Source organism: Phytophthora infestans, genomic scaffold (assembly GCF_000142945.1).
Source record: "Phytophthora infestans T30-4 supercont1.48 genomic scaffold, whole genome shotgun sequence".
Taxonomy (NCBI): domain Eukaryota; phylum Oomycota; class Peronosporomycetes; order Peronosporales; family Peronosporaceae; genus Phytophthora; species Phytophthora infestans.
In genome coordinates, this window is record NW_003303711.1 from 601,560 (window position 1) to 671,148 (window position 69,589).

A 69,589-nucleotide genomic window follows, 5' to 3' on the forward strand; every position below is an offset into this window, starting at 1 on the left:
AAAACGACAGATTGGTATCCAGGGGGTCCCATCCCCTTTTTTTAAAATGCCCCCTGAAACAACCACATCAGTAATTTCTTCATCAGCCAAGTTCGCAAAATGCACATGCATGCTCTGAACCCCCACTTTACTCTTTTTCAGAGGAGGTTCACTCCTGTCATCATCACCACTGGTAGCAGAAATCGTGTAATGAGGAAGTTCAACGCTGGCATTGGTGTACGATAGCGCCATCAGCTGCGCATGTCTCCCTGACTCAGTGTTCATGAAACCTTTGGCATCCTGAGCCTTGACATATACCGCCTTGAACGCTGCGTCTAGCATGTCCGCCAAAGCAAATATTTCATTTTCCGCAACTTCCTCCAGAGCAAATTGTACCACAGCGTCCACAAAATACCGCGAGAACAGACCACGAGAATTATCAGCAATGTCCTTCACGACGGGGTGCAAATTTATCACCTTCTGCCACGATTCTTCCTTCGCAGGATCGTTGAAGGGAATAGACTGGTAAGTTGGAAAACTAAAGACAACGGTCATCCACCAATGAGAGCCTGTGCGACTGTGCTGTGACTGACTAACCAGATTCGAAATCTTTCGTCCGTGCACATTACAATCACGACCAGACCGCAAGCACGAAAGACATTGCGTTGAAACGCCGCTAATTTCATCATGTTCGGAATTTCCCCGCGCGTCATTTCATCCAAAATGAAGAACGGCAACACTTTTCGATTGATCATTTTCGTGCGCGCATCAATGACATCTTTCAGACCACACTTGGCCACTTCAAACGTTTCGTTTTCAACGCGGATCATCTGTGCGCCAACATCTGCACGGGAATAATACCTCAACAGTTCGATAATGAACCCATACGTCCACAGTTCCTGCGTGGTGTAAAACGATGAAGCGCAGTTCAAAATCTCTGCTTTTGGTAGCTTCTCCAGCCCGTCCTTCTTAACAACAGATTCGAAGGCAGTCGCGATGGATGAAAAGTTCCAATACACGCGTTGCATTTCTTCCCCCGCAGAGAGAAGAGGCCAATAAAACCACGGCCGTGGATGTTTGCGTCCATCACCTCCCAATGAAAACGCCAGTTGCGCCTTCCCCATTCCAGACGACCCTTCCACGCAGATGAAAGGCTTCGGATGAGACCCTTCCTCGTAAATGGTGTCAATTTTGTCGAGAATTGCACCACAGCAACTGTGGCACTTGATTTGGATCTCTTGACCAAAGCGTTGGTAGTACGCCAGCTCGGCCATGAGCACTTCATCTTTTCTCTCCCTCACCTCAACGGTAGTTGTAATTCCTGGAACCACCACCAGCACGTTCACAGGGCCCCTCCCTTCTACTTCCTCGTCTTCATCTACTCCACCGACATCCACATCCGACAACCCCACACGCCGAAGCCTCGCTCGCGCCGCTTCCAGCAGCTTCAGACCAGTTGTATCAATCACATCCTTTTTCACTTCTTCTTCAGTCAGCCACGGACCGCGACCCTCATCCTTCTTCGCCAGGAAGAGCTGCAGGTTTTTGGCGTCGCATGTGATCGTCGATGCGTTCTCCTCTTTGATCGCCTTCTTTAGCGCGGAAACCGACGCAGTCTGATCTATGTCCACCTCGAATGCGCTTCCCGCAACACCAACAATCGCGCAGAAGAGCTCCACCATCTCTACACGAGCCGATGGATTCTGGAAGGGAGAATTTTTTGTTGCACCCGTACCTAAGCGGGAAAAGAAGGTGATGTCACAGAAGGGGGATAATTTTGCAACGCTCTCTGGATTATCACGGGACTGTTATGACAGGGCCTCATAACAGGGATCGTGCTACATGTAGTCCAACAGAAAATGGATAGACGGAAATAAGGTCTCTCACACACGCGTGATGGGTAACGTATTTTTTCTGTGTGCAACAGAGAATGGGCTTTCAAATAAATGACGAAGTGGCAGTAATTTACGCGGTAAGTGCTCGGTAAGTGCGTAAGTTTGATGTCGTTTATAGTGTACATGTCGCCTTTTATAGTCTACATAGTTTCTAGCGAATCAAATCTCGTCGTTTGCTTATGTGTCCTATACAACTAGGGAGAAGCGAAGGCTGGGATAGTTTAAAAAAAAAACGAAAATGTACTGTTTTCTTACCTTTTTTTTTTAAAAAAATGCAAAATTGTCGTGTACGAAACGCTACGTTTAAAGCCCGGAAAGAGGTGAGAACGTATGGGATGGCGCCAAACCACCGTACCAATTACGGAGTAGGTCGGCGCGATCGATCGCAGGTTCGTGTAGAATCTCCGATGCAGGACCAACTGAAACATACCGGAGTTTGTTGTACGTAGAAAGCGTAGCATTTCTCACAACGACGACGCTGCCTTGTAAAATGTCTCCATTGGCGAGGTGACCCCACGTCGTACAAACTATTTGGTACCCGGAATCATCAACAAGGAGTAGCTCTCGCTTATCAGTCGTCTTCCCCTTCCGCGTTACAATACGCTTCACCGAGCCCAACCGATGCACAATAGCAATAGTTGTTGTTACAGACCCGTCCTCAACTGCCGCAAGGTTGGCTATTGTAACGGTAGGTATTTGCGGGGCATCCAACAAAGGAGTTTGGGCCAGGTGAATATCCGCATTGGATCCGAAGGATATCTCAACCCAATTCTTCGCCGAAAACGCAGGTTTTATCCGGCCTCCGGAGAAGAAGCAACTGTTTCCAGGAACGATGACGTCACCATACCTTGTTATTGCCTCGTTGAACAGGGTAACCCGGTAAACGATCTTGGGTGAGTCGGCAACGAAAACTTCAAGCAATGTACCATTATTTTGCCAGCTTTTCCATTCACGCACGGGATTTCTTGCTATCACACGCGCGATAAACGCCCACGGAGAAGGTGTGCTGGGCTTTAAGTCCTGAAGAGGATAGATGCGCGCAGATCCAACACCAGTCTGCGCGCTGCTGACTGAAGTTTGGGGGGAATTATCGGCAAAATCACAAACGGCACCATCTTGTTCAGATACCGAGCAGACTCCCAGTCGCGCGTCCACAATTATTTGAGGGCAAGAGCCCTTGACAGTGGGCGACATCTTTTGGTTATTCTCCGTCACTTGCGAAGCTGTCGCGAGTCCGGAATTTGGAGGAGATTGTTTCGAAGCTGTGGTAGAGATCATCGCGAGGCCTGGATCACGGACCGTTCCTACTGCAAGTTTGGTCTTGAGCGTTTTCCGATCACAAAGGGGTAGACCAACTGCCGTTTTCACTTCTGCCGTTCCCACTGCGACTTCACTAACCGCGGCACGAGAAGTCTTACTTGAAGGAGTCACCAAAGCTGGATCACGGACTGCTGTAGGCGGCTTGGTCTCGAGAGTTTCTCGATCACATGGACGAGGAGTCACCATAGCTGTGCAGACAAGCGAAAATTGTCGAATGACAACAGGAGCAGGCGAGCATATTGTGCGGATGGACAAAATATGTCAGAAAAAAAGTGGAGAGGTGCTTTGTATGAAAGAAGAGAAACGATTCGACTGACTGTAGACGATTACCGATTGATGGGTTCAAGTAGACTACACAGTTTCAGTAACTTTACCACCGGCAAGTTACTGAAAGGGAAAAATCTAATTTAACTAGCTCAAAGAATATCTTGTCAGAATCAGTGTGAAGCAGTATTCGCCCACAGGCCGCGCAAGCCCAAACCGAAGTCGCTTCAGCGGCCTTCGCCGCCACCAACGCTGGCATTCGGCGATGTCTGCCGCCTTTGGACAATCATCAAACATCAATGAAATCCGCTCTCGAGTGGTCTGTCCTTCGCCATCACACAGCGTTTCGTCTCCATGCACGAAAGACCCAGGATCGACACCACAACAATAATAATAAGCCAAAACCAAACGCGGGTCCTTCAAATACCGTTGCCCTTTAGCCAACCATTGGATATCGTCGTTAGTCAGCGAAGACACAGTGAGTATTCCCTAACTAAGTTCACGCACCAAATCACCCTCTATCTCTCGTCGCCGATTACATAACTCCTGGCGCACTTGCCTCTCTTGCTCGGCCCGCTCTTCTGCGTCGAGCGGTTCCTGAAGTCGTTGCGCACGCCGTACTTGCTGCTGATGTCTTCGTCTCGCTCGCAAAGTACTCGCCGTAGTTGATTCTTCAACGGCAGCGCGAGACTCGCGCTGCAGGATATTCGCAAGCGTTGCTGAGTGTTTCTTCTTATCCGTATTCTTCGGTCCTTGTAGCTACTGATTGCTCCTGAGTAGCAGCGGAGGTTTCACGCTGGCGCGCGCGTCGGACGCGTTGCTGAGCACATCGTCTTGCCCTTCGTTCTTCAGCACGCTCGCCTTCCATCGTCCGATTTCTTTAGGAAATGAACCTATACACGACTGCATCTTCGTCACCGGATTGAGCTGATACTTAAAGACTTACGCCCTAACGCACGCGCGCGATCGATTGAAAGAGACTAGTGCAGAATTCCGCTGCTTAAAGATTGGTCAATACACGCAGTAAATTAATTGTGACAAATACAGTGAAGGCCTAATCACGTACCGGTGAATCACGCTGCTCCGATCCAGCATTAGCTTCGCACTATTTGCTGCAATAATAGCAGTAGCAATTGAGTTCTCGCACTTAACTGATCGTAGCCGCATAGCGACACTAAACTCATTTTCACGCGGGTTGGCATGACATCTTTTGCAAAGTGGTATTCTTTTGTGGTCTCGTACGGGCTCAGGAAGCAAATAGTAAATTTTATCTCCAAATAGTAAAGTTGGTTGCCGTATGCGTACTCCTACGGCGACATCAAGCTTTGGTTCTTGTACGGGTGAAAAAAAAACAGCATTCGACAATTTAAGCCTGCAAAAAACTCCATCTCGCCATATTGGCATTCCACATACTTCCCTGTTTGCGTGGGAACGGATACGCAGGCGACATGTACACATTCGTATGCATCCCTAGCTTTGCCACTCGATGGCGACACGTGAAAGAATTCATCTCGGCCTTTTCTCCACGTTGGGATATTCTTCACGTCAATCCAATCGCCAGTTTTCTGATAATCGACCATTTGGAGCCTGTAATATCCTCGCCGGAAACACAAATACGTTCGCAATTCCTCTGCAACAGCAAGAGGAAAAACACACATTTTAGTACTTGTGTAGACATAGCATTTCTACTACTACTACTACAGCTTACGGCCTCCGTCGTCCGAGCTCAGCAGTACAGCGTGCTGCTGCTGCAGATGCCGCCGCATGTCAGGGCGCCAGGGTAAAGCTGAAGACCTCGAAGCTCAAGCTGTGCTGCACCTGGTCTAGTCCGTTCCTTTTTCTCGCTCAAATCGAACAGTTACCCGGTAAACCGGACAGTTACCGGCTTCAGTCTATCGGCTTCAGTTACCGCGACGAATTAATCCGATTTGGGCTGGCTAGCCTTCCAGACTATCCCAGTATAATATGGCGCTGAGTATGAAAAGTTATATGCACAGCTGTTTTTCAAAATATAGACTTGACTGGGCTTCCCTGGAGCAGGAACACCTCGCAAAAACTCTAAGTCCCACGGGTTCTGTATAATTTTGGTTTGGTTCTGTTTGGCTTTAAAGTGATACCAAAATCAATTCGTGTTGAAGTTACCAGTAACTAAAGTCTGCACTTACGTCTCTTCTTCCGGTTTGTCTTCAGCTAGGAAGTGGCTCTGCAGCTTGATCACCTTGTGCAAGTACCGCATGCGCAAATAGCCGACTGCTTCGTACAACGAGTCGCTTCACTTATCGTGAGTTGCTCCAAAGAGCAGCTCTAACACGACCAAGCACCAGAGACCGCAGGACGAGCTATCCTGCTGCTCACAGCCAGTGATAGTTTCGTACTGGATCTGGTCCGTCATCTTCAGCATTGGCTCTACGACAGTGCACACCGCCGTTCTGAGCGACGTGATGTTGCTCTTCAACTGCATCGGGTCGAACAGGAAGCATTGCTTTTTCTCCACATCAACGTAAAAAGCACCCCAATGATATCCGAGATTGACCGCACTAATAAGTTTCTTGACCCCTGGTTCAGCAGCACCATACGAGCGAGCGATCCGCTCCCTCTGCTCCGACATAGCAAAGTCTAGTGTCACGGTATACGGCTGGATGAGGGACTCGACCTTCTCGCCGAATGCATTCAGAAACTCAATGCGTTTCAGGTGAAGCGCACCACGTATAACCAACTGGGTCATTCGCCTCCGACGTCGGCGTTCCCGGCATAAAAAGGAACACCTGTCGATGGCTGATCTCAAGACCTGCAGTGGACCGCCACGTAGGAGGATCTGTAGAGCGGTAGGGAGCTGCTCTCGTCAAGGAGAGCAGCTCAGTCGTGTTTTTCCTCTTTACCTCACAAGTAACTGAGAAGACAAGCAATACATTTGTTTTACGTTTATTACGTTAAAAGTTCCTACGGTCGGTCTGCAAGATACACGACCCCGATCAAAGAGGAATACCGCGACAATTTGGTGGAGAAGCAGGGTATCTTCTTACCGAAAAATCGTAGGAACGTAAGAGCGGAGGAGAGCGCTACAAGACGTCAGGCAACGGAACGCCTGAACAAGAAGGAGGGACAGTAGGTACGCTATGAGCTTCCGCGACCTGTCCGACACGTTGGGCGAAGAAGCGCTGCCCTTTTCCGAGGTGCCAGAGGAAGAAGAAGCGGCGCGTGTGGAAGGAAATGCGGGTGAGAACGCGCAAAGGGAACCTCCTATCGAAGAGAGAGAACACGTCGAAGCGGAACGCGGAACGCGAGGTCAAGACCAACAAGCGGCTGAAGGCTACGAGGCACAGGCGGCTCAAGGTGATGATGACAATCTGTTCGACGGGGCTCTCGCATCTCCCCGAACGAGAGGGAGGATTACCTCTCTGCTTGAGACCCCCAGAGGTCGAGCTCAGTTTCAAGACCTCTTGCTGCAGCTCGCCAGCCAACCTGCTCCTAGTGAACTGACCGGCGCAGCGTCCCACCCGCGAGCAGAACCTACGGCTACTGCTCCAGGAAGTCGACGGGGCGTGGCGTTCACATTTGACCCAGCCCGCCCTTCCTTGGAACCTGTTAAAGGAGAAGGGAGGAACGTGACGGCTGCCGCTGGTCCGCAAGGACCAAGATTGGGAAGGAGCGAGGAGGAAACGCTCCAGGGACGCAAGGATCCGCGGCCCCAGCTAACGTCTCGACTGGAGGAGCGAGGAAGGGCCCTACTCGGCCCACCGTGACGTCGACTGTTGGAAGTGGAGCGCGAGACACAGACTCGACCTTCCAAGCGCTCTTAATCGACTCCTTCCAACAAGCGCTCCGTGGCCTCTCGCTGAACGATGCGTCGGGAGGGTTGCGCCAAGCACGAGCTCCGCCCTCGTCAATGGAAGACCACCGGAGCCTAGAGGCCGCGAACCCAAGGATGACTCCGGGAACGGTAGCTGCGACTCCGACAGAGATGCCGATGGCGGCGATCCCTTCGTATGGAGGCGTTTCAATCCAAACGCCTCAGCCTGGCTGGAGCAGTCGAGGGGCAGGATCGCCTCTGCCCGGGGCGTTTTCAACCTCCTGTGACGCCTACGTCTGGATGGAGCGCCCATGGGACGCGACCCGCCTGGACCTCGGCACCGATATCCTCGGAGGCTCTATCGTCTGCTACCTGGGAGGCGGGTGGGCGACATGCCACCACTGGCGGGGAGTTTCGCGGGCACGCTGATACTAGAGTACCGAGCTACGACGACAGACAGAGTTGGAGGGACCCGACGAGCTCAGGACTGCCTTACGAGCCTATGGCCTACCCTATCGGTGGCCAGGATAGCCGATATGGAATGGCAACGGCCGGAGACCGTTCGTATCGGAACGCTCCTAACATTGGGATTCCCACCGAGTTGAGGAACGCCGTAAAGGTCATCGTTCCTTTTTACTCTGACACGGCCACGAGCGAGAGAGCCGCCGCTTTTTGGCCGTCCTTCGAGAAGTGCACCTACGGCATGGACGACCAGATGAGATTAACGGCCTTCGAGCAATGCCTGAAAGGCAAAGTGGGCCAGGAATGGTGGTACAACTCGAGGATCGATGGCTTTGAGACGTTAAGGGTGCGTTTTCACAACCGCTTTATCTGTCAGACTCCGACGCAACTCTGGAAGAGACTCAAGGCCGCTAAGAAAAACCGCGGCGAGTCGGCTGAAGAATGGGGCGACCGAATTTCGACGATGTGCGAAGCTCTAAACTACCACGAGCCCCGCATGCAATTCGAGTTCTTCATGGACGGGTTGCGCAACAAGCAGATGAAAGCAGTCCTGAATGGTAGTATGGTAGCGTCCATTCCGGAAGCGTGTGCGTTACTGCTGTACAAGAATCAGCACTTGCCTGTCGAAGAAGAGGACTAGTTCGCCGGAGAAGGAACGGAGTCAACGAGTGCCAACGCTCAGGCGTCTACTCAGTCGCAAGTGCTTCAGCAACTGCAATTGATGAACCAGATCATGTTGAACAATCAACAGGGCTCTGGAACGCAGCTTGAACACATTAACGGCGTGGCTTCGAGTGTCCCTCAAGAGCCACAGGTGTAATGGGCTCTCCCAAGTTGCATATGTAGGTAGTTTTATAGATTCTTTGTAGTGGTTCACACCATTACATAAGTAGGTAGATTTGCATTACAAAAGTAGGTGCAGCAGCACACGCTACTCGTGTGCTGAGCTGCCGTCACCTTATTGGTTGAAATATGGGGAGCCAGACCCATAATTAGCCAATAAGGAGTTGACGTGTATTTGAGTGGTCAGGGCAAGCTGCCCTGGACCTAAATAAAAACAGAGTTGATTTTCCTTCAGACTAAGTACTTGGTTTCAGTATCACTGAACTTATACGCTTCCTCATCACTACGTGTAAGCAAGTAACGGACACCCCAGGCCCGTTACACCTGGTAGCACTTTGTAGTCCTTCCCATGACCAAGTTCACGATGAGCCAAGGTATGACGTCTGAAACTCCAGGGCCGACCCTGGAACATGCTGCTTTCCCTCATCTCACTCGTGTCAAGTGGGAAGCCCTTCACCGCCTCGCGGCGGTGTCTGGTGAGGCTGTAATCGCGTCGCTGCTGAGCTCAGCGACGTCCGACCAACAACGCCAAGCAGCCCAAGAGTTCATGGAACGCGAGCTAGCCGATGCGAATCGGCGAGCAACAACTCCCGCGCGTTCCTCGAAAAGTGATGTCGTGAAGCTAGAGACGTCTACCTACTCCGGTGAAGGAGCGAATCGCCTCCCGCGGAACCGGTGGTTTCGCGAGGTCGACATCGCGATTGCTTCGAGAATGATTGAAGCGCAAGGGACAAAGGTCAATTTCTTATTGTCCCGGTTGTCCGGGAAGGCCAAGGAATGGGCCCTCGGTAAACTTGTCGTTGATCACGACGCATTCCCCACTCTGGAGTCCCTCCAGAAAGATCTCAGGCTCGCGTTCGAGCCACCTCAAGACGAATCCCGCGTGCGTGCCGAGTTCTTCGCCCTTCGTCAAGGCAAAATGACTATGCGCGACTACGTTCAAAAGACTCGCCACCTCGCGTCATGCATCGTGACAAATCCGATTGACGCAGCATCGCAGGTCCATGTATTCGTATTCGGCATGCGTGAAGGCATGACACGGTACTGCCTGACCCGAGCGGAACCTTCCTCTCTCGAGGAAGCATTCGCCCTCGCGTTACGCGAAGACTACGTTGTGGCGGCGTCTTACGCGCGCGCGATGTCAACGGCAGCTCGTGAGTCAGCCCCCGAGCCCATGGAGATCGACGCGATTGACGCGTCGAATAATCATCGTCAGTCGACTTCTCGTGGGCCCAACGGCCGTCCTAATCGCCCGCTCACTTGCTTCCGCTGCCGGAAGATCGGTCATCGCGCGGCGGAATGCCGCGCGCCAGCGCCGGTACTCGCGCACACCGCTGAAGTCTCACCTGCTGTTCAGTCAAAAAACGGTCAGGGCCAGTAGGTGCGGGGCGCCCTACTGGCTGGAATGGAGGTCCGGGCCCCCCGGTGGCTACCCAACCTTCTAGCCCTCCTGTGCTCCACGCACACTTTAATGCCACCACCACGTCGGGCGACTCGAGGCTGATCATCGTCAGTCTTCATGTCGCCGGCGCCCGGCGACCACTTCGCGCGCTCCTGGACTCAGGAGCGTCGAATAACTTCTTTCGCGAATCGTGCTTATCGATGCTTCCAAGAGAGATCGCAGTCCGTAATGGTCGAGGTCAGGTCGTCGTCAAACTTACTGACGGAAAGCCACGCCGCGTTGCGCGGCGCGAAATCACGTTGCCATACACATTCGACGGCTTCCGCAGCAACGACGACTTCCTCGTGATTGAGATGAACTACGCGTTCGACTGCATCTTGGTATACCCGTGGTTGTCACGATATCAACCAGAGGATGGCTGGTAGCTCAGTCGGTTAAACACCGGTCAGGCATCGATGTAAGATGAGAGTTCACACACCTCACGTTGCCCAAGAACGGACTGACCCACTTCAGGGTCGTGGACCGGTTGTCCACAAAGCAGGTTGAGCAGAGAGCGAGCGATTGCCTTATCGGTCTCTATAGCACTGCGCTGTTGCGCGAAACCCTCTCGCTGCGAAGCGAGATTACTCACATTTGCGCGATAGAGCAGGGTATCCCGCAATCCGAGCACGCGGTCGAGCCAGAGTCACCGTCACGAAACACGGCGGTCGATCATGAGTTCCCGTCATACATCAAGATGTTCGAGCAGAGAGTCCCTTCACCCAACGAGTCGGTCGAGCTTGAGTTCGCGTCACGCAACACCGACGATCGAGCATGAGTTCCCGTCAAGCAACTCGACGGTCGAGCATGGGTTCCCGCAACACACCAAGTAGGTCGAGAATGGGTTACCGCAAAACACTCTAGCGGATGAGCAGAGGTTCCAGCTACGCGATTCGGCGGTCGAGCAGTCGAAGCACCCGTCATCCACAACGTCGGACGAGCAGTTCACAATCACACCTGTCGATGGCGCGGTCGAGCATCGAGAGCTCCCGCGCACTACCGACACGTTGATGAGCCCCTCCGTGTGTAGAGGGAGGGTGATCCCTCGTCCAGCGATAGCGAGTCTTCTGTCTCGAGCAGCGGTTCGAGACGCCGCAAGAAGAAATCCAAGCGACGCCGCCTTTAAGCGACGTGGTCAGCCCACCGCCGATATCGCAGTGAATGAGTCCATACACGTCCTGGAACACGTGGAAGGAGGCGTCGTTCGCTCACGCACACTTGACATTGAGAGCCCACCTCGCGAAGCTTCTTCCATCACACGCCTTCCGGGTCAATCCTGGAAGCATTTTCTGCGCGATCTGAAGTCATGAGACATCGAGCAGGTCTGCTTGATCACCGAGTCTGCCTCGGCGGAAGAGATCCACACGGTCGCTACCGACAATCTTCCACTTCGTCCAAAGAACGCTGAGCCGAAGTCGGCGCGCGAAGAGCGCTTCGCTGCCCAGTCGTGGGAGTCACTCCGCGACTCGGGCAATCCAGTATACGACACCGTCCGCGAGTTCGCGGATGTTTTTCCCGACAAGATTCCAGCTGAGCTCCCTGCTGACAGAGGCATTCGCCATGAGATTGATCTCACGCCGGGTTCCAAGTACTGTGTGACGCGACAGTGGCCCCTCCCACGCGATCAGGTTAAAGCCATTGACGACTTCTTCGAGAGCCGCCGCAAAGCGGGTCACGTGCGCGAGAGTACCTCGCCACACTCGAGTCCGACGTTCTGCGTGAAGAAGGCCACGGGTGGTTGGCGCATTGTTCACGCTTTTAACAAGCTAAACGACGCCACCATCCCAGCACAAACGCCGATCCCTCGGAAGGATATGGTACTTGACACCATGGGCCGCAGTGTTATTTTCAGCACCATCGACCTGACCGACGGCTTCTATCAGATCTTGATGCGACTCAGCGACGTCCCGCTCACAGCGGTGAGCACTCCCAGCGGAATGCTGTGGGAGTGGCTTGTCATGCCACAGGGCCTGAAAAACGCACCAGCCACGTTCAATCGCATGGTTCCCCACGTTCTGCGCCCACTTCGCGACTTCGCTCCGAGCTACTTCGATGACATCTTCGTTCACAGCCGCGCTGAGGGCGATCTCAGCGCCACAGAAGTTCACTTGAATCACTTACGACAAGTGTTCCAAGTCATGCGCGAAAACGAACTGTACGCGAACTTGAAGAAGTGCATCTTCTGTGCCCCGGAGATTCCGGTGCTTGGCTGTTATGTGAGCAAAAATGGTGTCCGAGCGGATCCTGAGAAGGTCTCGTCCATTTGTGCGTGGCCCACGCCGCAGAATCAGACTGAATTGCGTCAGTGGCTTGGCCTCGCAAATTATCTCCACAAGTACACGAAAAATTATGCTGGTCTGATCCAGCCATTGTCTTCATTGCTGAAGAAAGACATCACGTGGTCGTGGACTCCCGAACATCAGTCAGCCTTTAATGCAGTGAAGAAAAGCTTGGCGGAGGCCCCAATCCTGGCGCTTCCAGATGATGCAAAGCCATTCCACGTTGTTTACGACGCGAGCGACTTCGCCATCGGCTGTGCACTGATGCAGTTCGACGACGAAGGTCGCGAACGCGTCGTGAGCTACCAATCCAGACAGATGAAGCCCGCTGAGAAGAATTATCCGGTCCACGACAAGGAACTCCTTGCGATGCGCTACGCACTGATCAAATTCAGAGTGTACTTACTCGGTGAGCAGACATTCGCGATCTACACAGATCACGCGTCGCTGCGAACAGCGACGAAGAGCCCTCATCTCTCTCAGCGCATGGCACGATGGCTGTCATTCTTCTCCGAGTACAACTTCGTCGTTCACTACAAGCCAGGCAAGAATAACATCCTTGCGGATGCCCTATCTCGGCGCCCCGATTACGATCCACGCCAAGATTTGGGTCGTCAGTCACTTGAAGACGCGGACGACGACGAATTGGACTGCGCCACATGTGTGGCTGCAGGTGTGAACCTGATGACGGCGGTATCTCCAATACTTCCCCTGCGGGAAGCGATCTCTGCCGCGTATCGAGATGACTCGATATATGCCGGTATCCTGGAACACCTTCGCACACCAAGTGATGCCACGCTAAAGACACTGAGCCGCTCCACGCGCGACCAGATTCACAGATACCAACTTGACGGTGATCTACTGATGTACAGTATCGATCGATTCGATGCTCCTCGCGTCGTTGTCCCCAACGACCCCGATCTACGCGCAAGAATTATACACGAATTCCATGACGCTCCAGTGGGTGGCCACTTGGGCCGTGAGAAGACTTTCGCAGCGGTATCCGGCGACTTCTACTGGCCTCACCTATACAAGTGGGTGCGCAAGTGGGTCCGCTCCTGCGAAACTTGTCAACGCGTTAAGCCGTCACCGTCATCGCAAGCTCCGCTGCGTTCTCTCCCTCTGGCGACAGAGGCGTGGCGCTCTGTGTCAATGGACTTCATATTCGGTCTCCCACCCGATACTGACGGTCGTACTGGTGTTCTGGTCTTCGTGGATCGCTTTAGCAAGATGTGCCATCTCGTTCCGGTTCCGGACTCAATCACCGCGGCCGATACCGCGGTGCTCTTCGTCGACGCTGTCTTCCGACATCACGGCCTTCCTGAATCAATCGTCTCTGACCGCGATCACCGATTCACATCGGCGTTCTGAACGAAACTCTTCGACCTCCTGGGCACCAAACTCCTCATGTCGACGGCGGCGCACCCGGAGACTGACGGGCAAACGGAGCGCGTCAACCGCGTGCTAGAAGATGTTCTGCGCAGTTATGCCCCGTCCTTCGAGAACTGGAGTTCCTTCCTGCCTCTTGCGGAGTTTGCACTCAACAATGCCGAGCACGCGTCGACGGGATTGACTCCGGTTTTCGTCAACAACGCGCGTCATCCACGTGTCCCCGCACAACTTGCTGTGGGCCAACCCACGGCGACTGATGGCTTCACTCTGGAGGGGGAGGAATGTGATAACCCTGCCCAACCGGTTCCGATACTGGTTCAACCACCGGTTTCCGGTGAGACAACGGTTCTGCCGTCTACGAGTTCAGCTACTCCTGCAGTAAACATCAACGCGGTGACGCGTTTACAGTCGAAGAAGATCCTCGCACCCGCGCAATCCACGTCGTCGCCGTTAGTTGACTGGACACACCGAACGCTGATCGCTCCAGCACAGCCACACTCGACTGTGGCTAACTACGCGCCGAAACCCCCAGCACGACCCGCTGACAAGGCAGCGGTATCCGACTTTGTCCTTCATCGCCAATCGGTTACCCGATTCGTCCGTGACGCGCTACAACTCGCGGTTGACAAGCAGAAGGAAAACGCTGACAAACGTGGCCGCAAGAACACAAGTGCATTCAAGATTGGTGAGCGGGTATTACTCTCAACGGATGGAATTCGTACCTCTGCTATTACGAACCTAGGCGCGAGCAAACTCGCGCCGCGCTACATTGGGCCATTCAAAGTACTACGAGTTATGGATGATGCCTACACGCTAGACATTCCTACGTCGCTACGACTACACCCGACGTTCTACGTCGGGCGACTTAGGAAGTATCTTCCCGCGATGATCCCGGAGGCGGAGCAGGAGCATGCGTTGAGCGGCCCTCGCGATGAGCCTGTCGAGCCAGCGTCCCATCTGTCCCAGTTCCCCGCTCGCGCGGAAGAGCTCCACCCCTCGGTCCGCCAAACACCTGCGCCTCCAGACTACGCAGTCGCTGCAAGAGCTCACGATTCGACTGCCGCAGACTACTCGCCGTCGCCTCGGCGTTCCGAGAGCTCTCAGCCGCCCGCTCGGCCTCCTCCTGTGCGTTCCGAGAAGTGTTCAGCGCCTGCTCAACGTCGTCCTTGTCAACTAGGTCGCGTCAAATTCCACCGCGACGTCCTCCGTCTATCGTTGACTCGAATGGAGATACGTGCTGGATTGTGGAGCGTATTGTTGATCACGAAGAATTCCCCGCGCGCGTCACTCGACCAAGTCGTCAGCTCAACACGCGGCTCCCGCCGCGCGGAAGTATAAGGTACGATGGCTCGGGTTTCAACCTGCTGATGATACGTGGGAGCCTCGCGCCAACTTGCTTCGTGACGTTCCTGATGTCGTCCACGACTACGACTCCAGCCTCGAGTCAAACGCGGCCGCGAGCGACCTCGCGGCGATCGAGAACGCGATCGACTACGTGCCCTTCGAGACGTCGAATGCGCAGGAGACGGGCTCCGTCGCGAACGCTGTCGGCGCGAGCCGCCGCGAATAGCCGCTTGGGTGAACTCGGAGAGTAAGCGCTTATACTTCTCGATCCAAGCGTGTTCGGTCGGCATGAGCGGATACTCGACAATATGCTGATCCCACTCAGCTTGCGTCGGGCGTCGCCCGATGTCACACGAACTGCAACCTTCGCGTACGTTGACATAGCACAAACGGTCTTCGGTCCAAGCGTCGTCGCAGACTTTCAGGCGCAGATCACCGAGTGAATGCTCGGCTTGTAAGGCTTCGCGATCACCGAGCCAGCCGACGACACTTTCTCCAGCCTTATGCATCCGATTCCACCGTCGGATGAATGCGCACCATGATCTCTGCAAAGCTTCGTACGTCGCGCCGTCGAGTGTTTTGTTCCGGAGACGCCTGAAGCGCCGAAAGTGGTCCTGCATGGTGTCCAACGCGTCCGGGGTCACCGCCCCGGACAAGTCGTACAGCGCCCACGGCTTCATATCCTCGTTCATTACGCCGGGCCGAACCCCAAGTCGACTCACGCTCTCAGGTGCGATATCAGCGGTCCACCCACTGTTCAGCGTCGTCGCCGACGTTGGAGCCGTCCGCGTTGTTCCGCTTCCTGCCTGGTTCGCCGCCCCCGTCTGCTGCACCATGTTGTTCTCGTCCGCGCAAGTTGTATTGTGCTGCTCCTGGGCTTCGCAGGAGCTCCCGCCCGTCAAGTTCTCAAGCGTTCTCTTCTCCGCCATTTCCCAGTTTTCCCGATTGTTCTCCGAAGCGCACCCCCGTTAGGTGATTGCTGTCTTAAGAGGGGGGTGATGTAATGGGCTTTCCCAAGTTACATATGTAGGTAGTTTTATAGATTCTTTGTAGTGGTTCACACCATTACATAAGTAGGTAGATTTGCATTACAAAAGTAGGTGCAGCAGCACACGAGTAGCGTGTGCTGAACTGCCGTCACCTTATTGGTTGAAATATGGGGAGCCAGACCCATAATCAGCCAATAAGGAGTTGACGTGTATTTGAGTGGTCAGGGCAAGCTGCCCTGGACCTAAATAAAAACAGAGTTGATTTTCCTTCGGACTAAGTACTTGGTTTCAGTATCACTGAACTTATACGCTTCCTCATCACTACGTGTAAGCAAGTAACGGACACCCCAGGCCCGTTACAACAGGCTTCCAGCGTCCCAGCTTAAAACGGGAACGCTAGTCTTGGACCGCTGATTATCCGACAGGGACCAGACACGCGAACGACTGAAGGCGAGATAGTATGCGGTCGTTGCGAGCGAAAGGGTTGTAGGAGGGAGAACTGTCCGCGAGGCAAAGGACGCTGCAATCGCTGCCAGCGAGACGGACATTATTTGATGGAGTGTAACTGGCCCAAGCCAGCTAGCAATAATCGGAATGGAGGGCGTCGTGGACTAGAGTGCTTCTTCTGCATGCAAAAGGGACACTCGATGTCGAATTGCCCAGAACTGGTACAACTTCGTAGTCTGGCGGGAAACGCTAGCTCGACGAGAGCAGCCACTCCCACCGGAACGTCCCAGCAATGAAGGGGGCAAGAGGGAGGGGAAGGAAGTGTCGCTCCTTCCGCTTGCCTAGTTGGCGACACACAGAGGGCTGAAGGTTCACAGGAAGTGAAGATTGCGGTGGAACCTAAGAGGGCTCTCGGGAGTAGCAAGGAGACTAGTGAACGAGATCGGAGCGCTCTCATTGCGAGTGTGACAGTTAGAAGTGAACAGGAAAACGTGGGTAGCTCGAGGGACGAGCAGGAACAAGGGAGCGAGAGCACGGATGGAGCAACGGAACGCTCCACCGTGACGCTAATCGGCAAGGTGGAGGCAACGGAACGCTGTAATTTGTCGAAGGGGAAAGTCAACGGAAGTACGACGCGGTCCGGAGGGGCCCCAGGCGTCGGGAAGACGAAAAAGGTATGCTTCGCTGAAGCAGAGGAAGACTCGGAGGATAGCAGAACGGTAGAGGAGGCAACGGTGCCGGCTAACAGCTCTACGAGGTACAAGGATGCTATCGAGTCGAATGTGGATGAGGCTGCTAGCCTCAAGGCACGCCAAGTTGTGGCTGCCGTGGGAACTGGGAACGATGAGGACAAGGTGACGGTAGCGAGAGAAGGAGAGAAAAAAGGACATAACGAAGAGATGAATTCTGCCAGTCGCTATGACCCTTTGTTCTCTGACAAGGAGCTGGATATGCTCCAACTCGGTGAAAGCTCGGGCGTGAAAAGTAAACCCGAAGAATATGCGAAAGAACTGGAAGATCGTTTGTTCCCGCTGGACGACGAGAGGATACTAGAGCGTGCCAAGCGGAACGCGGCTGGACTAGGAAAGCCGACTCTGGCGGATATGAGCGTGACACTTGGAATACCGGAAGCTGTCATGGAGCGCACACGGGCCGTCTCAACTGGGGATATGGGGACGCCAGAGTACTGGCTGGATTGGTATGCCGACGCGTTAGAGAAGTCGACGGTAGCGAAGCGTGCCAATCGAGACTTCAAGGAGGTGGAAGCAAGGAGCTCGCAACTGCCGACGGTCAACGTGGTCGCTGTAAGCGAGGGCGAGTGCGATGAGACGGTAGAGCCGGACAAGATGGTAGAACGAGAGTTCGAAAAGAACGTGTGCGTCAGACTGGACGAAGCGACCATCCCGGTATCTCGAGACTGTGAAGACAGTGGCGGGATGCTGCCGTCTCAATGGCGTGCAGAGGTTCGAAGGCTTGTGTACGAACTCGTGAAGTAGGATTGGGGTGCAAAGAGAAGTCTCCCTCCGAAAACAACGGAGCCTCCGAGAGAGAGAGGTGGCGAGGGCGAGGATGACCCTCGGCGTGACGCCGCGACTGAGAACGTTCTGGACGAAGGGGCGCTCCGTAGCCACCTTTGTGAAGTTGGGGGAACGCTTAGCGAAGCGTTCCTAAATGGCGCAATAGTCTGGGCTAGAAGTTATTTTGAGGCGGAGGTCGGCGCTATTTGCGACAAGTTACGCGACAGGGCGCCTGCGTCACCAAAAACAACTGGACCCGTTGGGGCGACCGCTACAGAAACTCTGCGAATGGGCGCGACGCCTGGTTTGCCAATCAAAACGCTGGAAGTTAAAAAGCTCAAAATAGCCGAAGAGGAGCCAGAGATCTATTTCGTGGACGCGAAGAGAGCCCCCCGGCCTCGGAGACGATCTGGCCTGTGCGAGCGGAGCTACGAAGTCTTCGATGATGATGATAGTGGGGTGCCTGAAGGCAAACGAGTTATATGCAGTGTTGGAGGGATACAAGCTCTATCGGACGGCTACATTGACTGTTGCCCCTGCGAGATGTTGGCCGACACCGGCGCTATGGCTAGTTTGGTCGACAAACGCGTGTTGAAACGACTCGGAAGGGCTTCCGAGCCGCTTCGACCATACACAGGAAGTTTAGATGGCGTGACGGGCCATGGGGTTCGCGTAAGTGGCGTAATTGACCTGCCTGTGACCCTGGGAACGCTGGAGAAGACGCCCCCTTTCGTAGTGACCGACCGTTTATTCGTGGACGCTATCCTTGGAACGGATACGCTGCGAGCGTTCCGAGCGGTGATCGACTTGGAGGGACAAACTATGACGCTAAAAGAGACCGATGATGTGGTCCCACTGGGCGAGACAAGGATCGAAGAGACCTACGCAGCCACAGTATCGTCGACGGTCCGTCTCAAGCCCGGGAGCCAAGCGTTAGTAAGGTCGAGCGTCAGAGGAGCAGTGAAGGGTCAGTCCGTCGTCTTAGTGGAGGGCGTTCCCGGATCTGATAAGTCCCTACAAGTCGCCAGGACGTTGTGCACGGTGTCTGAAGGCTCTGTACTAGTCGAGGTCTGTAACGCATCGACAGAGGAGGTCGAGATTAAGTCGGGAACTCACGTCGCCTCCGCGACGATCGTTCCAGAGTCTGCTTGTGTGGCGAGGTTTCCCGAATCCGACAGAGCGCGGAAGAGCCTCAGTGATGTCCTAAGTCGTTCAACTGGCCACGCTTCTGGCCCGTCGGGAACGATTGAGGCCGAGATGGCCTCAGCCATGAACAACAAGGACGAGGATGATTTCGTGGTGGACTTCCAGGACTCTTCGCTTGGGGCGGAACAGAGGCGTCTCTTTGCTGAAATGCTGAAGGGCCTGAGGGACCTCTTCGTCGAGACCTCCAAGAAACCCGGACGGACAGAGCTTTTACAGTTCCACATCGACACGGGAACGCACACACCTACCAAGCAACCTCCTTACCGAGTGTCTAAGGCAGAGGGCGACGTGATGGAATCCGAAATCCAGGAGTATCTCGACTTGGGCCTAATACGGCCCTCGACTAGCCCTTGGGCCAGTCCTGTATTGATGATACGCAAGCCGGATGGAGGGATCCGGTTTTGCATCGACTACCGAAAGCTGAACGCTGTCACGGTAAAGGACAGCTACCCGATGCCGTTAATCGACGACATCCTAGACGTGCTTGGGAACGCTAAGCTTTTCTCGACTATGGATATTGCGTCGGGATACTGGAACGTTCCCATGGAGCCTGGTAGTGTGGAGAAGACAGCTTTCACGAGCAAGTATGGGCTGTACGAATGGCTAGTCATGCCTTTCGGGCTATGTAATGCGGTCCCTGCGTTCGAACGACTTATGGAGAACGTGCTGGTTAATTTGAAGTGGCGAACGTGTCTGGTTTACCTAGATGATTGTGTCGTGTTCAGCGAGGACTTTCCGACCCATCTGATTCAAGTGCGTCAGGTTTTGGAACGCTTTCAAGCAGATGGCTTCAAACTGAAGCTGAAGAAGTGTCATTGGGGACGGGACCAGGTGGCGTTTCTAGGCCATATTGTGACCCCTACTGGGATATTGCCCAACCCGGAGAAAGCGAAAGCAGTGATGAACATAGAGAGACCTCACGACTTGCATACGGTGCGAGCGTTCCTCGGCTTGACTAGCTACTTTAGGCGGTATATACCCGGCTTCGCGGCGATCGCTGCTCCGTTGGAACGCTTAAAGCAGAAGGAGGTAGAGTTCCGATGGAACGACGACTGCGAGGCCGCGTTCCGTCAGCTGCAACGCGCTCTGGTGATGCCCCCTATCCTCGTCTATCCGGACTTCAAGATAAGGTTCAAACTCTACGTGGACTGTTTTCACTTAGCGGTTGGAGCGTGCCTCATGCAGGAGATCGATAGGCGTGACAGAGCTATCGCCTTTGCGAGTAAGATGTTGGTGGGATCTCAGAGAAATTGGATTAACAAGACAAGTGGCACAACGGAGATAGAGTGCTGGGGAATCGTGTGGGCTACGCGTACATTTCGTTGCTACCTGGATCATGCGGAATTTGACTTGTACACTGATCAGCAAGCGCTAACGTGGATATTTAGAGAAGAAACCCGAGCGTCCAACGCTAAGTTGGCACGGTGGGCGATGGAGTTATCACAGTTAAGGTTCAAGGTATATCATAAACCTGGGACGTCTATGGGCCATGCTGATGGTTTGTCGAGGCTGTATCACCGACCTGAAGCCTCGGTGGTAAGTGTCATTCGAATGACTGATCTCCTGAACGACGGAGACGACACTCCTCCTGCTCAAGACGGAGCGGTAACTCCTCTTGGAACGCTGGAGACTAACACGGGCGACGGTCTAGTCCAAGTTGGGGAGCAGACTGGAACGGCTGCTCCCGGGGATGACTCGGCTACTGAATCTGCGGTGGTGTCGGAACCTCTAGCGCAAGTGGAGCAAGAAGAAGACTTGCAGGAGGGAGCCCCGCTTACAAATCCCTCGCCCATCGACGTTTTTGGTCTTGATTACGACAAGTTTGTGGAAGAGCAGGAACGCGTGCCATGGATGCGAGCACTGAGAGCGTTCCTGAAGGACGGAGCGTTAGCTATCGACCCACAACTTCGTGTGACAGTGTTGAAGATGTCTCCGCACTACGTGATTCGCAATGACGTCCTGATGCATCTGGTCCACCTGGGAGCGCGCGCTGGTCCCGCTAGGACTTTTAGCGTTCTTGCCGTTTCGCTCCCCTTCATAGAGACTGTCTTACACTACTGCCACGCTGACATCTTCTCCGCTCACCTTGGCAAGACGAAGACCGCTGACAAAGTCCGAAGACATGCGTACTGGCACGGCTGGCGAAAAGACGTAGCCGAGTACGTGCGAGAGTGCTCGATATGTAGTGGTGGAAAGGGCCGTAGGCCCTGGAGAGCGGGACTCATGCAACGAATGCCGATTCAGGACCTGTCCGGACCGTTCTCGTTGCTGGTTGTGGATGCTATCGGCCCTCTAGTGGTCACACCTAGGAGAAACAAGTATATTTTGGTATTCGTGGATTATTTTACGCGGTGGGCCGAGGCGTTCGCGGTCGAGTCTCTGGACACGATCTCGTTTGTGAATGCGATAATTGAGGGGGTGATCTGTCGTCATGGAGTACCGGAGCGACTCCTAAGTGATCGAGGTTCAAACTTTACGTCGGATCTGGCTAAGTCGCTGTATGAGACCTTGAGCATTAAAAAGTTGTTTGGCGCCGCGTACCACCCACAGACCCAAGGCCTGGTGGAGCGCTTCAATGGAACGCTGATGGGCATGTTGCGCATGTTCGTGAACGAGACGCAGACTGACTGAAACGTGTACTTGCCCAGAGTCTTGTTTGCATACCGGACGGCCTATCACGAAGGTCTAGGCGACACCCCGTTCTTTAATTTGTACGGCAGAACCCTGTCTTGCCGATCGACCTAGCGTTCCTAAACACGGGCAAAGACTGGAAGAGCAGTCGCTGTTTACAGGCGTAAATTGTACAGTTCGATGCGTGACTCTCGACGACTCGTGGAACGTCAGCTGCTCAAGGCACAGGACCGACACGAGAAGCGACTAGAAACCCAAGTGAAGGTCACGTATGAGGAAGGTGAGGCCGTTTGGGTGTATCAGGTTTTCAGAGCTCGAGTAGGGGAACGCAAGTCGAAGAAGCTGGCGTTCTCTTGGCACGGTCCGTACCGTATTGTCGGCCAAGTCGGGGAGAACGTCTACAAGGTTGCAATTCCCTCCCACCCCAGCAAAGTCGTCACTGTGAACGTGAATCGCCTGAAGCGCTTTCGTGGTCGGTGGAGTCGGCCGTTCGCAGATGATGTGCCGGAAACGTTAGAAGGGAACGCCGGCGACGAGGATGCACCTTTGCAACCGGAGTATCTACCGGCTACAAGCTTTGTGGAACGCTTATCTATCGGCGGGAAGAGACCGCGTTCACCGGGGTCTCTTCTCCGATTGTAGATATAGTTGCGAAGAGAGTCGAGAAGAATGAACTGCAGTATTTGGTGCTTACCGTCACGTACGAGACCTTCTGGCTGTCGCGGGCCGCGTTAGCGCCCGATTTTGGCACGCTGATAAGCGCGTTTGAGGAAGCCAATCGTCGACGGAAGGGTCTGCCGGAGTTAAGAAAGAGCGCCAGGTTGATCGAGGCTAATGCCGACGTCGACGACGCAGAAATCCTGTTCTAACTGGTCCCCCAGTTAGAGAGAGAGGTGCGACTGACAAGTCGCGCCTCTGGGCTTTTGAAGCTTACCTTCTGACGCTGGGTGTGGTGTATTTGTATTTTTGTATTTTGGAACGCTGGCCAAGCGTTACTCTACCTGGTTCAACTATGGAGGCAGCGGTTTTGGAACGGTGGAGCGGCGTCCTGTTGGAGGGCGACGACTCTCTTCGAATGTGGATGGCGTAGGTTGGGACTGTCACCGTGGACGTTAACGAGGAGTGCTACGAGTTAGATTAGCCTTGGGAGGAGGCCGAAGGATTACAAGCGGCAATGTGTTAGTGAGAGTGGGCGTGGGAAGAGAGGCAATGCGTGCAGACGAGAGAACGTCCGATGGAAAACGAATGGAAAGGATGAGAAATGGAACGCTGAAATTAAGTGTTAGCTACGAGTGGAACGATTATGCGTTTTGGAACGCCAAAACTACTTGTGGGCGGACTTGTCGTCGGCTTCGTCTTCTTCATCGGAGCCTTCCTCCTCTTCGTCCTCTGCTTCAGCTTCACCGTCGTCTCCTCCACTGTTGGCGGCTTCATCATCTTCTTCTGCGGCCTGGACTTCGTCTTCGTCATCTCCGGGAACGGCCGCCTTCTTCTCCTCTTCGTCCGGCTCCTCTTCGAAGTCGGACCAATCTTCGCGGCTGCGTTCCTTGTTGGACGGGAGTCGAGGCGTAGGGAGCTCGTAAGAGCCGTCCGCGATTGTGGGCATCAGCTTGTCCTGGAGCTTCTTGATCTCCAAGTTGATGACCAACGACTTCCAAGGTTCCTCAGTCCTGGCGCCCGACCACGACGCTTTCGACTTCCTATTGGACATCAGGTCCCGGCGAACGCGCGCCAGAGCTTTGAGCGAAAGTCGGTTTGGCTCGTCCGCTGTCGGGTTCAACGGGTCTGTCGTCTCCAAGATGAAACGCAGATTGTCGTAGCCATACGCGTCAATCTTGGCTGGGGCCAGAGCGCTCTCCTCCGTGGCTTGGTACCTGTCGTGGTCGTGACTCTCCAAGTACGTCAAACTTTCGGCGCGGTGCCCCACGTAGGTAGAGCCTTCGCGGTTGGAACGCCCAGGCTGCCCGCCCAGCCAAAACATCTCGGGCTGTTGCTCCAACTTCTCGAGAAAGGCGGAAATCCCCCAAGTCTCGATGCAGAAGCTTGTGAAGGCGAGACGGGCCCGAGCGGCGCAAAGTTTCCGCTTGCGACGAAGATTCACGGGTTGTCCGGACTCGAGGGGCGCATGGAACGCCCACTCCCAGAAGGCGCGACGGTGGGCCATCCAAAACCGCCAGTGTGCGCGATAGACGTGCCGGAACTCGCGTGGGTCGTACCAGAACGGACGACCTGTCCAGGGGAACGCCAAGCACCACGGCTTCTTCCCGGCCGCCTCCGCTTTGACGAGAACTGCTGCGATCGCCTTGAGCACGACCACCGGAGCTTCGGCGTTTGCTTCCACCAGCTTTCCGTACTCGGACGACGGTAACGGGAACGCCTTCTTGTCCTTGTCAGAGGAGCGCCGCTTATTTGGAGGCGGCTTGACTTCAGAAGAGTCGCTGCTGGCCTTTCGCTTCGACGATTTTGCCGACGACTTCTTGGACAGCTTCTTCGCAGACGACTTTTCCGATGAATTCGTGGGCGGCTTCTTGGAGGAAGAGGCTGACTTCTTGCCCGACGAGGGTTTCGCGGTCGACGCCGCCGAAGACACGGCAGGCGCTGTGACCGGAACGCTGGTTCCAGCTGGCGTTGGTACTACGACGACAGTGCCCGACAGTGACGCTCCCGCCTTGCCGTCTATGACGTCCTCTGCAAGCTGGTCCAACGACAGGAGGCCAGTTGAAAGGCCATTGCCGCCCAGGTGAGATCGCATCTCGGCCCAGAACTGTTGCTTCAGCGTCTTGGTGTCCTCTCCGGGCGTGCCGTGTTCGTCTCTGTCGAAAGCTTCCTCCAGGAAGGCACGCATGCGCGCCTTCTCCTTTGCAGTAAGGCGGGACGACATCGGCGTTGTGCTGGATACGAGGGAAAAAAAATGAAAGGTTTCACGGACCCCGACATTAGTGGCTGGTAAAGGTCACGTGCGTGAGACGTTTCCTGGGAACGGGCGCTGATGGGGTACGCTCGACAGCTTCCGACTCGGAAGAATCTGACGCCATCTGGGACGTCTCACTAACGGGTCGAACGTACGAGGTCCCTACGGTTCTTTCATTCGAAGATTTGCAAGATGACGGCGAGCTGGTCGCCGTGGGGCACGCTAACGGGTTGGGCACTGGCTGCCGGCAACGACAGCGAGGTAACGCTATTGAGAGGTGCCGTGGTAGGAGTAGTTGGCTGGGCTGTGACTACGCCACTACGCCGAGTCGCGTGGGCTTTCGCGGATAGTATGCTGGAGGCGTGTTCGTCTGCGTATGTCTTTGTCTACACGTGTGGTGACCGGTACTTGAAGACGGTCCGGGGTGAAGAAGCCCTGGTGCTACCTCCGCGTGCGTATGTTTGGGCACTGGTGACACTCTCGTTCCTGATACCTATCGCGGTCCTACGGGACTATGAAGCTCGGTTCGGCATCGTGGGACGCCTAGAGCTGAAATGGAACGAGGCACTCGATCACACTTGCTGCGTCTTTATTCCCGACGCCCTGCAAGTAAACTGGAACGCTAGTTGTCGATATTTACGGGCAATGTATGAAGCACCGATCGCGGGTTTGGAGCGTGCGAGTGATTTTGTGATTGGTTTTTACCTGTTGGTGTCGCTGCTACTGGCCGCAGTAATTTACATGCCTCGGCTGGCGTATGAAGGTGTCGAAGGCGTGTTGTGTGGATGGATGGGTGTCGCTTTGCTGGTGCTACTAATGGATATCTACTGGGATTTTTGCGAGTGAATGTGTCTTTTGGAACGCTGCTGTTGTCTCTATCGGCGCCTACAGCCATGCTCGACGCCTTGTATAGCAAGTCTCGATCGAGTTGAAAAAACTAGTCAAGATGTTAAGCGCGATTGGGATGGTCTGGCCCGGGCGGATGGCGCACCGAGAAGAGAGAGAACGTGCCAGTGTCGTGCGATTACGGGGAGTATGTGACAGCGGAGTGAATTCGAGGGACAAAGCCCTGGAAGGTGGCGTTCCCGTTGACAAGGATTTCTCTGTCCCTTCGTCTTCGAATGTCGCCTCTAGTGGAACGCTCACGGGAGGCGTTCCCATTCGTCATCCGGCCGGTACCGTGCAGCCTGGATCGGGCGAATCTGCTCGGCGAGGGCACCGAGTCGAAGTCGGGGAGAATTGTCACGGTATACGGCTGGATGAGGGACTCGACCTTCTCGCCGAATGCATTCAGAAGCTCAATGCGTTTCAGGTGAAGCGCACCACGTCTAACCAACTGGGTCATTCGCCTCCGACGTCGGCGTTCCCGGCATAAAAAGGAACACCTGTCGATGGCTGATCTCAAGACCTGCAGTGGACCGCCACGTAGGAGGATCTGTAGAGCGGTAGGGAGCTGCTCTCTCTCGTGGGCGTCGAGGAGAGCAGCTCAGTCGTGTTTTTCTTCTTTACCTCACAAGTAACTGAGAAGACAATCAATACATTTGTTTTACGTTTATTACGTTAAAAGTTCCTACGGTCGGTCTGCAAGATACACGACCCCGATCAAAGAGGAATACCGCGACACTAGGAAGCGGAGGTTGACGACGCCGACATCTTCATAAGTCGATCGCATCATGAACAACGGCCCAATAATTGATCCAGAGTGCAACCACACATTTTCTCGAAAATCGAGGAACTCGCTGCCAAACTGGGCGTGTTTTCCAACGTACCACCTCCCCAAATTCAGGTCCCCAACGGTTTTTTTTGTGGTCCGACTGACCAAACATCATAAGAATATTCATTTTGAGTCAGTTTTGTACAGGTTCTGTGTAACTTTGGTTTTTACGTATGGTTACCTTCGTGATGTTCACCGATTCTTTAAATGGTTTCACAATGGAATCCACTTGAAACTCCACTTTGTCGATCCACTCCATAGTTGCCTTCACCATCTTGAAGTAGTTCTGGGCTGTCACTACCAAATCCATCAGCTTCAACTGCCCGTAGGTTGCACATCCGTATTCATCCCAACGCGCAAGTAGGTCTTGATCGCCTTTGTCATCAATTGCTTAAATGGCCTCTCGGATCTTCTCACCTTGAGGAATTGCCTTAATGACAGGGACCGGTTGGCTGACGTTGTACTTGCGCACCACCAATGGGCCCACCACTTCCACACTTGGTGGCTCCAGTCTGTCCAGAAGAGGTCTTGTTGTGCTACTGCTATAAGGCCCGCTGAGGATCTCCATGTGGCACAGCTTCACCGCGCGCACCTTCTTTCCTTCCCTGATGCAATTCTGGATGCGCTTCGCTTCTTTCAGCTCCTTCTTCGACACTTCTTTCTTCTCAGCTCGCTTTGATAATCCTATCCGTTTCGGTGGGGAGCCAAACACAATCGGGGCGTCGGCGCTGCCAGCATTATTCGCCGCTAGCTTCTTCTTCGGTGCTGAGATTTTTTTGTGTACAATTTCTGTTTCGGCCTCCCTTTCCTTCGAGACTTCAGAGGTGGTAGCTTTACGAGCCGGGTCTTCCTCCTCTTGGTCCGACGTTAACGTAATGGGCTGGTCTTCGTCAAGTATCTTATTCCCGCACGGTTCTCCAAAAGACAGTTGAGAAATAGTGACGCTGTTGGTGACAAAACTTGCGACAGGTTAGGGAAAACGCTGGGTGTTGCTTCTGGCTCAATACCCGCGAAGTCTTCTAGCTGACCGGTGTGTATAGCAGTATGAAAAACCCTCGAGCCACTTCATTGCTAGTCGAAAGGTTGTGGACGGCTGTAGAGACATCACGTCGATGATTTTCTCAAAGAGCTGCTTGCTGCGGCTGTACTTGGTGTCTCTGTCAATTGCCGGTAGAGCTCGGATAGGTTGGCAGTTCACCCGGGTGCGGCCACCAGCAGAGACGTCTCCTGTTTCAATGTTGTTAGCTGGACTCTGTACGATTCACCTCGACAAAAACGTCCTCATCGGCGGAACCACTGTCTCGTAGTTTGCTTTACTGCGAAGGAACATGATGTGTCTGCATGGTAGAAGACACGTCTGCCTGAAAATACAGTCACACGTACAGAGCTACAACAGAAAACAAGTGTCAATTTCCAAACAGAACATAATACCATAGACCGAAAAATACACAAAACACGTACCCCCGCATTACCGTGGTATGTTTTCCCAGTTGCAGGATTGTTAGCGTCGTCCTCATATCGTCCACTTCAATGTCGTAGGACGCATTCAAACCCAAGGCCAAGTTGTGCTGCTCTTCCACCATCTTAAATGCGTAGTTGCTCAGCTGCATTGCTAAAGCAGTCAGCTCCGGGTCTTCGGACATTGGAGGCCGGCTACCAACGCGATAGAATTCAGCTAAATACCGTTCCTCCGCATAATTCTGCATCGTAATCAACATGGAGACCGGCTCGTCAGTCGTGAAATTGCCATCCACAATCTCCTTGACTCGTCCCCACTTTGACTCCAAACTTGTTAGTATTGTTCTTTAAGTGCGGCACACCGCCACGCTTGAACATCACCCATTCTTCGGTAGTCGTGTCCCAGTGTTTCATGAAACTTTTGCACAGCAAATTTCTTCATCTTTGCCGACCGTCTCCAGAAGCGCGCCCTTAACGTCATCGTATTCCTGTTGAGATTCCGCGTTTACCAGTCCTTTCATGATCACCTTTAACTGCTTAGTCTCCAGTCTGCCAGCTCCACCCAAACGAGAGCACTGCTTCTTCAACCAAGTTTCCACGTGCCAGCGTCATAGCAACTGCGTTGCATTAGGCCACCCCTCATTCAGCACTTCCTTTTCGTGGAGAGCCTTGTCCGTCATTACCACTCTGATCTTGGGCCAATCCGGATTGTTTTTCTTGAAAACGTTCACAGCTAGAGCTAAATTTGGTTTCTACCAGCGCATGCTGCACATACTGGCCCTACCAACACACAAAACAGAATATAAGTTAGTTCTGTATTTTTTTTGGTAGTACTCGTCACTCAGTTATTACCTTCCCAAACACATCATGAACTGCGAAACTAAAGCGTTTGTAGCGGTTTGCGTTGGTTCCATGCGTCGAATCAACCAGAACAACTTCGGGAAACGCTGCAAACAACCGCTTTTGCCTTGCAGACTGAAATGTCACGACTCGAACCACGTTACTCTCGCTGTCCACTATGAATTCAGCCGTATTTCCTGGGGCGCTTTCAATGAATTCATCGACCACCGACAGCGCGCGCTCTGGATCACGTTTTCCACCGCGGAACACCTGCTTCGCTGTCTGAGTCATGCTATGTACGTCTTTCAAAGTTGTGCGCTTGCCTAGACAGCCAAATCAGATTTAGTGCAACAAAAAATACACCGAAGATCTACAAAACGAATACGGTACCTGTCTTGGAACGAAGATACTCTAGTATACCTCTTGGTTTTGCACCAGCCTTGGCCATCACAGCGACGTCTTCGCGAAGTTGCGGGTTATCAAAACGTCGGTTCTCAGCGTAGTTAAACCACTGGTGGTGTGTCAAGCTGTGATTGTGGATGCCGGTTTCTTTCACCACCAAATAAAATTCTTTTACACCAGGTCTAAGTCGCACACGACCATTCACACGCGCCGTACAGCCTGTTGAACGCACAGTAGTGTGCTCGCGTTGACCAGTGCCCTTGCTGTCGAACGACATTCCATGCGTACACAGGTATGTTCTGCTATACAATTTCCAATCATCAGGAAGCAGTGTGCCACCAGTCGCTCGCCTTCCCTTCGTCTTCTTAGGGTCTTTCTTCTTCGCCTTCTTCTGCTCGGCAGAAATCTTCCGGTTCCTTGGAGCGACCGATGTGCTCGTACGGCAGGAAAAGCTGGAATGTAGCCTCCTGGAACTCTGCAAACACCTCGTAAAATTTATTCCACGAGTTCCAAAAGACGGGAAAACCTTCCAGGAAAGACCTAGCAACCGGCATATCCTCCGAATTAGAAAAATTGATATCCAAAGATAAATGCGATGCCATCTTGTGTGTATTCGGTTCATCTCTGGTATTAAATTCTTTTTGTCTTTCCTCCTCGTGATTCACACTGGACTCTGCGCTCTCACTGGACACGTCTTCCATCGCACCATCTTCTTCGTAGTCGCCGTCATTACTGTCACCATGCGAGGCAACCTCACCTTCCTCATCCAGCTGGTCGAGAACCTCCGCCAGCGCATCGTTATTTCCAGCACCATCCAAACTTGCGCCCAAATCATCCATGTCCGTTATCTCCTCGCTGGCAACATAGTCCGAATGCGTGCTTTCATCGGCTTGCAATGTCTTCAGAGCCTCCGCTTCCCATCTGAATTCTTCGCCCGGGGCTGCAAGCGGTGAGTTCGTCTTGCGTTGATTTGGAAAGCGATCACCGTACTTCGCGCCTAGCACACGCTCCTGGCGCGGCGTCAGTTTCTTCCCGCCGTGTCTTACAACTTGAACGAGAGGGGGCAGTCGTCTCGCTGGTGGCTCAACGTCTTCTTGCGCAGCGCGAGTGGCGGACCGAATCTTCACGCGGTTTGCTTCCGCTTGCTGCTGACGCGATAGCACGACGGGATGGTCTTGCGCTGCTTGCTATGGCCAGGATAAGGAGGAAGCTCTTCTTCTGGTGGCTGTGCATTACACAACAGCACGTTAGACAGTTAAGAGCACTCCAAGGAGCCATACATCATGGCTTACCATCGATTTGAGTGGGTTGTCTGGGAGCGGGAAAATCTTCGAATGAGCGGTCCAAACGGCCTCACATACTTTCAAAATTTTGAATGTCTCAATTTTGCTGACACGGCAGGCGGAAGTTATTTATTTGTCCTGCGCAGCTGCGTGATAGCAGCTGGGGATCTGTTACTCCGTATATTTTGAAAAATACCGAAATCATACAGAACCAAACCGAATATGCTGTTTCTGTAGTGTGGATATTCTGTTGCTCTAGACTTCTCCTCATAACAGTTTCGAATCGTACGAGTACTCATTTTAAAAGCAGCTGTAGGCTGACCCATTATTCACCAAAGATGAAGGCAAAATTCCTGGCTAAAACTGTTTGACGATTCTGTATTGTAACCATATTTATTTAAGCCTGCTAGTCGTGATTGGTCCTCTGCTGTCGAAACCCGATAAGACATAATTGGGGCTTGCTACTAAACTAGCAGAATTTCTTTCCTGCTGCTTTTTCCTACCTTTTCGCATAGCTACACTCGGCCTTTTTAATACATTTTCGTCCCAGCTTACAGACCGCACCTATCTTTTTTACTCGGCCTAACTAAACCAAAATTACAAAAAAAACAAAAACACCACACAAAATAACTCACGCAACTGTTGAAGTAAGCATCTCCGATGTGATGATGGATATCTAGTGGAATATATTAATAATTGTGCTATCTTAAATAAAGAGAAATCGTTTATAACTGGACTGGTTGGTGGAGTAACCCCCCCCCCAGAACACCAGACTCTATAATTCATCACTTCTCCTTTTACCAAGTCTACAAGGGCCTTCTCCTGCTACACTTAAGACTTCCGTTCCACTGTGGCCGCCTAGGCTACTCTACTTTTGTCCTCACTCCATACTGCACTGCCCTAACAACTCTGCGCAAATTATCCCTCCGACAGGTTATAAGCCCAACGCTCAAATACAAAGCGCCACCTGTCTCAACAGGAGAAGAACCCAGCGTTTCTCCAAGGGACAGATGACGGATAGGAGGCGAGACAACATACCATACCTCCAAGCCGCATGAATGGTCAGGAGCCTGATGAGATGGAGGAGACCTGAGAGAGAAACCGCTCGACGGACACCAACGTGCATAAGGCCACGTTGCCAACTTTGCGCCAGCCACTGAGCTGTAACACTTCATGCGCAATTGATCGCCATGCTGGGAGACCATGTTGCCCTCTACGCCAGCAAACAAGCTGCGCGTGGTGAGCAGAACGTCTGGCACCCGGTATCAAGCCAGAGGAGAATCTCCCCGGACTTCGCACCATACGCACTGCGTATCGAGCCTGAAAAACGCGGCGCGTTTGGGTTGTAATTGTGCCCACGATGATAAGCACACGCATTGGCCCGCTATAATCGGAGCACATGGGCAGAAGTGTCGCCCACGCATTGGCCCGATCTAAGCGGAGCATACAGGCCGTAGTATCGCCCACTGTAATACGCCCCGCGTAACGAGCCTGCTCTGCTATAAGCAGAACATACGCGCTGTAAAATCGCCCACTGTAATACGCACTGCGTAACGAGCTTGCTATAAGCAGAGCGTACGGGCTGTTATATCGCCCATGATAATATTCGAGTTATCATGTTACTTTCTTCACTACTACTACCTCCGTTCGGAAAATATATCACCTTATCAATAAGATTACAGACTGCTTAAACTCAATACCCTTGTAAAAGAAGCTAAACTAATTCCCGCGGTACCCCGTCTAAGGCGATAAATTCCCTGAAAAACTGTCGGCTGTTTGAATCTCCCGCCCATTTGCCATCGCTCACTTCGCAAGATCAGCAGGGCGACGTCGCTGGCGTTCGTGCGGTGGTGATAGGCAACGTTAGCTTCTAGCCACCTTGCAACGGCCCCCGATTATTGCATGCAATAGTGAAGGTATGGACACCTAACATGTCCAATTTGCTGATGCCGGTCAAGGCCTGTGTATCGAGCGGATGTGCGACGAAGTCTTCACGCTTGTCGCTCAACGACATCCGCTGTCGTGAATCAAGCGCATGCTCAAGGCAAACATCTCTGCAGTGGCTCACGGATTCAGTAGTTTTACGAGCTTGCTGCTGAAATGGCGAACAAGAACGCCTGAAGCTACAGTGATGTGGTGAAACAAGCACACCCGCAGTTGAGCAATTTGATCATAAAAGCCGGGTCTATTATCGTTTCAAAGATCAAAGCTCCTGGAACGCAGTGTCTTGCTTGGCACAGCTAAGTTAGCAGCACAGTATCCACTGGGCATGCACATGTTTTATAGAAGGATCGGTAGCCCTCCGCAAACTTTATAAGAATGAAGAACAACGAGGCGGAGCGCTGTAAATTTGTTTTGGAAAGGTGATTAATTTTCCGAGCGGAGGTAGTACTACAAACAATAATTGCAGTATACTACCATTGTAGTGTAAAGAAAGCAAGCCACCGTGCCTCTGCATATTCAGACTAAGGGTTATTTATCGTAGTAATTGTATGATCCAACAATCAAAAGTTTTGATTCAAAATTAACGAAGAGATTCAAAGATGGCAAGCCTTCGAGCCACTGCCATCGACGTTGCTGCATATTGTTCACAAAGAAAACTAGAGAAGAGAAATCAAAGTCCAAGCAAGCCACTGAGCCGCTAACACTACCGACAATCCTAAAGAAAAAGGAATAAGGAGTGAAAATACACTACACATACGAAAACATCAAATTGACAATGCAAACACAAATGATGCCTACTTTCCAATTCAACCAAGTAAAAAAGTGTGTCGAACTCTAAGTTAAACAACCTCAAGAAACTGGGAGGCCTTAATCTAAAAAGATAACCCAAATAAAAATGAGGAGCTGGAAAGTGAAAATAAAAGGCAAGCACAAAAAAGTATGGGACTGGATAAAGTCACACAAATAAACCGCGAAATAAAAAATAGTTTGCACTTGAAATATAAAACTCTCTAAATTAGCACTTTGCGGAAATCTCTAATAACACCCCTTCATCCCGCTCTCCTCAGTCCTAAAAACCACCCCGTCGCCCCCTTTTCGCCCGTCCCCAAACGGTTTTGAGCCTTTCATCTTGAAAACGCGGATGGTCGCCATGACGAGCGAGGCTAGCGAGGATAGCGCGGCGAGTGTTGCGAGCGAGATAAGCGACGTGTCGCGGCTTGGAAACGGTGTACAGGAGGCAGAATCACCCGAGGCCCACGTTCCTGTCGCTCGAGCGTCTCATACGTCGGCGCCCCCTTTGCAAGACCGCTACTTTGACACATGGGACGACTTTTTCGATTGCCTGGCCACTTATCAAGACGGGACCCACCAAGTCTTCAAGACGCGGACTTCCACAACTACGGCTGCGAGAAATAAGGATCTCGTCAAGCGCGGAAACGCCTCCAAGACGTCTACGATCCCGCCCTGTTTTGATAAGTACTACCGGCGATTCATTCGCACGCACGGTTGGAGCCGTCCAAGCCGTTCGAAGGGCAAGCGCAAGAGCTATTTCGCTAAATCCACGGGCTGCGAGGCTCAGCTATCGGTCGCTGTGATTTGGGTCGTCGGAAAAGGCTTTCAAGTGAAAGTAACTCAGCAAGTTACGACCCACAACCACGCTCTGGGGCCGGTTTCGTATTCGAACCACCCGGACAACCGACGCGTCGAAGACCCCGATGCTATCGACTTCGTCGACGAGCTACAAGCTGCGGGGGCCAAGAAGAAGATGATCATGCAGTTTATATGACGACGAACCGGTATGCTTCTACATTGTACGTTTATTTATGTAATTGGGCTGCTAAGCATTGAATGTCTGTATGCAAGAACGTAACGCTGCGCGACGCTCACAACCTCGTGGCGAAACTGAAGGAAGGACGGCGGGGGACGACAACGGTTGAAGCGAGGCTGGAGGGTGTGCTGCGTAGCTTTTGTCAAGGGAAGGGAAGCACTGCTACTGTGTACGTGGATGATGATAAGCTGGCTCAGACTATCACGTTTCAAACACACCAGATGCGGCGTTTTTTTTTAAGCATTCCCCGAAGTGCTGATGGTGGATGCTACTCACAGCACCAACGACGCCCGCTACAAGCTATTCAGCTTTATTATCCACGACGTGTTTGGCCATGTACGTCGATGTGTCTGTATTGTACCCGTTTGGGACTTGACTAACGTTGTGTGACGTTATTGGACTCTGTGTGACTTTTGTGACATTGTATGCCGCGTGTGGATTTCGGATGCGCTTTGTGACTTTTGTGTATCATTGGCTCGATTGGGTGACTTCTTATCGAAGGGCCAGTATGTTCAACACGCGCTGATGGAGAATGAAAGTGCTGAGTGCTTGGGCGACGCCGTGAAGTCCTTTAAGATTTTCAACTCTACATGGGACCAAGTTCGCGTCATTATCGTGGACAAAGATTTTGGAGAAATAGCACTTCTTCGAGAAGCTTTTCCGGGTGCTAGGATGTTACTTTGTGGATTTCACGTGGTAAATAACCTTCGTGGCGAGGTTGGAAAACGCGACTACGGGGTTCTCGACAGAGAGAAGGTGGAGGATGCTGTTTACATGATGTTGAACGCGCAAACAGAGGTGGAATACGATACTGCGCGAAAATATCTCTATTACATCGTCGATGGGAGGCCGATCACACTAGAAGACGAAGTGCCTGATCCACAGCATCCGTTTTGAATTATTTTCACTCGAACTGGCACATGTGTCGTGAAATGTGGGGCGGATACGGTCGGATCGACGTTCCTCACTTGGGAAAGTCTACTTACAACCGGTTGGAAGCGGCTTGGGGCATTTAAAGGAAGTTCTCAAGCCAACGAAGATGCTGGATGTATGCGTCGATACTCTGATGTTCCTCCAGTCTATCGCCGAGCTGGAGTATGAGAAGAAGATCACGGATGTGGGTCAAATGCGTTATCAAGGTGCAGACTCTGAACTCCAGAAGCTGGCAAAGGAGGTCAGTCAGCACGCTTACGAGCTGGTTGAAAAGCAGTATCGTGTTGCCAATGACCGGAAGACGAATTATGTGGGTCGGGAACTACAGCCCCACATGTTCGAGCTCACATCTTTGGTGGAAAGCTCTGCGACTTATCATGCTGACACAAGGGTACGTATCTTTAAACATGAATGAGTAATGTTTTGGAGTAATGTGTTATTATCCATGTTGTTTCTAGACGTATCGATGTTCGTGTACATTTATGCGAACGGAGTTGTGGCCTTGTCGCCACGTGATTTATTGGCGCTTGATCTCGAACAAGAGCCCCATCCCGATCAAGTACATCCACCCGCGGTGGAGCCTGACGTGTCCGTTGAACATTCCGGTTTTCGACGACGAACCGCTCGAAGATAGCCGTGTGTGTCACTCCTTCCGAGTCCGAGATTCCGCATTGAACGCCTCGCGACATAAGGTACTCAATGGTATATCGAAGTTTCTGACTGCGCGCGATATTAGTATCCGTATTGCGGATATTATGAGTCGAAATGGGACTCCGACGTTCAAGAAAATGTTGGCAGCACTGAAGAGGTTCGAGGATTTAGTGACTGATGGTGTGGCTCCGACCATTCTGGCTAGAGGATTGGAGTTGGAGTCCAAATATTACAAGACATCGATATCCGCTAAAATCACGCCGTCCGCTGAGACCACGTGTCCCCCCACTGTGAAAGCCGACAAAGCGGAAGATCAAAACAGCAATGAGGGTGAACAGGAGCCCGAACAACCATGCAGACCCTCAGTCAGAGTGCCGCAACCACCCCGTCCCTCCGTCGAAGTGACTGAACCACCCAGTCCACCAGTCGAAGTGCCGCGAGATTCGAGTCACACCGACACAGTAACAGAAGATTTACCGAAAGAGGAAGGATCTGTGGCTGGCAGCACGTATACATCTGAAATCTCTCTACCGAGCGACCAGGTAGTCATTTCGAAAAGGCCCAACAGTGAGGTGGCAGCTTCGAGCTCTAGCGACGAGGCTTCGTTTTCCTGAGCAAGAGCACCAAGACACGGGGTAGACCCAAAATACGCAAGAAGCAAATGCAAGAAGCGAAACGACAGCGCATGGATGGAGCCCAAAAAGAAGCAAAACAGCTCGTACTAGGTACTCTGATGCCAGTCTTCACTTAAAACGACGTAGCCAGAGTGTTAAAGTCGTCGTACATCTACGAATCAGCGTAAGACTTTCTCAAGAACGTTCCGGTGAAGAAAGTAGGTCCTCGTAAGCAGGCAATTGCGAGGGAGGTGAACAGTAGTGAATGTATGAAGAGCGTACAATTTGTATTCACGCCAACGTTTTCGAAAAAAGTGTTCTCGAGCCGTGGAAGATTTCAAGAAGACTACTGGCCAGAACAAGGAGACTACGGAGAAGCAAGCAGCAGTGGGGGTTCGCGTTTCTAAAATTGGCATCTTTCGCGATAATCAGATTGCGGTCATGGTTGATTATAACATGGCGATGGATAAGCTGGCAGTAGTCGCAGAGACAGTGGAATAGATTGAAGCAACGTCCCTTAATCGACTGCACGTACCTGAAGGTCTCGACGAATTTGTGAATTTGGACAAAACGAAGGCTGCCGCTGCTATCCAGCCTTTAGTCTTGCCAATGTCGCGGCAGTCGCCCTTCGGAAGAATTGCAAACGAGTCGCTGTTGTTGTTTCGCAAAAACTTGTGGCTCAATGACGACAGTATCATGCATACTATGACTACTTTAAGTGAAGAGATGAATGAACTTGGAGTCATATCGCCAGGATTTAACGCAACGAGGGACATGTCAACCACAGGCAGTGTTATCGCCGGCTCAGAACCATTTGCAAAGAAAAACAAGTTCACGCTGCTCCCGATATGTATCCATGGCAACCACTGGTGCAATGCGGTGTTCAACTTTGTGGACGAACCAAACAGCATCACCCTTTACGACCTCAGCAGCGAAGCGAACAAATCGAGGAATGCGAGAACATCGTCCAGAAAATTTTCCAGATAAAGTCGGCGCCTTTTGAGATTAAACGTAAAACTCGCCTGAAGCAGACGGACGGTGTGAACTGTGGTCCACCGGTGCTTCTGTTCTTTGAGTGCGCTATTCGAGGAATCCCATTTCCCACGAGCTTGTCGAAGCCTCTGCTCCGGTGCCTCAGATTGCGATTTTTGATGAAGTCGTTACATGTGTAGACCGCATCTTGGTAGTAACATGAACCAATATATGCTTCTTTATGATGAAACACAAATCTATAGCACTACAACTGCTTTTAGGAGGCATGTTGCGCTACTTTCCGACCTCGGTTGGTCTAGGACAGGATAACGAAAGGGGAGGCAGAGACAAGACTTGGAGAAACGTTTCCAACGGATCCTGCCAAGCCTGTGGCTGCTCCTATGTGATGAAAAAGCTCCGGTAGTAGTTACGAGCGATACAGCGTCCACGCTCACCATGTTCATTTGCAAAACTCACAAGTTTTTTTCACCTTCATACAACATAATCTCCTCGAGCCGTTACATTCACACGACAGGCGCCTTGCGCAACCGCTTAGAAGCTCCCCACCATCCATACACCTGAGTGTCAGGTGTATGGATGGTGGGGAGCGTCTAAATATAGTGAAAATTTCGAATTTGACGCGGTAATTTATTGGTAATATACGGCTAAGTGTGTCTCCATTGTGCCTTTGTGTGTAATGGGCCCAACTCCAATTACATAAGTAGGTAGATATTTCTTTAGTTACTACATAAGTAGGTAAAGTGGCACACGGGTAGCGTGTGCCAAAGTGTCATCATCTGATTGGTTGATAGTGAGTAGCCAGACTCACTTATTGACCAATCAGATATAGACATGTGTTTGAGTGGTTCACACGAGGTCAGGGGTAGCCGCCCTGGTCCTAACTAAATCAGAGTTGAATTTGACACAAACCTAAGACTTGGTTTTATTATTGCGAGCTTCCTCCGCACTATAGTGTAAGATAGTAACGGTATCTCTTACCCCGTTACACCTGGTAGCACTTTGTAGTCCTTCCAACGACCAAGTCTACGATGAGCCAAGTCCAGATCTCCGGGGCGACCCTGGAGCATGCTGCATTCCCCCATCTCACTCGCGTGGAGTGGGAAGCGCTTCACCGCCTCGTGGCGGTGTCCGGAGACGCTGTCGTCGCATCGCTGCTGAGCTCAGCGACGCCCGACCAGCAACGTCTTGCAGCACAAGAGTTCATGGAACGCGAGCTCGCCGATGCGAATCGGCGGGTGTCAGATCCCTCGCGTCCATCCCAGAATGACGTCGTCAAGATGGAGTTGTCTACGTATTCTGGCGCCGGTGAAAACCGGCTTCCGCTAAACCGGTGGTTCCGCGAGATCGACATCGCTATCGCCTCGCGATGCATCGAGGCGTCATCGGCCAAGATGAACTTCCTCCTCTCCCGGCTAACCGGGAAGGCCAAAGAATGGGCCCTCGGGAAGCTGGTTGTCGACCCCGAGGCTTTCCCGACTCTGGAAACTCTCCAGAGCGACTTGCGCCTCGCGTTCGAGCCCCCGCAAGATGAGTCTCGCGTTCGCGCAGAGTTCTTCGCTCTGCGGCAAGGGCAGATGTCCATGCGTGATTACGTCCAGAAGACGCGACATCTGGCGTCATGCATCGTGACCAAGCCAATCGACATGGCCTCGCAAGTCCACGTATTTGTGTTCGGCATGCGCGAGGGCATGACCCGCTACTGCCTCACCAGAGCTGAGCCCTCCTCTCTCGAGGAGGCGTTTGCACTCGCGATTCGCGAGGATTACATGGTAGCTGCATCGTACGCCGCAGCCATACCTGCGGAAGCCCGGGAGTCTACCCCCGAGCCCATGGAGATCGACGCCATCAACGCGTCGAGCAATCGACGTCGCGTGTCCTACCGCGGCAGCTCTGGGCGAAGCAATCGCTCCCTCATTTGCTTCCGTTGTGGGAAGAAGGGTCATCGCGCGGCGGAGTGCCGCGCGCCAGCTCCCGTCGTCTCTCACGTCGACGCGGAACACTCCTCGGTCGCTCATTCAAAAAACGACCAGGACCAGTAGGTGCGGGGCGCCCTACTGGCTTTGACGAAAGACCGGGCCCTCCGGTGGCAGCCCAACCTTCGAGCCCTCCCGTGCTCCAAGCACACACCAATGCTACCACTACGCCGGGCGACTCGAGACTGATCATCGTCAGCCTCCACGTCACCGGTGCCCGGCGACCACTGCGCGCGCTCCTTGACTCAGGAGCGACCAACAACTTCTTTCGCGCGTCGTGTTTGTCGGTACTACCCAAGAACGTCCGCGTCCGGAATGGTCCGGGCGAGATCCAAGTCAAACTCGCAGACGGTAAGGCTCGCCGCGTTGCGCGGCGTGACGTGTCTTTGTCGTACACGTTCGACGGCTTCCGTAGCAAGGACGACTTCTTGGTGATCGAGATGAACTACGCGTTTGACTGCATCCTGGGCATCCCTTGGCTTGCGCGATATCAGCCAGAGATTGACTGGCTGGCCCAATCAGTCAAGCGTCGACGTGGATTCGACGTGAGCGAGGTCTTCACACACCTCTTGGTGGCGCCAAGAGACTGGCCCCACGTCACAGTCGTCGACAAAACAGCAACGACACAAGCAGTGCACAGAGCGAGCGATGGCCCTCTCTGCATGGCTTGTGCTACGTTGTTGAACGAAGAGCCCTCGCGGTTTCGCGAGGTAGATGATGAGGTGGTTGAGCAGCGGCTCCCACAGTACAAGACGGTGGTCGAGCAGGGACTTCCACAACACGAGATGATGGTCGAGCAGGGGCTCCCACAACACGAGACAGTGGTCGAGCAGGGGCTCCCACACAACGAGACGGCGGTAGAGCAGAGGTTCCCGCCGAACGGTTCGGCGGTCGAGCAGATCGGGCTCCCGTCAAACGATGCCGCGGTTGAGCAGGGGCTCCCGCGTGTTCCCGGCCCGGTCGAGTACGGTCTCCCGCGCCTAGAGGAGGGTGATGCATCGTCGAGTAGCAGTGCGTCAGACTCGAGCGTAAGCTCGAGGAAGTCGAAGAAGAAGTCGAAGCGACGACGCCTGAAACCTCGTCGAGACTGCACGACCAGCGATAGCCCGCCGATGGAATCGGTCAGCGCGCTGGAGTACGTGGAAGGAGGCCCGAATTGGTCGCGCAGCATCGCAATCGCGATCCCGCCGCGCGAAGCGGCGGCGATCACACGCCTTCCAGGCTTGTCCTGGAAGAGCTTTCTTCGGGACCTCAAGGCTGGAGACGTCGAGCAAGTATGCTTGGTCACCGAGGCAGTCTCGGTGGATGAGGCAGCAAATGCGGTCGCAACGGACAGTGAACGTTCACGTCCGCTAGGTGCTGAACCTAAGTCTGCTCGAGAGGAACGATTCCAAACGCAGTCCTGGAGGGCCTTGCGTGAGTCAGCGAATCCCGTATACGACACCGCCTGCGAGTACGCCGACGTCTTCCCGGATGAGATCCCCGCCGAGCTACCGGCGGATCGTGGGGTTCAGCATGAGATCGACCTCGCGCCAGGTACGAAGTACTGCGTCACCAGACAATGGCCACTTCCTCGTGATCAAGTGAAAGCGATCGATGACTTCTTCGAGGGCCGCCGAAAGGCGGGTCACGTGCGTGAGAGTACCTCTCCCCATTCCAGTCCAACGTTCTGTGTGAAGAAAGCTACAGGGGGATGGCGTATCGTTCACGCATTCAACAAGTTGAATGATGCCACCATCCCCGCGCAGACTTCGATCCCTCGGAAGGACATGGTACTGGACTCCATGGCTGGCAGCGTCATCTACAGCGCCATCGACCTGACCGATGGATTCTATCAGATCCTGATGAGAACATCTGATGTGGCTCTCACCGCCGTAAGTACACCGAGCGGGATGCTCTGGGAGTGGCTCGTGATGCCACAGGGCCTCAAGAACGCGTCTGCCACCTTCAATCGCATGGTCTCCCATGTGCTTCGCCCGCTTCGAGACTTCGCGCCGAGTTACTTCGACGACATCTTCGTGCACAGCCGCGCTGAGAGCAACCTCAGTGCCGTGGACGTACATCTAAAACACCTGAGACAAGTCTTCCAGGTGATGCGAGAGAACAAGCTCTACGCAAACCTGAAGAAATGTGTCTTCTGCGCACCGGAGATTCCGGTGTTGGGATGCTACGTGAACAAGAACGGTGTGCGCGCGGATCCCGAGAAGGTATCGTCTATCTGTGCTTGGCCAACGCCGACAAGCCCCACTGAGTTGCGTCAGTGGCTTGGCATGGCCAATTACCTGCACAAGTACACGAAGAATTACGCTGGGTTGATCCAGCCGCTGTCCTCGCTGCTGAAGAAGGACGTGATCTGGGAGTGGAAATCGGACCACCAAGCTGCATTCGACTCGGTGAAAAAGAGCTTGGCGTCTGCGCCGATACTGAAGCTTGCTGATGACTCAAAGCCATTCCACGTCGTCTGCGACGCGAGCGATTTTGCCATCGGCTGTGCGCTGATGCCGTTCGATGATGACGAACACGAACGCGTTATCAGCTATCAGTCGCGCCAACTGAAGCCAGCCGAAAAAAATTACCCAGTCCACGACAAGGAGCTCCTGGTAATGCGGTACGCTCTGATCAAATTCAGAGTGTACCTGCTCGGTGAACAGTCATTTGCGGTTTACACTGATCACGCATCGCTGCGGACAGCGATGAAGAGCCCTCACTTGTCGCAACGGATGGCCCGTTGGCTGTCATTCTTCTCCGAGTACAACTTCGTTGTCCACTACAAGACGGGCAAGAATAACATTCTCGCCGACGCGCTGTCTCGGCGTCCGGACTACGATCCCCGTGAAGCGCTAGGACATCAGCTCGCTGATGAGGACGACGACGAATGTGCGGTCTGCGTGTCGTCAGGCATCAACTTGACGTTGACCACGCCCACGCTCCCGCTGGGCGACGAGATTGCTACAGCGTACGATGATGACCCTATATACGGCGCCATCATGAAGCACCTGCGTGCTCCTAGTAGTGACACGCTGAGTGACCTGTCAAAGACCACGCGGAATCAGATCGATCTATATAGACTGGACGGTAATCTACTCAAGTACAGCATCGACAGGCTCGATGTTCCTCGAGTCGTCGTCCCAAACGACGCTGATCTACGTGCGCGCATAATCCACGAGTATCATGACGCCCCGACTGGAGGACATCTCGGTCGCGAGAAGACGTACGCGGCTCTGTCGAGAGACTTCTATTGGCCGCACATGTACAAGTGGGTACGCAAGTGGGTCCGCACATGTGAAACTTGCCAGCGAGTCAAACCGTCTTCGACGTCTCAGGCCCCATTGCGCCCTCTTCCGGTCGCCACGGAAGCCTGGCGCTCCATTTCGATGGACTTCATCTTCGGTCTTCCGCCCGATACAGCCGGGCGCACAGGTGTACTTGTGTTCGTTGATCGTTTCAGCAGGATGGTCCATCTCGTTCCGGTGGCGGCCTCAATCACCGCGGAAGGGTCCGCGGTCCACTTCGTCGACGTGATTTTTCGTCACCACGGCCTGCCGGAGTCTATCGTGTCCGACCGCGACCCGCGGTTTACATCCGCGTTCTGGCCACGCCTCTTCGAGCTCTTGGGAACCAAATTGCTGATGTCAACTGCGGCACATCCGGAGACGGATGGACAAACAGAACGCGTCAACCGCGTCCTTGAAGACGTTCTCCGAAGCTACGCAACTTCGTACACGAGCTGGAGCTCGTTCCTACCGCTAGCCGAGTTCGCACTCAACAACGCCGAGCACTCCTCGACGGGTATGACGCCGTTCTTCGTGAACAACGCTCGCCACCCACGTGTTCCGGCACTTCTCGCCGTGGGTCACCCCACGGATGCTGGCGGCTCCACCCTTGGTGGGGGAGAACCTCCTTCGGTCGACATGGATGCTGAAGATGCGCTCAGCTCTAGGGACAACGTGTCCGTGTCGTGGTCATCACCGGTACATGAACTGGTGTCTCAGCACGCACCGGTAGCCTCACCGGTGTCAACAAGCCTGCCGGCGCACTCGACTTCAGGGTTATCTTCGGGTGTAGCCAGTGGGAACGCCCTGACTCGTTCTCCGTCCAAATGCCTCGGCATACTGCATCTCCGATAACGAGATGGACGTCGGAGAACTATATCGATCCAGGCAGCAAAAATCGTGAGCAAGAAGTTACCACGGCAAACTATACACCGAAATTCTCGGTGCTTCCTGCCGATCGCTCGGCAGTTGCGGAATTCGTCATGCAAAGGCAATCCATCGCAAGGTTCGTCCGCGACGCACTGCAGAACGCAGTGGACAAGCAAAAGGAACAAGCTGATAAGCACGGTCGAAAGAACGTGAATGTATTCAAGATAGGAGATCGCGTTCTCCTATCGACCGAGGGAATCCGCGCTTCCGCCGTGACCAACCTCGGCGCCAACAAACTTGCCCCACGCTTTATCGGTCCTTTTCGTGTAACCAAGGCTGTGGGCGACGCGTACACCTTGGACATCCCGTCGTCACTTAGACTCCACCCGACGTTTTACGTCGGGCGACTCAAGCGGTACTTCCCTGCGACGATTCCTGATTCGAGCCAGCAGACGGAGCATGCGTCGGGCGACCAGCTCGACGATCCTGACGCGCCAGAAAGTCATCAGCCCCTGGCGCCCGCTCTCGCGGACGATCTCCCTGCTGGGCAGAGCCAAGCACATGCGTCTCCAATCCCCGTAGGCGAGATAACAGCTCCCGATTCGACTGACGTAGCTCCGACGCGATCTGCTCAGCCCGCCAGGCACGATCTTCCGCCCGCTCAGCCCCAACCTGAGCGTCCAACGCACGGTTCGAAGCTGCCTCCACCTCGCCCTGAACGTACAGGGCGTACGCCGTATCATCGTGAAGGCCCACCACCGATAATTGACTCGGTGGGTGATGCGCGCTGGATTGTGGAGCGTATCGTTGACCACGAAGATCCCCACAGCTCGACCGCTCAACGAAATGTCCGTAGTCGTGTTCCTCACGCGGTTCCGACCGCGCGCCGCTACTTGGTACGTTCGCGTTAATGAGTAGGAGGGCGTGAAGGTCGTGAAGAAGCTCGTGGCGTGAGCCTGAGTGAGGCTCGGTTATCCCCCAGAACATGATACGTGGGAGCCCCGCGCCAACCTTCTTCGCGACGTTCCGGACGTGGTCCACGAGTATGAGATCATGCTGCTTGAGAAGAAGAATTCCGCGGGTCACCCCGCGGAAACCGTGAACGAGAAAGAGAAAGGCCACGAGAACGACCCGCACGAGGAGGCGACAACGATGTCGCGCTCCGACGCGTGCAACGTCGGCGTGAGCCGCGGCGAACACTGACACAGGCTTGTCAGTGCAAGAATGAAAACAAGAAACCACCGGCGACATCGAGCCGGTGACCAGTGAGTTGCCAACCCGACACGCTACAACTGCGCCGAAATGACTTCGACTACCAGCGGCGACACGGTGGCCAACAAGTACCTGATTCTGGTGACACCAGTGGCGACAACGTGGTGCTCACTTGGGTTGCTCAAGTGGTTGACTTCCGTCGACAAGTCTCATGTCTTCGAGATGTTCGAAGCTGTTCGCTCTGGCAGCAAAACAACACTCGCGTGTGCGTGAGTGAATGCGGCTGGTGGGAATCGAACCCTGGCGTTCTGACTGGAAGCCCCATGCATTGACCACTGCGCCACGAAGTCGACTTCGTGAGGTCCTCGTGTCCGTGATCCAAGTGCCTCCAGCTCGGAGTCTTCTAAGTCGCATGTACGCTGGGTACTTCGTCGATGTGTGTCCTGGGAACCGAGACGCGCAGTGACGGTCCTCGTAGTACATCCAGAGCTTGTGGCGCACCTGTCGACCCTGGGCTTGCCCTTGTTACCACCGCCAGCGACGCGCTGGCGCTGCCGCCCTTCGCGCTGTCCTCGATGTCTCCGCCTTGTCGGTTTTCGAGTTTTCTTCAAATGTGTTCCGTGCGCTTATGTTGCGTAAGCGCAACTTCGAGAGGAGGGTGATGTAATGGGCCCAACTCCAATTACATAAGTAGGTATATATTTCTTTAGTTATTACATAAGTAGGTAAAGTGGCACACGGGTAGCGTGTGCCAAAGTGTCATCATCTGATTGGTTGATAGTGAGTAGCCAGACTCACTTATTGACCAATCAGATATAGACATGTGTTTGAGTGGTTCACACGAGGCCAGGGGTAGCCGCCCTGGTCCTAAATAAATCAGAGTTGAATTTGACACAAACCTAAGACTTGGTTTTATTATTGCGAGCTTCCTCCGCACTATAGTGTAAGCTAGTAACGGTATCTCTTACCCCGTTACATTGTGACTTTGTCATTGGCATCCTCGTTCACAGCGCCTGGTCTGTAGTGCCAATACGCACTTAAGTATGAAGTCACAATCACATTGTGTGACTCTAACATCAACCAAAATGTATAAGCGGCTCACCGGCAAAACACGCCCACTGTTTAGAAATAAGAAAAAATCGAAAAGAAAAATTTAAAGCGAAATTCGTACATTCAGCAAGTGCTGTGTAAACCTTGTGTAAACATTTTCCGCAGAACACGCCCACTTTTGGCGCCAAAACGGAGGATCGCCATGTTGTAACGGACTTGTTTTTTGTACTCAAATGAAAAATAAGCCCACTGGACTTCAAACCGCCAATGTAATTGCCCTCAACGCATTTTGCGCCCAAGACTATCAAGTACCGCCCCGAGCCCCGCCCCAAGCTTCACTATGCAGACCGTACTTGTACCACGTAGAGGACGAAGGTCTCTTCGTCCTCTCTAAAGTGATGGAGGTGACGTGCGACTATGAGACCTGCGTGCATGGAAGTGGGTCTGATAGACAAGCAGAAGCGATGCCCAAGCTGCGGAAGCCTCATGAAGCCATCTTTGGCGCGAAAGCGCTGGCGGTGCTCTCGCAGAACTAAGCATGCTGATGGAAAAGAACAATCCATTGGCATGCTGATCTGTTCATTCTTCAACGATGCCAAGCTAAAGCTACACCGGGCCGTCCGCCTTCTCTTGGCCTGGACCATGAGGCTCTCTCAGGCGCAGGCAATGGAAATGGCCGAGGCGAGCGAACGCCAGTGCGTGACTGGTATGCGTACTGCCGCGGAACGTGCTCGACGGAACTCCTGACGACCGAGTTAAAGGTAAAGTGTCACAATTACTATGCTTAAGTTGCTTAAGTTGCTCTAACCTTGCTGGTATCTTGCGTGTAGATTGGAGGTGACGGTCATATGGTGGAGATTGACGAGACTAGCCTGGCCAAGAAGCGTAAATACAATAGAGGCCGCCACTACCAGGAATACTAGCTTTTTGGTGGTGCGGAGCGCGGGACTGGCCGATGGTTTAGACGGATCATATACGACAAACAAACAAAGTAGACACTTCTTCCCATAATCAAGAAGTTTATCAAGCCACGGTAAGCTTATTAACTTTTTTGGTAGTCGGTGCCTCATTTAACTTTATTTTGTAGAACTAAGATCATATCCGACATGTTCGCTACGTACGTTTGTGAACGTGGCAGCAAGCAACATACTCTCGAGAACAACCGTCTATGAACTACACGCATAGCTGGGTCAACCACAGCCTCAACTTTGTAGACACGGTAACGGGAACACATACTAATACCATTGAGGGGCTGTGGGAGACCCGTATCAAGCGCCACATTAAAAGCATGCGAGGCATGACCAAGGACAAGCTCGACTCCTACTTGGATTAGTACATGTGGCGATCATGTTTTTTTTTTCGCCAAAGGCTTCAATCGGTCAATACTTTGCTGGTCTGGTAGTTGCCATTATAATAAATTAATAATATATTATTTCATTTCTATTTTTTTATTTCTAGACAGTGGGCGTGTTTTGCCGGTGAGCCGTATAAGCCTCTGCCGTAAAATGTCTCGACAGATAATGAATGGCATACTACCAAGCTTTTGTCGGACATTCAGCTTCCTGAACAGTAAAGATATGCTAACAATGCCTCTATCTATGCTTACCGAGCAATAACACTTTTTTGCATGAGCAATGTCTCTGACAATTGACTAAATAGTGTGCATGCTTCTCACTAATGAACTATAATAAAATCCGGAATACAATCCGAAGAGCCACTAGAGAGAAAAATGCCCCAAATATGTGAACTAGGAAAAATGTGAGTGAAGTGTGTTCCGACTGAGAATATTGCTTTGGTGCAAGCATTGTTACCTAGCAGCTCAAAACTCATTTATGCTACATTCACAAAAGAAATATAATGTACAAAATCAAACATGCAATTTGCATGATGCAAATACAAAATTACAAATTTCACAAAGGCTGCCTAGCTTGTACGACAAAAAAAATACCCCAAACGTTGAGAGACAAATACTTGAAGAAATGTATGAAACTGGGAGGCATCAATGCCAAAAACGATTCATGCATTCGCCAAACTTTAACATTTATTGTCACTGGCAAAAGTTTCAAACATTTCCAGCATAACAAAAGAATGAGAAAATAAATATTCAACACTTTATGACTACAAGGCAGGCTTACAAAAGCCTCTGTCTACAGAGAACAAACTATAGTTTTACTGCATCAATTCCATCTACAATGAAATTGATAGTTTGCAAATCTATCGCTAGCGCTTGCGAAGAAAAAAGTATAATTATAAACTTCCAAACGAGAAGCAGCTCGATAAGCCTCTGGGGAGTAAAATAACCCCAACGACGAGAGCTTGCGCACTTACTGCAAATATGATGCGTACGCTACCGATGACACTGTTTGATGTTATTCATGCTTTTAAAATGCTGTAGCCTTTCTTCAAAATTATGTGAAAACTGTAAACTCTCAGTAAAAATAGTCAGAACAATTTGAAAATCACTGCAACACCTATATCAACCATTTCATGAAATTGAGAGGCAATTCTATAAGACCTCAGCAACGAAAAACAAATACGAAATCACACATTGTGAAGAAATATCCACACGTGAAAGAGCAAAACAATGGCAGTTTAAGAAATGAACAAAGCTAAACGCTTACACAAAATATAAAGAGATACATTCGGTGAACAGGTGTAGCCTCAAATGTTTCCTGAGTAGCCAACAACAGAGCGAACAGGTTTTGATCCTTAAAAATAAAGGTTTTCCTGAAGTAGCTTCTACAAATTCGTATAGCTAAAACGATTATAGCAACAACAGAGCGAACAGGTTTTGATCCTCAAAATTAAAGATTTTCCTGGAGTAGCTTCTACAAATTCGTATAACTAAAACGATAACAGCAACAATTCAGCGAACAGGTTTTGATCCTTAAAATTAAAGGTTTCCTGAAGTAGCTGCTACGAATTCGTATAACTAAAACGATAATAACAACAATCACTACGGAAGGTTTTCCTGAGTAGCCAAAATAACAATGCAAACATGAAATCAGCACAGTCGCTGCCAAAACAAAAGCGGCAACAAAATGACAAATCTGACAGTGAAAGTCAAAGGAAAAATATCATCAATATCAAAAACAAGACCTACTTCTGGTAAATGTTCATGTGCGTACAGGGCTGTTCTAAACAGCGACCTGTGGTACATTAAATACTATCCCGACAGATAGAGCATCATACACATTCCTCGATGTGGGAGGCTGTAGAAGTAAGCATCTTCATGTGATGATGACTATCTAGTGGAATATAATTGTGCTATTTCATATAGAGAAAGCGTATATAACTGGACGGGTTGGTGGAGAGTACCCCCCCCCAGAACACCAGACTCTATAATTCATCACTTCCCCTTTTACCAAGTCCAACACAAGTGTCTTCTCCTTCTACACTCAAGACTTCCTCTCCACTATGGCCGCCTAGACTACGCTACTTTTGTCCCCACTCCATACTGTACTGTTCAATTACTCTGCGCAAATCATCCCTCCGACAGGCTATAAGCCCAACGCTCAAATGCAAAGCGCCACCTGTCTCAACAGCAACAAGCAGCGATTGATACGGATTGTGAGCGGCTTCATACTTTATTTAGAATGTTTTTTTTCTGATGCGACTGTTTATGCGTTTATGGACCTGCTCCAATTTACTTCTCTGTCCAGAAATATAAGGCCGGTCCCATAGTTAAGCATGACCAGAAATAAAAGACCAGCTTAATATTAAGTGCGATTTGTTGTTGGGTTGCTACAAACAGCCGAACTTAGTCTACTCTTCGCATTGTGGTAAACTGCGGAAATACAGCCAAGGTTTTGAGGAAGCAAGCCACGTACAGCGCCATTTAGTAGCTTCTTCTTGTTCTCATGCGGAATTCGGTAGCTATAACCCCCGTCTACCTTGAGGAAGCCTCAAATACCGATTGCGCGTCATGAATACGCGGTCTATATTCTCGTAAGGAAGCGCTCGGAAAGCGTCTTCGACGTTGTTCACTAGCTCTTCGATCGTGCGGGCGTTTTTAGCGATGCTGCAGTGTCTGAAGTGACGCAAAGAATCCCAAGTCTAGCACGTTGTAGTCCGGCAAATTAGCGTGTTGAGCAGTGAGGGTCATGTCCCAACCTTCGCCAGTACAGGCTGCCATCACGGCCACGTCGTCCAGTAAGACATGCGGTCTTGCATTGTCTTGTTGATGGCGGACACACTTCCCAGACGGCCATAGTCGCTTGATCTCTGGGATGACCGAATGGACCAAGCAAGCACCGTATATGTCACGATCCACCGTATATGTGCTGAGCTCAAGCGTACCAGCGGCTCTGCTCTTGCTCTTTCGCAGCGCAGGTTCGTACACCACGAAAGGCCATGTGCCTATTTTGCCATCCCAGATCGTGTTCTGCTCAGCCACCCACCGCGGGCGCGCAATCGCGACGAGAATCATCACCTTCACCAGAAAGATTTTGCTGTGCACGGTAATGTGGGGAGCGGGCTCATCTGGAGCTAAGTAATAGCGGGTGTCCTCTTTTTTTTTCGAAAAAAAAACATTTTTTGTCCAAATGCACGTAATTGAGAAGAGAGTCAAATTCATATCCACCACGAGTAGAAGGTTCCACAAACATTAGAGCGAGCTCCATCCTTGCAACGCGCTGCTCATCCGTGAGTTGAGGTTTTAGTCGAGCGTGATGACTCCGAAACAACCCAGATTGTAGGTACACATGCAGCGTAGATTTGGCAATACCGAGTTGCTCCGCTAAAGCTCGAAGGTTCGTTCGCAGATGGAGTGGCGTAAGCGCGATCTTCTCTGCGAGCTCTCGGGGAAATTCGCCGTCTACCGGTGACTTCCTACCACTGCGCACCTTCCTACCGCTCTCCACATCGCACAACTTGCCGCTCTTCACCCCATCACGAGCTTTCTACCACAGACGGTGAATTTGGCGCTCTGAACACCCGAGGAGAGCCGAAACGCGGGCGTAGGTCTTGTCTGGCACTGTCATGGTCGTCGCGACGCCATTAGAGACAGAGCGTACTCTCGCTCTTTCGGTGTCAGATTCTTGCGCTTAGTGAGGTCTGGAGGCATTAAAACAGTCATTTTGCTGGTCCAAAATAAAAAATGATTTCTTCAGACGTCCATACCATAAAATCTCCGACCTCCGACCGTAACATAAAATGTGGTTTAAACAAAAATACTGCATGTACCTGTTAAAATGTATGCATTTATTTTTAAATATTTACCATTTTACTTTAAGTTTAAAAAAAGAGGGAAAGAGGAAGAGAAGGTTGGGACGGCGAGCGAGTGGAGTGGCGGCAATGGTGGCGAGCTAGAGTGGAAGAAGCGTGAGGAGGCAGAGTGAATGAGGTGGTGAGCAAGGGTGGCGACGTCCGCGACAGTGGAAGGGCGGCATGCGGGTGGCGGATACTGCAGCAACGGTAACAGCGGGGAGGCGGCAGTGGGTGGATGGTGTGGAGAGCCGGGAAGGTGAGGAAAGCACTGCTGGCGATGATCGAGCTGGACGTGGACTGCGCGTTGTTTGACAGCGCTGCCGTGTGGTCAGCGTTCTGGTCCGTGGACGCGGAAGTTCGGGCGTTTGCGCAAGTGTCACGATGTTCCCGCTGCTCCGAGCTTATTTAGATGCAAAAGACCGGCTTTTCATTCTACCACTCAACTCACCGACTACGGCACAATCACGATGAGTGATATTGACAACTTTGGCACCGTCCCCTCAACGCAAACATGCCGGCGACGGTGCAGACCGCGACGATTTCCAGTGTTCAGGGATTAATAGAGAAGGCTGCGATGGTGTACCTAACCAACTATAGATAGTATCGGGGTGGCCGCCGTGAAGGCGGGCGTATCCGACAACCAGTGGCCACATTCGCACCGCATGATAGCTGCCGCGTGTGTCAACGAGTTTCTCTCGTCAACCGAGATTTCTCATACATTCGAAGTATGTATGAGAAAAACGTGTGTTGCTCATTCATCGACTACTCCTGTTGTTAGTACCAGAGTACTGACAACCCTTGGCTCGCAGAGGGGCTCTCAGCAAGGTGTTAGCTGTAGGTCGTGGCTTGCAGAGGACCTGAGCCTTATTTGGCAAAAGAAGAAGTAAGTTATATTAAGTATGTATGCTGTGTGGCTGCCCACAACAACACTTCAAGCTGAGAAAGGAAAACTAGAAATTTGTCTCACGTCGTATGCGTCAACTGGTCATACCACAACTGGAGCGAACCTCTTGTTATTCACCCCCATGCCAGTTGCCGCTCAACATGGAAAGAGACGTCGAATGTTGACGCGCTCCTGCGTCACTCCATAATCCAGCGTCACGGTGCCATTACCGTGCACTTCCACGATGGAGTATGGTCCTTTGGCCACCTCACGGTGTTTGTTGCCGCGATCTTTTGCAGCTACTCGAATCATTACTTGATCTCCTGGGTGATAGAAATGCTCCAGCCTCTTGGTGTTCTCGCGCCCGTTGTCTCTCAATATGGCTTCAAATCGGCGCTTAGTGAGATAACTCCAATTCGTTTCATGAAGTTGTCGTGTAATCAAGTCCTGCCCAAAGACCAGATGTGCAGGTGTTGTATCCAGAATCGTGTGAAAACTTGCACGTACTGCGAATGCAGCGTATTGAATAACTTGACGCCAGTCTGCCTCCGGATAACAGCGAATACAGTTGTTTAGTACCAAATGTACTCGTTCACAAATTGCATTGGCTTGAGGATTCTTCGAGGATATTGGTTTCGGCTTGACTGCATAGCTCGCAAGCATCTCACGGAACTCTGTTGTGTTGAACTCATTACCTCGATCGAATACAACTTCCTTTGGTCTTGGATAACGACATAACCACGTCACGTCGAAGTTCTCTGCAGTGGTTTTTCCTTTGTTGTTCTCTTGGATCGATACTTCTAACCATCTCGTGGCTTCATCAATCACGGTCAAGGCGTAGTATCGGTCACTACCATACGGTCCCATGGTGTCCACATGCACTACATCAAATGGATCGACGTTATGCATTTGACGCGGTGGTAGTTTGCCATACGCTTGTGGCCCATTGTGTAGCTTGGCACGCTTACATGTTAAGCACTTCTTCACGAAATCTACGATTGTACGCTCCATACCGGACCAATAGTAAAACGACTTCATCGTGTGATATTGGCGTTTCGCACCTGGATGAACCAACTGAGTGTGATACCATTCCACCAATTCTTGACGTAATTCCTTTGGAATCACAACACGATGCTGGCAACTAAGAAGACGTGCACCCATTATGTTCTCGATCTGATAATCGGGATTGTTGGTGCCGTTCATACATGTTTGCACTATGTTTTGTGTGGTCGAGTCTGCATCCTGGTGTTGCTTGATGTAATTTCCGTCAAGCACACACTCAACCGGATCGATTAACAGGGCTTCTAGCTCAGCATTTCCTGTCTTCTTACTCGTGTCGTACGTCATTCGAGAAAACGCATCTGCAGCGATATTGTCTCTCCCTGGAATGTGCTTGCACGTGATATGGTATTCCGACAAAAGTAATTTCCAGCGCTTGACCCGTAAGGAATTTTCCGTTGGATAAATGAGGTTCTTATGGTCTGTATGGACCACAATTGGAAATCCAAGTAGCATTGATCTGTACTCTTTCAAGATCTCAACCACAGACAACAACTCCAATTCCGTCGTTGTATAATTCTGTTGTGCTGTAGTGAGGCTTCTAGAGTACGATGCTATCAGCTTCCCTTGTTGCTCGATCAATCCACCCAACTGCTTTCCACTCGCATCTGCATAAATCTCGAACGGTTGCGAGAAATCTGGAAAGGTCAGAAGTACGGCCCTTGCTAAAGCTTTCTTGATCCCTTCAAAAGCGTCGTCTTCGCTCGATGTCCATTGAAATACAACCTTCGGTGACGTTAATCTCGTCAGCGGCTTCAACATCGCTGTCTTACTCGGTATCATTTCCCGGTAATAGTTTATCATACCGATAAACCGACGTAGCTCTTTCTTATTCTTTGGCCGTTGGATTTGGAGAATGGCTTGAATCTTTTTCTCTTGGGGCTTGATCCCGTCTGCATTAATGGTAAAGCCCAAGTACTCCACACTAGAGCAGAAGATACGGCATTTCTTACCATTCAGTGTCACGTTGAACTCCTGCAAACGTGAAAGCACCACTCGTAGATGTTCCAAATGGTCTTCTGCCGTTCTGGAGAAAATGAGAATATCATCTAGATAGACGATAACGAAGTCCAAATCGCCTAAAACTCTTGACATACACGCTTGGTATTCGTCTGGCGCCGTTGAGATTCCCATCGGCAGTCTCTTATACTGAAATTTACCAAACGGAGTACAGAATGCAGTAAACGGCCTGCTCTCCTCAGCCAGTTGTCTAGCGTAATATCCCATGTTAGCATCCAGTGTTGAGAAGAACTTTGCACCACCAAGTCGAACGAAAACATCCCTAATTAGGGGTACGTAATATGGGTTACGCTTCAGGAACTTATTCAAAGCTCTGAAGTCAGTTAGCAATCTCAGACGTCCATCTGGTTTCTTCAAGAAAAACGCTGGGGAAGACCACTCGCTACCAAAGATCTGTTCCAACACGTCGACTTGCATGAGTCGATGAATCTCTTTTCGTGCTGCATTCTCTTCAGACCTTGGAATCGAATATGGGCGAGCTTGGACAGGCGTGTACTGTTCTGCCATAGGCAGAATATAATCTGGAAATGTCATCCGTCCTAAGTGTCCATTATACAGCTGCTCAAACTGCGTTAACAGCACCAGAATCTGCTCGTATGTGGATTGGTCAATATCTGCCGTTCCCACCAGATCCTTCGGTTCCACTGACGTGTCGTTGATTTCTTTCACCTCCTCCTGCACGTCTTCGCCTCCTCTTTCATCGCTCACCCTGGACTTGTCTCCAGTGTTCACTGCCACAGTGTTGCCTTTCCACTCCACCATTCCGTCCCGGAAGTTGACAATTACCCCGAGTGCACTCAACAGATCCCGTCCAATCACCATCTCGTCTCTGGTGTTGTTAATGACTGAAAATGTGTGCGTAATGCGAGATCCATAATTCAAATCCATAAACCGGAATTGAACTGGCGTAGACCCTGAAGCTTTGACATACCCACCGACTTGCTCATAAGTCAGATCCAAGGGAGTCATTTCGAACCCAAGTTCTTGATTAGCTGCTAATAGATCGGCATTGATGAAACTTGTTCCGCAACCTGTGTCAACTAACGCCACGCGCTCCTGCAATGTCTTACACAGTCGGAAACGGAGACGCATTGGCGGCTTCCTGCCTGGCTCTTTGTCATTCAGTATTCTGCTGATGGCCTTACACTCACTTTCATCGCTGAACGAGTAATCCGAGGCCATTTCTTCGACGTTTGTCATCTTCGCCTCCTCCGTTTTCTTTGCTGCTGACCACTGACTAGTACCACCTCTCGACGCATTCTTCTGCTGCGTAAAACACTCGCTGTCACTATGCGAACTTGTCTTGTGTAAGCTACACCACTTATCACTGTTGGTCTTATCACGTGACTGGAACTGCTTGGACGAGTTAAACTCCTTCTTGTTCTTCTTCCCGAAGTGTTTCCCACCATTGGCCTTCCCACCATTCGGCTTTCCGCCATTCTGCTTACTGCCATTCTGCTTGGCATGCTGTTTCCACCCTCCAGCATGGCGCTCTTTACCTTGACGTCGCTCGGACTGCTCGAGTCTCTCGAAGTACTGTACGGCTTTTGGCATGGTGGTGAGGTGAACTCCGCTGAACTCATAGGCGGTCTTCCACTCGTTTGGCATGGCCCGCTTAAATGTACGGATCATTGACTGCTCGTCTATTTCCAGAGCATTGGTTGGTAGGTTCTTAAGCATGCGAATAATCTGACGCATTCGCTGATGGCATTCAGCGACCGTTTCATTGCGACGCTTCGCAAATAGAAATAGCTCTTCTTCGAGCCGCTCGTGGTACATATTAGGTACAAACATGTGACCCCACGACTCGTATGCCTTCTGAAAGGCATCCTTGTCCGTCATGTCCACATCTTCCGCTGTGTCAATCCACGCATCCAAGGCTTCATCGTCAAGCACTAAATGCAAGTGCTGTGACTTCTCTTCAGACGTCCACTTCTTCATGATACTCAGATGTTCGAACTGCTGTATCCACCGCAGCCACTCTTGAGCCGAGCCTCCACTAAAACGCGGAATACTGATCTTGATAAACTCACGTTCGCGACCCGTAGTCTTCTTTCGTGTCGTAACCTGGAACGTTACTGTTCTGGACACATCCGCACCTTCTTCACTCATTGTTACTTTCTTGCCTTCCTTGCCTCCACAAGGTTTGAGATATCTCAAAGTGACAACCCTTGGCTCGCAGAGGGGCTCTCAGCAAGGTGTTAGCTGTAGGTCGTGGCTTGCAGAGGACCTGAGCCTTATTTGGCAAAAGAAGAAGTAAGTTATATTAAGTATGTATGCTGTGTGGCTGCCCACAACAACACTTCAAGCTGAGAAAGGAAAACTAGAAATTTGTCTCACGTCGTATGCGTCAACTGGTCATACCACAACTGGAGCGAACCTCTTGTTAGTACTTCGTCCCAGCGCGTAATGGTAGTGCCATAGCGATGTAAAAATTCAGGCACGTCTGTGCTTCTTGCGCACACCCTTGCCCTGTGATTCCTGCTCAGCAGCTTCACGTTCAAAACGTGACAGAAGCTGTAAGGCTTCGTCTGCCGTCGGCCGAGCACTCGGGTCTGGGTTCATCAACCGATCTAGGAAAAGCGCTCTTTCGGGCTCCGCAGTCCATTCCCGTTCAATCTTACTTGTCTTCACCAGGTATCCCACGGCCCATAAGTCAACCGCAGTCGTGTGGGATCCACCTTCCATAAAAATATCTGAAGCGTGTTCGTCGTGCGTCAAGTGATCGCCGCTGGGATATTTCTGCGGACTTTGAGCTGCATCAGCGAAGTCGATCAAAAACTATTCAACGCGGTCGATATGCTTGAACACGTTAGACCAACGGATGTCTCTGTGCATCCCACCCGTTGCGATGGAGGACTACAAGGGCCTCGAGAACGTTCCCGAGCGCGACGAACAGTTCACTCAAAGCTGCATGGCTTCATCTCAATGTCGCGGGGCTTAAGTGTCAACCTCAATTGGTCTGAATCCCACCGTGACGACTGCATCGGCACAAGGAACCCCATAAGCTTTCAAAGAATCGTAGATCTGCTTCACGCGACGATACTCTTCTTGTGTATGAAAGATCTTATCGACGAGAATCGGACTCAACCGCACCTTGACGCCATTGGCGCGATGGATGTCCATGAACTCGGTCCCTGCCGAGGCCGGACAGTTTTGCACAATTGCCGGGAAAAGCAGACACAAATTCAGAAGTGCCAGTACAAGTCGAAAACGTTCCGGCGCATGCTGCAAGCTAAACCCTCCAATAAGGTGGGTTTTAACGTTGCCCGTGACGTCTTGATAGATAGCAAATAATTCTAGCTCGAAGCCCGACGCAGCATAGCCAAACACATACGGCACTCCACCGTAGGACCACACCAGCTTTTTAGAGAGCTCCTCACGAGGCACAGTGATAGAAGTACGAGGTTCTTTCTCCTCACCACGAAAAACACAGATATGATCCAAAGCAAACAAAAAGTCGGGTCGCTTCAAACCTGACGAGGATTTCCTGCTCGAATCCCGGTTGACGTAAGCACGCCTAAACACAAACCCGAGCACCACACGGATATTTGAATCCCAGAAATGATGAAATGCACTCTCTGTGGCATCCCTATCCACCTGCGGGTACAGGAACGCAGCGCTAAACACCGAATCTCTTAAAAATTCGCACGGCGAAATGTCGTTTAGCTCGAACAATTTATCTCAAAGGAGTTGGCCTAGTATCAATGGACTCGACCAAGCTTGAAACACAGACTGCGGTAACCCAATCTTTACAGGGAGAGGTTGTCCGATAAATTCATTAAGATCTCCGCGTGTCGGCAGTAGCGTAAGTTTTGCAACTTCACAATGTTGAAATCTCGACAGCCATAAGTCCGTCCCATCAGAAATAGGCGCACTACTTGTCCCAGAAGGCAACGCCACCAGCACGTGAATCTGTTTCACTTTCGGGGGATCCACGCCTTCCAGACACTCAGAAGTCGGATCCTCTCCCTGCAGCTCCTTTTCTTCTTGCGTTAGAGATTTGACGAGAGCAGTCTTCTCGCCCTTCTTCAGCTTCTTCACATCTTCAGTGAGGCTCGACAGCCATGCGTTGCCCGCCGCCTTTGCCAGGAAGAGCTGCAGCTCATCGGCAGGAAACTGGAACATCTTCTTCGCCTTGATCGCTTTCTTCAAGTGCCCCACTGACTTGTTCTCGTTAATGTCCACAGGGAACGTGCTCCCAGCCACACCAACGACGGCACAGAACAAAGTAACCATTGCCCTCGAGCCGGCGGATTCTGGAATAAGAGAAAAGGTGCTAAAATGTTGCACCCGTACCTAAGCGGGAAAAGAAGGTGATGTCACAGAAGGGGATAATTTTGCACACGTTCTCTGAATTTTATCCAGAGTCCCGAGATAATCCAGCGATTTCATTACCCTGTCATAACAGTTTCGAATCGTATGAGTACTCATTTTAAAAGTGTTGAAGTAGCCTCTAAACAGTTGACCTTAGTCACTCCAAAATATTATAATGAGATTTAGGAGGTCCTGTTTAAGTCGGTATGACTGGCTTAAACTATACAGACACTAATGGCTGGTGTACAGCTATTGGTGGCCTCCTAATACTAATAAAGTACTCACTTCGTCTTTTGACGCCTACAAGTAACGTCTTCTTCCTCTCCCTACTTCTTCTCGACCTGTCATACGAGTTATAGGTTATGAGCCCAAGCCAAGCCTCAAGCGACGACTTCCCACGTCTCATCGGCGCCGAGAATTTCGACGTCTGGAAGACCCGTGTGTGCGCAGCACTAGATGGCAAGCACCTACTCGGCTACGTGAAGCAGCCCGACTACGACGGTGTGTCGGAAGACGAGAGTGAAGACAGTGGCAGCGAAATGTCTGATGCCGACGATGAACCGCATGCCAAAACTACCAAGAACGTCGAAATCGACTCCGACGCTGTGGACTACGACGAGAGCGACGACGAGCTCAAGCCGCCCTCGGACTCGGACGAAGACTCTGGAGCCAGCTCCGATACGTCAATCAAGAGGAAGGACCTCCCGGTAGTTCGACCGTTTAGCCATCGCGAGGCTCGCCGTGCACGCAAACGCGCCAAGAAAGAGAAGAGCCAGCCTCTTAGCCAGCGCGAACGCCGTCGACAAGAAGCCAAGACCAAAGCATTCTTGATGAAAACGATGGACAACATGCACGTGCGGCTCGTCAAGAATCTCACGACATCCTTCGAGATTTTCAGCTACATCTGCCAGAAGTACGAGAGAGCAGCCTTTCATGGTGATCCGTACTTCATTCAACACTACTTGATGGAGATCAAGTATGATGAAGGCTCCGACTTAACTGAGTTCTTTCTCAAGCTTGAAAACGCGATGAAAGCCGCGTCAGAAGCCACCGAATCGGTGATGACCGAGGGACAGAAGTATATCTACCTGTTCCACTCGATGCCCAAGTCGTGGAAGGACGATCTCCACATCTGGAAGGGCCAGCGGAAGTATATTCCGTATGAAGACCTCAAGCAGAGCATTGAAGGCAAGGTTCCAAAGCAGTTATGGGCCGAGTGTGTCTGTCATGTGACCACTCTCATCAATATGACTCCTAGCTCCAAGACGGATGGACGAACCCCGTATGAGCTTTGGCACAACCGTTTTCCATCCATGCAGTACATCAAAGTATTCGGATGCAGCGGATATGTCCACATCACGGAGCAATACCGAGACAAACTCGACGCTAGAGCCCGTTTGTGTATGTATCTTGGTGTGCCTGACCATAAGAAAGGCTACCGTCTGATGGACATCAATACTCATGCAATTATCTACAGTCGTGATGTAGTCTTTAAAGAGGACGAATTTCCCTCTCTCACAGGCCTGACGTCTACTCCAGAGCCCACACAGTCCACGAATCGGCAGAAATCTACCGCTACACTTGCACCTGTACCTCTGCCACTTGCAACTGCTACTACAGTAGCACCGGAGCCTGAACATGTGTCAGAACCAGTGATCACACCGTCACCCACATCAGGCCCTGCAATGACAGCAGCGCCAGGCACAGTGAACCAACGTGTACTGCCCTCACTGAGGGAGGCTGTTGATCGAACAGCCATACATTATTCTTTTCGAACAGAGACGGACTCTGATCCTCCGCATCATTCGACTCCTAAGCGACCCCGCCTCTCTGCGGAAGCCATTGATATCTCTGAGGAAGCCAATGACGTAACCCTCAGCTCTGAGGAAGACATACACGAACAGGAGCAACGTCAGCATTTACTGTACACATTACTAGCTATTCGGTATGTGTCTGAGCCCACTACGTATCGGGGAGCAATGAAGTCTTCCCACGCTAACCAGTGGCGTAAAGCAGCTAAATCGGAAAACTAGTCCCTCATAGACAATCACACTTGGGTGTTGGTATCCCCTCCTAAAGGAAGAAAGATTTTCAGTAGCCGATGGATCTTAGTAGTAGAGTATACCGGCACTGGCAAGATCGACCGCTTTAAAGCGCGTCTTGTGATCAAAGGATTCCTTCAGGAATATGGCATCGACTACAACGAGATATTCTCTCCTGTCATCAGGATGGAGGTACTTAGACTACTTCTTACTATTGCAGCACTTCTCGACTTTGAAGTCCATCAAATGGATGTTAAGACAGCATTCCTTAATGGCTACTTGGAAGAGGAGATCTACATGGCTCAACCGGAAGGTCTCAAAATCCCGGGCAAGGAGCACCTAGTGTGTAAACTTCTTAAGAGCTTATATGGGCTTAAACAAGCGCCTCGTGTATGGTACAAACCTTGTCTGCCTTCCTAGAGAATCTCGGGTTCCTGAAACTCATTAAAGATCGATGCGTATTTCGACGCACAGTTGCTGACATCACCTGTTACATTGCAGTGTACGTCGACGACTTACTGATCATTGCGCCTACACCAGCACTCGTCAGTGAGCTGAAATCAGCCTTGAAAAAGCGTTTCTCCATGTCAGATTTAGGGCAGGTGAAGTACTTATCGGCTGGTCAATTCAACGTGACCGTAAGAACCGAACGATGTTTATCCACCAGCACAAGTACGCTACAAAGGTCATTGACCGCTTCAGCGACTACATTCCGTACCCTATTGCAACACCAGCAGAACGGAACGCTAAACTTTCCGTAAGCAGCCAGCCCAGCAGTGAGCAAGAGAAAGATGCGATGAAATCGATCCGTATCGACAAGCTGTAGGTAGTGTCATGTATTTAATGGTAGGCACTCGACCCGATTTGGCATTCTACATGCGAGAGGTCAGCCAATTTCTAGCGAATCCAGGTATGGATCACTGGAAAGCAGTCATTCGTGGTCTAAAGTACCTATCTGGAACGAAAGAATACGGTCTTCTTCTGGGAGGCTCGACCGATATTACATCGGAAAACCTTGCCGATCAACTAATTGCCTACAGTGACTCTGACTACGCCAACTGCCCCGACTCGAGACGCTCCATTGGAGGATACGTGACAATGCTAGCTAGCGGTCCTATCTCATGGCTTTCGCGTAAGCATCATACTGTAGTTCTCTCTACAACAGAGGCAGAATATATCGCCCTGTGTCACTGCATGCAAGAGATGATATTCCTCAAACTTCTCCTCAACGAACTTGGCTTTGCTACAACGCAGGCTAACACAATATACGAGGATAATCAGAGCTGCATCAAAATCTGCTACAACCCCGAACTTCACGGACGATCAAAACATATACACGTACGATACTGTTTCGTGCAAGAAAAAGTAGAACGGCATGAATTTAACGTCACCTACTGCAATACGAAAGAGATGATAGCTGACATCTTCACTAAAGCTTTAGATAAGCACCAGTTTAGAGAACTAAGGGCCAAGCTCAGGATGAAATGTCTGAAAGCAGGATCCGGCCACTCAGTTTAGAAATACCCTGAAAATACAAGCGCATGAAGCGTGTCTATATTCTGCGTTCTTTTTAGAATTTTTTCCCACTGGGGTTTATTCTTTTTTGTTCGCACAAGGTTTGTCCTCGTTGAGGTTTCCCTGGTCAAGTACCGAATTATCTAGACACATGAGTTTATCAATAATAATCCATGCTTAACAACAAATTTGTTAGAGATACGCCAGTACATCTCAGTCGCTTTCACTTTCAGCATTTGTGTCACTGGACACGTAGTCGGTGTCATAATGTGTAGATTTTGTGGTTTCTGTGTGAAAAATGACATCATCACTAAATACCCCAGCTTAGTGACTTCTTCGATGGAGTGGTGGCCACGTGTGCTCGAGAAGCCCCTTCCCCCCTCCTCCAGCGTGGCGATGAGAACTGGCGCAACCTGCAGTGCTGTCCGCGGCGCCCGCTTCTTCTTCTCCCTCATAAGAAGCGCTCTTTGCAGATCGGAAGGGCTCTGTGCCCACCGAAATAGCCTCTACCGATGCGAGGGAGCCTGCTTCGTAGCAGCGGCAAGTAGAGACGACATGTTGGGCTCCATCCTTGAGTTCCTACCAGGCGTGTCACTTAGCGTCCTCCTTCCCTAGCAGAAACTGCAGGGCAAAGTCAGATCGGCTAGCCTAAGCGACTTCCTGGCGGCGTTTCAAGGACTGAGGAAAAGTCCTTTAAGGAAAGTTTTACCTCTGTTATAACATAGAATTGTCAGTTTGATAAAATATGTTCAGAGGCAGGGAGGCTGTTGAAGTAGCCTCTAAACAGTTTGATTACCTTGACCTTAGTCACTCCAAAATATTATAATGAGATTTAGGAGGTCCTGTTTAAGTCGGTATGACTGGCTTAAACTATACAGACACTAATGGCTGGTGTACAGCTATTGGTGGCCTCCTAATACTAATAAAGTACTCACTTCGTCTTTTGACGCCTACAAGTAACGTCTTCTTCCTCTCCCTACTTCTTCTCGACCTGTCATACGAGTTATAAAAAGCAGCTTTTAAAAAGCTTCCTTTTCATAAATAATATAATGCACGTAGGCTGACCCATTCACCAAAGATGAAGGCAAAATTCCTGGCTAAAATTGTTTGATGATTCTGTATTGTAACCATATTTATTCAAGCCTGCTCGTCGTGATTGGTCCTCTGCTGTCGAAACCCGATAGGACATAACTCAGACTTAGTACAGCACTAGCAGTATGCCTTTCCTGCTGCTTTTTCCTACCTTTTCGCATGGCTACACTCGGCCTACATTTTCGTCCCAGCTTACGGACCACGCCCATCTTTCTAACTCGGCCTGACTATGCCAAAATTACAAAAAAACAAAAACAACACACAAATAACTCACGCCCTGATTGGGCGATATTTGCGGACCTGCGAACGATCAGACCGTCCCTCGCCCTCGCGATTGGACGTGAGGTACACACTTCTGCCGAGCACGAAGCGCACCGATTGGATGCAAACTGCGTTAGCGATTGATTATTTACATTTAGCTACTCCAACCTTTCGTATATACAGTAAATCGGGCAAAACAACCCCTCATTTGTAAGAGCTCTGTTTTTTTCACACACCTTATAAAGTAGACGATAGTATTGATATTATTTATGTAGGCTTTAGAGCCCGCATTTTGTAAGAGCTCTGCGATGTTATTTTCCACACACTTCTCAAACTAGAGATGATAGTTTTATTATTAAACTATTCGAAGTTTAATTAACGGAGGCTTCACAACCTTTGCGATAGCTATACCAAGGTATCGCACGCGCGCATGGTACCAGAGTTTAAAATTATAGCTATTGTTTAAAAACTAAGCTGTGCTCGCAAAAAGGAAAAAAAAACATTATTGAAGCGATTGCAAAATTTTATTATTTGTTTAATTACGGGTACCAGCATTAAATGGCCGTGTATTGGCTGATATTTCTGACGTATTTTATGATTTAAATAATATAGTACTTATGATAAAATAAGGCTACTATAGATTTCGCTTAAAAAAATACACCCAGCAGTAAATATCCTAAGAATACCTAATATTTTACGCACGTTAGTAATCGTAAGAGTTTGCCCACAGTTTGCAACATGGCGAGGCCCACGTCGAGCAAAACCAAGATTGACCTGCTTCTGCTGAATCGGCAGCGGTCTGCGACAGATTCTCGGGCGCCTTGAGTCTGCTGTAGGAAACTGCAGTACGGCTACACGTTCCGCACAATCAGCGGGTGGGACATCGTGCGGCGCTGTATTGCCTGCGAGAACATCCCAAAAACGGTTGAGTTCTGGGAGGAAAAGCCCCCCCCCCACCTAATTCGGCCGAAGTGCGATGCCAGGAAAGCATGGCAAGCATCAAGAAGGCGATGGGTCCTGACTGTTGCACCAAGAAAAAAAAATAAGCGAAGCCACCCTCGCAAGCTGACCGCCCGAACCGCCAAGTATATCGAGCAAAAGAAGCAGAAGAGGATCAAATGATTAGAATATACTCCCTTTTAGGCCCCCATTTTCCTTCCTATCTTTGTGTTTTGTACGGTGGGGGGGGGGGGCAACGCGAGGCTTAGAGCCGAGCATACGGTTAGCTGACTATGGAGCTGCTAGTAGTGCTGACGCACCTACAGAGTGTAGCGCGTTTCATATAATATTTATTACATGGCATCTACTGTGTAGATCATCGGCGCGTCCCTTAGCCCGAAGGGCATGCGTAACCACTTGAAGTGTCCTAGTGCACATACAAACGCCGATACTTTACGTGCTCACAAGGTCATCATGACGGCTCAGAAGCCGCTTGCAGCATCCAGCGAGCAAATCCGTAGGTAGCACTCGAGATCAGTCAACAAATTGTCGACTAGCGGCATTGCATACTCCATGATTGCGGTGATGGCATTCACCATCTTGTAATCAATGCAGAGCCGGATGTCCAGCCCGTTCTTTTTCATCACAATCACGATCAGCGTTGCCCATGGACTGCTTGAAAAGACGATCAATCCTGCTCTCAACAAAGTCCGTAGCAGCACGCGTCGGGCATGCTGTTCGATTGGGGCATGCCCCTGCGTGTCGATATCGCATACGGCGCCGTAGGCTGGCGGCGGCGGTTCGTTGCCACTAGCAGTCATGATGTGCTCGTGGTTCTTAAGCGTTGGATCTATACGCTCTCAGCGATCGGTCGACAGCTTGGGATCAGCAACATTGGGTGCATTGTAGTCTATCGTCGTGTTGGTTCTTCGGTAAGGCCTGGCAGGAAGGCCAACCCCTTTGCGTTGTCTTCCAGACCGATGTTGTTAGCTGGGTGCTCGCAGAAATCACTTCTTGTGTCCTCCGTTGCTTTATTTCCTTCGGCTGTGAGCACGCGAGCACCCGACATGAACGTTTCGTCCAAAGTCGCGACGGACTCTTCCGTCAACGCAACGTCGGCATCCGCTTCGATTTGAGCTCTCGGTACTGGGTCCATCCCCTTCTTCGCCTGGTTTCCTATCGCTGGGCCGCCTGCCGAATCTTTGTTCGCAATATTGAATGCGCAGGCAGCCGACATATTGGGCTGTTGACTTCTGTTCAGCTCCTCGGATGACCGTTGTCTTGACAGTCCGGCATTCGCTCCAATCTCGCAACGAACACTTGGTGCCGTGTTCACCACTTTCAGTACGACGTCTGCGTATTCTGCACCAACCACCGATGATTCGTTCGCAAATTCGGTTGCGTGCAAGCCCGGGACAATATCGTCTAAACTGGTGTCTCCATCTGATCCAGTGCTGTTACTTGTCGATCCCGCTGTCACCCAGACTCGAAACGAACACTCGAGGGCGTATGTACAACTTTTACGGAGCTCAGTCGCTCGTGTGTACGCGCTACCGAGGCTTCGTTTGCATTATTGGCTTCGCCGTGAGCTGCCGTGTAAGTGTCCAAAGGCGTTTCGGAAAGTTGACCATCAGCCAAGTTCCCGGCTGTCACACCAGACGCCAGACAGGCCTCCGCTAGCTCACGTTCCTCCATGATCATTGCCCAGCGCTCTGCACACGTCCGACGATAATCGGAGTCCATCTGCAAGTCCTCGAAGGGCCTTGCTAGAACCCCACGGGGTTGAGGATAATCTGGTCGCTCGACTGCCGAAGGCTGCGTTGCGAGCCATTGTTCGTAGATCTCGCACTCCCGCTGAAACAGCTTGCGGTCTCTGCAGCCTTCATAGGCCAGCACTTGCCAATTTTGGTACTTCTGGGAGTCCAGACGCACATAGCCGCCACCTCGCGGCAAATCCCCATCTGGTATCACATCGCAATCGAGTCGTGTGCTGGTAGGTACACCGTTTGGTCATATACATTGGTCACCCGAATACTTTGAGGCCCGTCCACGTCGAAACCTCGCCACTGACGGGATTAACTTGTCCGTTCGACGAACCCACAGTACGTGTTCTTCCAGCCTGATTTGACGCTTCGCTAGTCGATATTCCCGCCACTCGTGCGCTTGTATGTCCAAACGCTCAGGTGGCCCGGCGTTAACATGAGAGCCGTACTCTTCTCTGTCAATCATATTCTTGGTCTTAATCCGTGGAATTTGGCCTTCGTGCGGCAATTGCGCCGCGCCGTGAAACCGGTCCATCCGAATCCCAGCTGGGGTCATAACGTCGGTCCCGAGTACCACATCGTCGCCTGCTCTATGCGCCATGACCCACATCTCGAATTCGTACACCATCTCCAATCCGAGCGTAATCTTAACGCATGCTCGTCGCGTCGTAGACACCTTGCCTTCGCTGATTCCTTGAATGTCAATACGGTGTCCGTGATCAGGTACATCTCGGAGCCGCAACTTCTTGGCAAAGGTGTCAGTGATCACACTAAAGTTAGCTTCCGTGTCGAGGATAATCCTCGTCCGCTTGTCGTTTACTGCGCCTTGCACCAGAGCTCTGATTCTGATCCTTCGGTCGAATTTCTTAGCCGACCACCACCCCTGTCTCTAGCCAGGGTTCAACTTCATCATCTTAGAGTGACCCTTGGATCCGTCTCGCGCAGCACTCGAAACTACTCCGAACGAACCCTCGCTGGTGCCCTCATCAGCATCATCACACTCCACTCTCTCCAGCTCCTCCACCGAGGATTTCCTCTCCTTTTCATTTTCCGTCGCGTTCGCACTTGTTACATAATTATCAGGCCATTCTCTCTGCCCCATGAATTCAAAGATACACTCTACTACCATTGAAGGCTCGACTAACTGTGGCAGCCCGATAGAGACCAACCCAGTTGTAGTTGACGGGTTGTCTAGTTTAAATGGCGTTCCTGAACGACGGGCTTGAGCTCTGGTGGAAAACCCTTCTTCGTGTCTTTGGTACGCACGAATTTGGCAAGGTCTTGGAAGTTGCGGAAAAGCTCGCACTCTTCAGCATCGTGGCGTTGTTTGTAGAACTTGCATCGCTTGTTGCAGTGGTGGGAGGAGTGACTCTTACCACCGCACACCGCGCATGGTCCATACTGTGGCTGTCTGTTGTCGCGGTTGAAGGCGCGCCGACCGCGTTGGTCCTGATTGAACCCACGGTCACCACCCCGGCGATCTTGATTGAAATCATTCTCGCGATCAGGCGTGTTCCCACGCGTCTGACGGTTTTCTGAACGTGCGTAGGTGCCTTCAGCGGCTGCACAGTGCTCATATTCGTTAGCCGCGGCGGGGTATCGGTCACTTTCGTCCAATGAGAAGTCACTATCCGTATTTTCGGGCTGAAAGTCGGTATACTCGTCTTGGACATCGCTATAAGCGTTCTGATCTTCATTTGAATACTCGGTGCCCCCCCCCGCCCCCCCCCGGGCAGCTTCACGATCCTCCAATTCAGCTAGTAGGTCCCCGCCGTGGCTTCAATGAGCGTCACTCTCGGTTTGTTGCGGTTGTCATCGCGGCGACGGTCATCACGTTGGTTGTTGCGGGCGTACGCATCGTCGCGTCGTGCATCTCGACTCTTGGAGTGTCGATACTGTTACGCTTAGCCATTCGCTCCTTGCCCTTAAAAAGATCTTCAATGATCTCTTCGAGCTCGTGAATGTCGGTGACTCGAGTGTGGTAGAGACTCTCCGCCAGCTTGTCAACATTGCACGCTGCCAGGAACTGCTGTACGTGTTATTTTGCGTCGCGGCTACTCTCCTCGAAGTGTAGACGGGCGTTCCGAGCGTAGCCATTCAGTCTGTTTATGTAGTCGCACAGATGTTTGTTACGTTCACGCTTTGCAGAGTAGTAACGGGACAGTGCCGGCTGCGTGAACTACGAGTAATAGTAGCGGATGAACGCATCACTCAGCAGCTTCCACTTGCGCTTCGTCTTCTTCGGAGATTAACGGAACCAATGAATGGCTTCGTCCCGGAGACTAAGCTAAAATGAAATGCACCATTTGGCAGCATCTGTGTGCGTTCCAGTCATTTCGTAGACGAACCCGCGGAGCCACTGCATATAGTTCTCGCTCTTGCTGCGAGAGCCTGAGAACGGCTTAATGCGATCCAATGGTCGGTATGATGCCATTTCAATACTCGGTGTCGGGTCCACGTCGTTAAGCGTTGCCAGCTCATTCATCTGACGCATTAACTCGACTTGAGGATCTTCTTCGTCGAATGTACGCATCAAAATGTCATCGTCACTTGACGAACCATCGCTGTCAACCTGACGACGTCGGGCGACACTTTTGGAAGCTCACGCACCGCCCCGGCGACCGAATGAACCCTCGTTACCAGCGTACACGCGTTGCATACAGCTCTCCGAACGTGGCGTAACCCATGTGCGAGTCTTGAAAGTACGGTGAAGCTTCGGTAGTGCCAAAGGCACCACGATCAACTCCACGCTTGGTAGGAGGCGTATGGTCAAGTCGTTGGGGTGGCCGCGGCAGCGGAATCGTGGACGGATCTTCATCATGAACGGTTGGTCAACTCACAGGCTGCTTTCCAGCGCTGATGTCGACAGCGCCAAATGCCTTCCGAAGCTTCTTTTTCCATTTCTAGAGAGCAGCTCCAGCCTCATGAGGTCGCCAATCTTGGAGCGACATCGTCGATTGATAAGTCTCGTTCTCAAAGCCCAGCGACAGTAGTAGCGAGACTGAATCCTCGACAGCTTGGCTAGTCGAAACCAAGTTGACTGGGTATCGAAGTAACTGCGCAAGCGTGGGTCAGTCGGCCTGTCGCTTGTGGATGGGCTTGAACAGCTGCATCCAATCATCATTCTGTATCAGCGCTTGTACGCGGCCGAAGACGCGCTTGGCGGCTGGCGTGTCACCGTTGATAGGCGGGCGAGGTGATTTCAGCAATGCTGAATGCTTTGAACTCGCCACCGAAGGCTTAGAACCCTCGTCCCATCGTCGTATTCTTTATAGACCGGTTCTGGCCCCGCAACGTCATATAGCTCGTCGACGAGGTTCCTCGAAAGGGACCTGGTCGCTCTACTCAGCCCTGATGATAGCGTGGCTGTCTCCAGGTGTCGCGGCGCCTGTCTCTGGAGCCGGCGTCTTGACTTCGTAGCCGTCATAATGATGGGCGTCAGGACCGTCGTCCGCCTTGTCCTCGCAGCTCACCGAAAGCTTGGTGGCGGCTGCAAAGCGTCCAGCCGACACGTCCGAGCTTGAACCCTTGTTGCGAGCCCCGCCAGACTTGGCAGGCGTAGCTGGTACCGTCGGTTGTTATTTCGCCATACTTCTTGTTTTCTTGTTTTTCTTGTTCTTCTTCTCTTGGTTCCTCGCTAACTAGAAGGCCATACAAACAGTTCACAATGGCCACCCTCTGTTTCCGGGTCGCGACACCAGCTGTGGTAATGGAATTCCCCCGTGAACTCTAGCTACAAATGT

At 51.6% G+C, this 69,589-nt stretch overlaps 2 protein-coding genes, 1 non-coding gene and 2 pseudogenes across 3 annotated transcripts; 3 read left to right on the plus strand and 2 right to left on the minus strand.

Annotated features, from left to right (window-relative positions):
• The window catches only part of PITG_16605, a pseudogene marked incomplete at both ends in the record, with an annotated part of 2,513 nt that extends 852 nt beyond the window's left edge, over nucleotides 1-1,661 (minus strand).
• A 23,241-nt stretch (nucleotides 1,662-24,902) lies between these two features.
• Nucleotides 24,903-26,085, plus strand: PITG_16606 (uncharacterized protein; the record flags this gene model as incomplete). Its single annotated transcript, XM_002897106.1, has 2 exons — nucleotides 24,903-25,165; nucleotides 25,755-26,085. The coding sequence occupies 2 exons, from the start codon at nucleotides 24,903-24,905 to the stop codon at nucleotides 26,083-26,085; spliced, it is 594 nt and encodes a 197-aa protein (XP_002897152.1).
• Nucleotides 26,086-44,388: 18,303 nt separating this feature from the next.
• PITG_33062 lies at nucleotides 44,389-44,449 on the plus strand (the record flags this gene model as incomplete). The annotated part of the gene is made up of 1 exon (XR_009934456.1): nucleotides 44,389-44,449. It is a non-coding gene; the product is annotated as a 28S ribosomal RNA (ribosomal RNA).
• A 6,553-nt stretch (nucleotides 44,450-51,002) lies between these two features.
• Nucleotides 51,003-51,457, plus strand: PITG_16608 (uncharacterized protein; the record flags this gene model as incomplete). The annotated part of the gene is made up of 2 exons (XM_002897107.1): nucleotides 51,003-51,011; nucleotides 51,212-51,457. The coding sequence occupies one exon, from the start codon at nucleotides 51,233-51,235 to the stop codon at nucleotides 51,362-51,364; it is 132 nt and encodes a 43-aa protein (XP_002897153.1).
• Nucleotides 51,458-56,356: 4,899 nt separating this feature from the next.
• Nucleotides 56,357-58,156, minus strand: PITG_16609 (annotated as a pseudogene; the record flags this gene model as incomplete).
• Nucleotides 58,157-69,589: the final 11,433 nt, after the last annotated feature.